This window comes from Balaenoptera musculus, chromosome 13 (genome assembly GCF_009873245.2).
Source record: "Balaenoptera musculus isolate JJ_BM4_2016_0621 chromosome 13, mBalMus1.pri.v3, whole genome shotgun sequence".
In the NCBI taxonomy this organism is placed as follows: domain Eukaryota; kingdom Metazoa; phylum Chordata; class Mammalia; order Artiodactyla; family Balaenopteridae; genus Balaenoptera; species Balaenoptera musculus.
In genome coordinates this window covers 74,614,025-74,685,404 of record NC_045797.1, presented here as the reverse complement: position 1 = coordinate 74,685,404, position 71,380 = coordinate 74,614,025, and the positions used below count along the sequence as shown (strand labels likewise).

The 71,380-nt window shown below is 46.3% G+C and overlaps 1 protein-coding gene across 1 annotated transcript; it reads right to left on the bottom strand.

Annotated features, from left to right (window-relative positions):
• Positions 1-23,680: 23,680 nt before the first annotated feature.
• APOB (apolipoprotein B) lies at positions 23,681-63,018 on the bottom strand. Its single transcript, XM_036872347.1, has 29 exons — positions 62,946-63,018; positions 62,595-62,633; positions 61,469-61,584; positions 60,217-60,362; positions 58,009-58,162; positions 56,999-57,154; positions 56,426-56,550; positions 55,352-55,437; positions 53,636-53,855; positions 52,652-52,879; positions 52,313-52,430; positions 52,075-52,221; positions 51,162-51,373; positions 50,666-50,903; positions 49,919-50,095; positions 48,281-48,472; positions 46,577-46,744; positions 45,909-46,120; positions 43,190-43,372; positions 42,357-42,478; positions 39,235-39,445; positions 38,499-38,674; positions 38,189-38,376; positions 37,579-37,724; positions 35,415-35,788; positions 27,340-34,899; positions 26,845-26,959; positions 26,560-26,746; positions 23,681-25,622 (listed from the first exon to the last, which is right to left on the bottom strand). Exons 1-29 carry the CDS (start codon positions 63,016-63,018, stop codon positions 23,982-23,984), a joined length of 13,710 nt encoding a protein of 4,569 aa, XP_036728242.1. The 3' UTR covers positions 23,681-23,981.
• Between the last annotated feature and the right edge of the window lie 8,362 nt (positions 63,019-71,380).

Here is a 71,380-nt window from a genome sequence, read left to right as displayed (position 1 = left end):
AGGTAGACATAGGTGTGGCCTCTAGCCTTTAAGCTGACACTTAAAGCAATTAAGCTAGCTCACGGTAGCAATTAAGTCATGGTTTTTGGAGTTAGGTTTTGGTTCAAATCCCTGCTGCATCACTTACTAGCTGTGTGTCTCCGGGCAATTGGTTTAACCCCACCGAGCCTCAGTTCCCTCATTGGCAAAATGGGAAGATATTAATATTAATAATAATAATAATGATTAAAAAAACAACTTCAGAGGGTTGCAGTGAGGATTAAAGGAGAAAACACAGGCAAAATGCTTCTATTAGTGACTACTACCTAGTATTTATTTGAAAAGCGTCAGTTTTATTGGTGCTATGTTTGCGCTCTGCCTGATTTTTAAAGTCTGGTGTAGGCAGGGTATCAAGGCAGGAAAAGCTCACTGCATCCTTTAAATAGCATCTGGGAAGAATCTGTCACATTTTGGAGATGCCAGCCAAAGAACATCTTATTTCCAGCCAAGCACCTTGTTTGTCCAGCTACAGGGTGTCGCATGTTTATCTGAGACAAAGTCACCCCAGCCCCATTTTTCATATTTACTTCTCAAGAAGTACAGCCAGAAGAGGAAATTAAGTTGTGGCTTGGTTGCAGCCCAAGATGCAGACATTTTCCTTTTTGATAGGTGCATCTGCCCTTCCAGAGGCCCAGCGAAACATTCAGGAACTGAGAATCACTTACGGTCATTGGAGGAATTGATATCCTTTGAAAGAGGGCTGGGAATAATGCAAATGTCACGTGATATCTGCTATGCACAGAATAGAAGGAACAAACCAATTAACTGATGGAATGTGGGGCATCTAGGGGAACCGCAGGGGCTCTGAAAGGCCAAAAGAGAAAAGCAGCAAAGCAGGCCCCAGGTGGACCGGACTCAGCTGCTGGTGCTAAGTCTGGGCAGAACTAAAGCCAGTCTAGTGGTTTTGACTGGCACTGGGGCAATCTCCCAAATTCTCAGGATCCTTATTTTCTTTCTAGGATGGGCACATCCCTCTTTGAACTGGTAAGTTCCTACATCAGAGCCCAAACATCAAGCCCCGGTTCTGCCCTTTCTGGAATCTCGAGTTTCCCCTCACTTGTGGCTTTGCTTTCCTGCTGCTTTCTGTGGCAAGTGTGTCTGGATCTGCCTCTTCTGCTGACTTGCCAGCTCAGGCTGAGGACACCAAGTCATGCCCAGATTTGAATCTCTGCAGCAGGAGTAGGTTTTTAGTGGGTGCCTAGTGCACCAAGGGAAGGATCTTGGGAAAGTGTACAGTCATCGATTAGCAATGTCTGCTGTGGACAAGGGCACACACAGCATAGGCTAATCAGGGACTAGTGCACAGTACGTGATTTAGAAATGTTTGTACAGTGAGTAGCCAAATGAGGAATGAATAGAACGGACAGGGCAAGTGTCTTCCTAAAGCTCGTGGGCAATTTGTTGTTGAGTGTGGACTAGAAAGCTGTCTTTTGATTGGCAGCTCTGAATTCTTCTTCTGTGGATCATTTGCTCTTGCCTGTGGCTCAGAGCTTGGGGGCTGTGAGAAATCACCAGCAAAAGTGGGAGAGAGAATCTGGTAAAGGCCAAAGCACTCTCTCCAGCTCCTGTTTGTTCTGGTCAGAAACGGATACATCTTGAGTCAGCCTAGGGAAGAGACCTCAGCTGAAAAGAGATAGACCGGACCAGGGGATACTTGGCTTCTGTATCACTCAAACAGAATTTGATGCAAGTTTCAGCTGGGGATTGCTAATCGCATGTATTCTCCATCTAGAAATCATTTGTTAATCAATGAGTGCGCTTTTTTTTTTTTTTTGTATGTTGAATCACATCTGGAAATGATCTATCCCCATAAATTGATGTTCAGGAAGATGATTAAAAAATCCTGATTGTGCTCAAATGAGTGTGGAAATGTTTAATAAGGAGCTGGGGTCTGGGATCACTGTGAGGCACATTCTTGAATCCTCATGGCCTGGATTTCACTCAAGGCAAAGGGACCAAAGGGAGGGTTAGGGAGTTGCTGCTTTAGTTTGTTTGCCCGTCTAGGGTGGGTGAGCGCTCCTCTGCTGCCCTGCTCGCCCTTCACCCTTCTGGAGCCCAAGTTCCCATTGCTGGATTCTCAAACACATCACCAGCCTTGTAGCCCGGGGCAGAGGGAAGGCCAGGAAGAGTGTGGGGTTGTCACAGTGCTGGCATCTCACAGATGGACCATGAGAATTCTGGGACAAGGGGATTACCATCCATTTTCACTCTCAAAGAGGCAGCGGTGATCAAAAGTCTTTTTGAGCCTAAAATCCCATATGACTCTCTCAAGCATTAGAATGAGCTGCCTCAGGGCTGGCTGGCCGGCCCTCTGCCTGGTAGAAGCCTGCACTGAGTGAGCTGGACCACGTCCACCAGTGCCCCTTCCTAAGCAGCACGATGCCCGCGTGCAGCTTGGGTGGCTGCCCTGGGGACTCTGCTGCACGCAGTGACTCAGGAAGCCTGCCGTGCGCCCCGGAGTTGGGAGAGAGGGCCCTGAGTGGACCCTGCAACCTCACATCTCCCTGCATCTTCTGTGTGAGTCTGAGATCCCGACTGCTTGCTTGGTTCCCAGGGCCGAGGAGAAGGGTTCTGGCCTCACCTGTCAGCCAGCACAGTAGCCTCAGCAATTAGCCCCTAATTGGGCTCCAGCTGCCTCAGCATCTTCTTCCAGGGAGGCGGTTCTCCAGGCCCCTCTGACATTTTCTGCCTTTTGGCCTCCCTCTGAAGAAACTAAGGAAACTGAAGACTAGAAGGAGTTTCCCAAGATTTCATGGGCAGCTGGGGGCAGAACTAGGACTGGAAATAGAACTCCTGCCCACTTCCCAGTTCCATTATTTTCTGACACCCTTCTATTTGCCAGACAGGCATTTTTCTTAAGCTCCCCAGACATCTGATAAATTTGGTGGTGCCGTGACTTTTTCATCCTCCCGAAAGTTATTGCCCAGACACTGAAAGGCATAATTGAATAAAAAGCTAGAAGCTGGCAGAACCTGATATACAGAGAGCCAAGGCCACAGAAACAGCCAGAGCCTACAGCCTCAGAAGAGAAAGGAAGCAATGCTCACGGCTCTTAGGAAATTGTGGAGCCCGGGGCCCTCAGCCCAGGTTTGCCTTTCGTCCTGCAGATTTCCTATGGGTCCACGTTCTTACTGGCCCCATGATGCCTGTCTTCATGGCTAAGGCTTTCTTTGTGTGGCACGAACATAACATGGTGAGAGGCTTAAGAGACAAACAGACAAAACCCAAACCAAGCCAAACCGTAACAACGTGGCTCTTGTCACTCATTAGAGAACAGGAGCCAATGACCTCCTTGTTCTGGGCATTGAGATCACAGTACAAAGTTCAGGCCTCGATCTAGCTGTCATTTCAATGGGCACACACGTTTTGCAAACTCTTGATGTTACTGAGTGGGCTGAAGTTTTTTATATGGGTTTTCTGGGGTTGGAAGGTCATCTAGGGAATGGGAAATATTATTACCAAGGTGAGTCAAAGCAACATTTTGTTCTTGTCTTTTCTATCCTTGTTCTGCTCGGGAAGCTTGCAGTGAGGCTTCCTCCTGCTGGTCGTGCCTGAGGCGCTCTCGTGCAAAGTTGGGTGGCAAGGCCAGGGTAGAAGACCCCCACTCTGGGGAGGACTTGGGGGGTCTGAGAGTAGTTCCAGGTCTGGTCCACTCTCGTCCTGCATCCAGTGAGGAATATGCACAGTCAGCTTAACACCCATGGCCTGGGCAACTCTCTGTAAATCCTGACCCTGGGCTGAGCATTTTTGGCACATTTTGAGGTTTAAGTTAATTTTGAAAGTTGGTTTGGAGCCAACAGTGGGACTTACCCTGAACCTCGAGGCTGTGTATAAAATATCAGTCTCCTTGGGTGAGGGACAGCCGGTGTGCTGATGTGACCTCCTCTGTCCGGAGGGGCACAGGTACACGGGGAGGATGGAGGCGAGCAGTGGGGATGATTCACGTCAACTCCTTGGAGGCAGAAGCTGTGCAGAAAACTGGCTCCCTGCCCTGACCCCTTCAGCTGATGTTGACCTGGAGCAAGATGGCACAAGAGGTGATGGTGGTGGGGGAGGACACATGGGCATCCAGGAAAGGGTTTGAAACAGAGACCTTGCCTTCGTTGAGCTGATTCTGCGGAGGCAAACACAAGCAGTGTGTTTAGGGGGTCATTACTCTGTGTCTGGTCTTGTGCTGGTGGTAGAGATGCTATGGGTGTGCTCCTTGCATGCAGGGAGGGGTGCAGGGCTCTTCCAGGCTATAGGTTGGGGGGTGGTCCCAATGGAGAGTGGCTTGGTCCAGTGGCAGCAGCTCTGGTGAGCGACTCCTCAAGCACAGAAATTTGGCTGAAAGTCCCTCCAAACAGTCCTGTTGGTCTTGGCAGTCAGGCTGTGTGCGTTCTATTCATCAGTGTCACCTCTGAAATTCCCAGGGGCCCCTCTACGTGGAGTGAAGCAGAGACAGCACGTGTGCAGCTGGAAGTGCGTTTCCGCAGCAGTCAGGGCCCCAGGCGGCCCTTGGATGGAGTTCTTGAGGCAGGAGGGGGTTTATTTCTGGGACATCTTACTCAAATGAGAGATACTCCCTGGAGAAACGCCAGCCTGGGGCCGGTGCTGGGAGGGAGCGCTTTCTCCAGCAGAGATGGCTGCCTGCTCAGACACTCCAGGCCTTTCCTTGGAGGCTCAGCTGCACTCCTGGCCGTGAGACATTAGACGTCTCTGGGAGTTACCCTGATAAAAGCCCGAGATGGGAGGTTCTGAGACCCAAACACCTCATAGAACAGAAAGGGAGTTTGTAGCCCCAGTAGAGTCAGAGGCCAACAAATGACATGTTACTGCAGGATAGGGGACAGCTTTGCAGGCAGAGCTACTCAGGCAGAATGGAGAGATTTGCGTTTGTTTGCTCTCTCCTAGAAAAGCAGCAGGCACACAGCAGGTGCTTAGTAACTGATGAATGAAAGAGCACAGCCCATCTCCACTTCTGGGCCTGTCTCCCCACCCTGTGATACTGGCTGGAGTAGGAGGCAGGGAGGTGAGGGGTCCTGGACTTGTGCTCAGGCAGAGGGTGTGGGCTGACCTGCCCAGGAGCTCATTTGAGAGAAAAGTGCTGCGATGTACTCTGGGGATTTCTACAACTGCTCCAGGAACTGTACCCCATGGGGAGTAACAGGCCAAGCGAGGAACTCCCCTGCCCCTGCCCCGCGGCCGGTGCCCAGCTGGGGCTCACCCAGAGCTGGCTGAACCAACGCCTCTTCACCTACTTTGCGATAAGAGGCTGAACGTGTGGACTTACCGGGAGCTCGGCGGCTGTGGGCAATCAGGCAATCAAACCTGCCTGCCTGTAATTGGGCTATTTCTCTCCTAGTTGAGCTGATGTCTAACAAGCAGAACACCGGTGGGTGCCCGGGACGCCAGGCTGGGTTGACAGAGACCTTGCTCTCAGCCCCCTTTCTCAAGGACCAGCCATCTGACCATGGCTGTGGAGCCCCTCTCTGCTTCCAGGTACCAGATGGCATAGCCCTGGCTTTCAAGGGAGCAGCTGAATGTACCGTGGAACAGGAAAGGGAGAATTTCAGAAGCAGAGGTGGGCAGCGGACCTGGGATGGTGCGTCTCTAGCAGCTACAGGGAGGCACCAAGAGGAAGGATGCACCGGGGGGTATGTAAGTGCAGGGTGCATCTGTTCATTTGTGTGTGTATGGGTACGTGTGTACGGGTACGTGTGTACGTTCATGCAGATGTGTGTAGCCACGTGTGTGTGTGCCTGCTGTCTATATACAGGTGTTAAAAGATAAATTGAGGCATACTAAACATTTTAAGAGTTTATGGGAGCAAAATCGATTTGAACTGGGCAGTGCAAGAGGAGCTGGGGGCAAGACTTTTGTGGAGAAGGGGCAGAAGCAAAGCGAGGACATTATTTGATTGGCTACAGCTGAAGGGGTTGCCTTATTTGGGAGAGCCTAGTTGGCTGCTTGTGACTGGTGGTTCTTAGGTTTCAATTTTGGTTTGCTTACATAGGCTACTAAGGCATTAGAACCACCTCAGTATGTTTAACTTTTAACAGGTATTTCTGCGTTCCTGTGTCCCACGTGCACAAATGCATACGGCCCTGGTCGATGTTAACATGTGTGCTTACATGCCTGTGTCTGTGCTTAGGTTACTGTCTCCAAGGGCCCACACTCAGACTAGCACAGGCACTGACCAATCAGAATGACACTGTCAGTAACAGGGCGGCGGCTGGAGTGGGGGTAGGGTGGCCCAGCGGGTCCCGTAGGAGGGGCTAGGGTGACGGGGGCAGGGCAGGAGGCAGGCATGTGCAGAGGTACTGACTGCTTCAGATATATTTCAGTATTTTAATAGCTGGTATGGCCTTCCTAGTGCATCAGTTCTGCTGTCACCAAAAATAAACTTGGGTGAGTAATTAGGAAAATATATTTCAGCTGTGTTAGGTTTTCAACAAAGGGAGCCATAGGATCGGATTTACATGTTAGAAAGGGTACTCTGTTAATCCTCCTGTAACACTGGGATGACCATACCCACCTTTATGTAAGGATGAGGTAAAGATGAAACGAGATAAACCCATACAGTGTGCATGGGCGGGAAAGTTGTTAAAATTATTGGTGTTACCATTTGTATTATACAAATGGCACAGTATATGCCTCCAGGTATGGTTTTGGAGATCACACAGATCTGAATTTTAAGCCCAGTTTTCTGTGTATAAGTTGTAAAGTTGAAGCTACTCAACCTCTGTGAGCCTCGGTTTCCCTGTCTGTAAAATAAAGACCACAGTGTGCTGCAGTGGGTTTGCTGCAATACTGTGAACACTGTCTCACACATAGGAAGTAATCTGTAGATGAGTCCATTAATATTGTTTCTGATGATGATGATGATGGTAAAAGAAGAGACACAGTCTATCAGAACCTGAAGGCCTTTAGAAATTACCTGGTTCTGCTGTGGTCTGGAGAAATGTGACATGGGACTGACCTCCTGAGGGGCCCACTGAGGCATGAGAAGGCCAATGGGCCTTCAGCTGGGATGGCTTTCTTCACTTTGCTGAGTCCTGGGACTTAGTGACCTTGTGACCCGTGTGATCACAGCTGACCTTGGGACTTTGCCAGACGTTGGTGCCACGCACGTCTTTCATCACTTTTGATCAGCTTGTCAGTTGTTGCTCATCGCTGATAACTCGGTCCCATTCTTTGTATGTGTGTTGTGTCAGTAGCCTCCCTGGAACCTGGGGTTCTAGTAACTTTGGAGCAAGGGGAGCAGCGGGGAGGGCATCGTGGAGCCTCTTCTCTGCTGGACACAGCAGTAGCCTGGCTGGCTTACCCAGGTCAGGGCTGCCCTGGCCCCATCACCTGAGAAACATCCTCTCCGTGTTGTGAGGTCTGTGTAGATGCTGCCTTTAAGTTAGAGGCAGAAACTCAGTCAAGACAAAGCCTCCTAGTTCTCCAGGTACCGAGGTTACAGGAACTTATTGCTCCTTTTGGGGCTGGTGAAGGAGGTGGAGGCTGAGGGCCCACAAGGTGTTCAGTTGGGTCTCAGGGAAAAGTGGGGTTCAGAAGTCAGATCATCAGATACTAAAGACAGCAAGTACTTCTATAGCCTTCACATTGTGTCAGTCACTGCTCTAAGCAACTGACATGTATTAACACCTATAATTTTCACAAGAACCCTCTGAGGTAGGTACTATTATGATCCCCATTTTACATCTGAGGAAATGCAGATACAGAATAGACCAGGGATCTCAGAAGCCCACAGCCCGGGCACATGACAGAACTGGAATTAGATCCAGGTGGCCAGGCCCTGGAGTCTGCTCTGCGTCCTCTGTTGGAGGATCGGATCGAAGGACAAGGCCCCTTCCTTCCCCAGAGTGAGATCTGGTCCGAATGCTGGGAAACTGAAAGCATGGGCATTTCTTCTGCACAGGAAGCCCTGGAGCTCCGCGCGGGGCTGGGCGGCTTGGGAAGCGGCTTACTCTGCATTCCACGGCGGCCACGCGCGGTTGCCTGGAGAGCCTCTGGGGAGCATCGTTAATCACGGCGTGGCCCCTCGTGGGGACCGGCCCCACCCACCCTGCCCCTCCTCTCTCACTTGCCGAATTCTCACTGAGAAAGGGAGAGTGGCCTTCCCTTGAAGGGTGGGCTCCTGGCCTCCCGAAGGCGTGTAGTTGGAACCAGCTCTGCCCTAAAGTTGATCTTAAAGGTTTTTCTGTGTCCCTGCCAGGGGCTTGGGTCCACGAGGCCCAGTCGTGGGCTACGGATGGGATGAGATGTATGAAACCCAGGCCTGGCCCAGGGCACACCCAGGCCACACGGCCAGGAGCCGAGAGGGCAGAGGGCTCACAGGAGCATCGGAGGCCCTGGGTCAGAGAAGGCTGACCAGAGGAGGGGGAATCTGGGAGCTTTGTGGCAAAGGCGTGAGCAGACAGGTGTGGCGTGCTACTGGGAAAAGGGTGGGAGTGACAGGGGCTGCTGGCAAAGCCCTTGGGGCCACGTTTGTTGAGCCCTTTTCCTCCCGGGTCAGGAGGGCTGAGATCCCTCTTGGCGCTGGGCCGCAGGGCCCCATCGTGCAGGCTCCGGTATTCACCCCTGTGTACTGGCCTCACCCCTCTGTGCTCACCACGGGGCAGGGCCCAGAGCACATGGTCAGCACTTAGAGGAACAAAGGAACTAAGGACAAGTAACCGGGTGATTCCCCACCAGACCTTGGTGCCCCAGCAGAGCCTGCCTGCAGCAGAAGCCCGGGCCAAGCCTGGAGGACGTAAGTGTGGTCTTCCTTCACCTTAGCTGTGTGCCTCTCCGGCCCGCCTGAGCCCTGGATTCGTGTGTGGGGCAGCTGACCCTGAGGGTGCTGCGTTCTCATCCAGGGTCCCACCCTCAGCCCAGGCACCTGGTCGGGGGCCCTGGGGAGCCCTCAGCACCCTTCCCCCTTACACCCTGTCACCAGGCAGGACTGGGGGAGATGCCGGGCAGTGTCAGCAGGGGGCCTCAGCCCTGATCAGTGCCCCTTACTCATTGGTTTCGGGGGGCGGGGAACACCCTTGGCCCTACCTTGGTTTAAACTGACCTCAAAGCAAACACAGTGGCGTTTCCTGGGAGCCAGGCCATGGAAGTAAGAAGGCTTCTCCCTCATCGCCAAGGGAACACCACAGAAAATTCAGGGCCACCCTCTCCCCGTCCTCTCTGGAGTCTATGCATCTCTAGTAGGGAGCTCATCAGGATTTACATACCCTGAAGACCTTTAAGTTTGATTTTCTATCTGTGGGCAGCTGGGAAAGCCTGTGGAGAGTGTGCCCACGGGCGATAGGCTCCTTCCTCCCCGCCCTGAGTAGGTCTCAGTCAAGCCCAATGACCCCACCCCTGCCAGGCTGGTGACATGGGGAGCGGTGGCTTGATTCTCAGGGGTCGCCGGGCCTTGAAACGTAACCTCTCCCGGAGCCGTTTTATATTCTCACCTCCAGCTTTATGTTTTGCTCAGAACTGTTCCCATTATACTTTAGCACTTAATTCAACAGCCATGGAAAATATGCTCTTTTTACTTTTTTCATCTTTTTGACCTAAGATCATGTTGGTGCCAATTTCCTTTAAAATAATTCATTACCTGTAGGCCGCTGGTGTGAAATCCCAGCGGTAGCACCCACTGACCCTCTCTCTGTAATTCCGTGGCCTCCCCTCGCTCACCCTCTCCTCGGGGAGCCTTGGCCTCTGTGTTTAGACACTAATGTTTTTTCTCACACATTCATTGTGCGGCTTTCCTTAATTTGGTGTCCCGCCGGGCACCAGCGGGAGGCCACTCAAACATTATGTCAGTGATCTCAAAACTGAACCCCAGGGCTTTCTTCTGCCAGCGGCCCGAGCAGATGTGTGGCACACTTTATTAACTCAAGTACCCACGAGTTGAAAATTTCATTAGTTTGAGGGGAGGGCTAAGTCCCATCCAGAGACCTGGTCTGGACAGATTCTTTGTGTCAACCTGACCCCTAGCAAAACGGATTATTGTTCTAAGTGAGACAAGTGACCTAATGTTCTGCCTGTTACGCACACATGGTCTGTAACCTTTTAAAATATGAGTGTGGGAAAACAGCGCATTTTGCCACATCCCTGACTGCAAATTCCTGACAGGTGGCAGCCGGGCTCTTAGCAACGCCACCAGGAGCCTGGAATTATCCAGGGGCCACGGTGCTTCCCTTAGGGCAGGTACAGGCCGGGTCTGGAGAAAGGAAGGGGGAACCTTGGTCTCCAGTGCTCCTGAGACAGACCAGGGTGCAGCCTTAGCCTGGGGCACAGGACGGACCCCTCCTAAGCTCCCTCAGCCTGGGTCCTGCTTTCCAGAAGCACTGGGGGAGCTCAGCCAGGGAGCACGGGAGACTAGCAGGGGAGCGCCCCTTGGTTTGCTGTGTAAGAGAGTTTTCTAAGGCTCCGTGCTGGGCGTTGGGCGCAGCCACGTCCCTGCACAAACCCATCTGCTCACCTGGGTCCCCTGCCGCCATCTAAGTGACCTCATGTTCTACCTGTTAGGTGTCCATGGTCTGTACCCTTCCGAAACCAGAGTGTGGGGGGCACAGCACCTCCTGCCTCCTCTCTGCCCACAGATTCCTGCCCAGTGGCAGCCGGGCCCTGGGGGAGAAAGGGCATGGTGAGTTCACCATCTCCTGAGGTTCCCTAGCAAGGCCATGAGCTGAGGCCCACGTGGACGGGGTGACCCCGCTGTGGCCTGGTGTGGTGTAGGCAACGGTCTGTCGGTCCGGAGGAGAGGATGGATGAACACCCAGTCGGGCAGGGGGCACGGTCTCCATTACATGATGTGGCTGGAGGGGGGAGGCAGATCTGACCACAGGGCCTGCAGAGAAGGAATTGAGCAAGGCTTGAAGACGGAGAGGAGTGGGCGAGGGTGGGGCCTGGGGAGAAGGAACTGAGCAAGGCTTGAACAGGCAGAGGAGTGGGTGACGGTGGGCCGTGGGGAGAAGGAATTGAGCAAGACATGAACAGGCAGAGGAGTGGGTGAGGGTGGGCCGTGGGGAGATGGAATTGAGCAAGGCTTGAACAGGCAGAGGAGTGGGTGAGGGCGGGCCCTGGGGAGAAGGAATTGAGCAAGGCTTGAACAGGCAGAGTGGGCGAGGGCGGGCCCTGGGGAGGAGGAATTGAGCAAGGCTTGAACAGGCAGAGGAGTGGGCGAGGGCAGGCCCTGGGGAGAAGGAATTGAGCAAGGCTTGAACAGGCAGAGTGGGCGAGGGCGGGCCCTGGGGAGAAGGAATTGAGCAAGGCTTGAACAGGCAGAGTGGGCGAGGGCGGGCCCTGGGGAGAAGGAATTGAGCAAGGCTTGAACAGGCAGAGTGGGCGAGGGCGGGCCCTGGGGAGAAGGAATTGAGCAAGGCTTGAACAGGCAGAGGAGTGGGTGAGGGTGGGCCCTGGGGAGAAGGAATTGAGCAAGGCTTGAACAGGCAGAGTGGGTGAGGGTGGGCCCTGGGGAGAAGGAATTGAGCAAGGCTTGAACAGGCAGAGTGGGCGAGGGCGGGCCCTGGGGAGAAGGAATTGAGCAAGGCTTGAACAGGCAGAGGAGTGGGCGAGGGTGGGCCCTGGGGAGAAGGAATTGAGCAAGGCTTGAACAGGCAGAGTGGGCGAGGGCGGGCCCTGGGGAGAAGGAATTGAGCAAGGCTTGAACAGGCAGAGGAGTGGGTGAGGGTGGGCCGTGGGGAGAAGGAATTGAGCAAGGCTTGAACAGGCAGAGGAGTGGGCGACGGTGGGCCGTGGGGAGATGGAATTGAGCAAGGCTTGAACAGGCAGAGGAGTGGGTGAGGCCGGGCCCTGGGGAGAAGGAATTGAACAAGGCTTGAACAGGCAGAGGAGTGGGGCAGGGCAGGGGCCTGGGAAGGAAGACCGCAAGGTGTTGGTCTTGGTTGGAGTTTTGGGGGTGCTAAGAGGTGGCTATGATCATCTACAGTGTGCTTGCCCTGGACTGTGTTTCCAGCTGAGAGACAGGGCAGTTCCTGGGCAGAGAGAAATATCCATGTGGAATCCTTGGCCACCTTTCTGGTGGCACTGAGTTCTCCAGTGGGGCCTGTCGTGGGCGTCCACCTGTTGACAATTTCAGCTTTGGTGGCTGCATACGTGGAGACCTAGGACGCAGCCCCTAGGCCTGGGCTTGTCTCTCCCCAGAGGCTCTGTGACCTGGCCTCCCAGGGAGCTGAGGAGAGGGCGGCCGTGGCCCCTACCTTCTGACAGACACAAAGCAGAGCTGGTTGTAAAAACTTAATTAAATGAAATATTTTAACAAGAAATTCCAAGAACAGAATGCCCTGCTCGTAAGCAAGCCCTCACAGAAATAAAAGCTGACGGGAAGCGTGTGTTCTGTCCGACAAGAGAAAGTTTCTGCGGGAATCAAGATGGTGCAGACAGGCAGCCTTGCAGGGCGGGCCAGTGAGCCAGGCCAGTTCCTGGGTCAGAGCCGGCAGGGGAGGGCTCAGCCCTCCGGGAAAGCTTGGACCATCCTTCACCCCATCAACACACGTTACTCAGCATCTCCTGTGTGCCAGGCAGTGGGCAGGCTGAGTGTGTCATGCCTTCAGCCGGCACCGTGTCTCCGTGCTCCTGTGAGAGGGATTTTTATAAGATGCAGAAATGGAGGCTCAGGGAGGTTACGTGACCTCCCAGACTTAGGTCAGAGGTGCGAGTGAGGAGGAGCTGGGACCAGAACCCAGACCACTTGACCCCCAAGTCCAGTCTACTTTCCTCCTGACCTGCCCTTTCCACCACAAAGAAATTGCTGGCTGGCCGGAAGCAGGGCCACTTCCAGGGCTGGGGTGTGCCGTCATTCCTTCCCTTGGGGGGGTACAACTAAACTCTGTCCCCACAGTGAGCTGAGGGGAGTGGGGAACCTCGTCCCCACTCTGAGAAGAGGGCCCCGGGCCGGTACTGCTGAGGTGTCACAGCGAGACCAGCCTGTGTCAGGCCCAGAGGGCGCATCATATGATGGAGACAGTGGGGCTGCATTGTGGGCAGACAGATAGTCAAGACTTATGGAGCTCAGGAGAGGGCTGGCAGGTCTTAGAAGGCTTCCTGGAGGAGATGGCACTTGAGAGGACCCTGAAGAGTTCCTTAGAGAGTCAGGGGAGGGTGTTCCAGGCTCGGGGAAGGAAGTGAGCAAAGCCTGGGGGTGGGTGGCTAAGCGCCCTGTGTAGCCAAGGGGGCAGGAGGTGCCCGCGTTGGAGGTGAGAGAGGAGCCTGGATCCACTGACTGACTCCCCAGGGTAACCTTGCCCTCATGTATGTGCCAGTGATGATGACGTGGCAGGAAACATCTCCTGCCTCCGTGTCAGACTGGGGCCTCTGTGAGGAAAATGCGCCATATGTACAAACCAAGTGACCGGCCTGATTTCTCGATTGGATTTTTCCTAGAAGTATTTCTGTAGTCCTCCCTGATGTAACCTGGTATATTTACTGCACACTGTCTTCCAGTGCCTTCCAGTGGCCTCAGTAGGACGTGGCTGAGTACCACCCTGATTGAAGAAAACTCCATAAAACTCTGAAAACTGCGAAGAACATTCATTTTAGGGAGAATGTTTCATAGGATAAGAGTAAACTGCTTTACGAGAATCTTCCCCATCAGATTCTCTTATATTGTACATTTCAAATATTCTTTGGCAACATCAGCTACTGAAATGTTATTTTAAAGACACTTTACTTTTTTCCCTTTATTTTCCCTTCATTATTTTATTTACTTATTTACTTGGCCGCGCCGTGCAGCGTGTGGGATCGAACCTGTGCCCCTGCCGTGGAAATGCGGAGTCTTAACCACTGGATCGCCAGGGAAGTCCCTCAAATATTCTTTGATTTATCAAAGTGAACGCTCACATTTTCTTGGACCTAGTAAATGTGTAAAGTGAGTCAGGGATGTGATTGGCTTAGAAATCACCTTCCAATGTAAGTGACTTTTTTCCAGCAGAAAAATTGCCTGCAAATTCTATCCTCCACTCTCTCCTACCTGTTTCCTTCCCTTAGACACCAAAAGGGAATGCAGAGAATATTCTTTTTTTTTTTTTTAGAATTTTTAAAAAAATTATTTATTTTTTATTTATTTATTTTTGGCTGCATTGGGTCTTCATTGCTGTGGTTGAGTTGTGGTGAGCGGGGGCTACTCTTCATTGCGGTGCGTGGGCCTCTCACTGCAGTGACCTCTCTTGTTGCGGAGCACGGGCTCCAGGCGCGTGGGCTTCAGTAGTTGCGGCATGCAGGCTCAGTATTTGTGGCACGCAGGCTCAGTAGTTGTGGCGCACGGGCTTAGTTGCTCCACGGCATGTGGGATCTTCCCGGACCAGGGCTCGAACCCGTGTCCGCTGCATTGGCAGGCGGATTCTTAACCACTGCGCCACCAGGGAAGCCCTGCACAGAGAATATTCTATCAGGAACCTGCATCCACAGGACCCACCTCTCACAACAAAACCAAACCCTTGACTAAGTTTCCCCGTGCAAGGTTCTCATCTCACCCTCTTGGGAGAAGGCAGAAACACATGGGGGCCTCTCGTTACCTATCTACCTTGTCCCAGGAAAACTGCGTGAAGAATTTTCGATAAACAGATTCTTTTAAAAACATGGTAGGATGAATCACTGCCCCATTTTATTTGTGAAAGGTAGGAAAAAATTATTTTAAAGCCGGCTGCAGTTGGAGCCTGTTGGCCTAAAAGGAAGGTAAAATGTTTCCTGGTAAGAAGACTGCTTGTTTTGTGTTAAAGGAAAATAGGTCGATGGGCCTTTGTTGGAAAACGGGAGGCCCCACTGCCTCCCCAGGAAGAGCCAAATCCTCCTGCCCTCCACAGTGACAGGATTCTTCCTCTGTTGGGTGGGCAGGCAGGGTTTGGGGACCTGGGGAGAGTTGAAGGGGGAGGAGGAGAGAGCCCGAGAGAGATGGGAGCCATTGGCTCACAGGACAGCCATGTGTTAGGGGACCTCGGGGAGGGGGCGTATGTGGGCTGGAGCTCAATGGGTTGATTCCGATAGTAAAGAGGAGGGAGACCTTGGAGGCTGCATAATGTGGGCACATCCAGGCAGCCAACACTTGGTTGCATAGTGCGTTTTAGGTTTGTGTTCTGTGTACATGGGATTTGCTCAAAGGGGGGCATGCCGTGGTCATACTGGACCCCCAGGCTGTCAGTCCTGGGAGGACCATAAGGAGGCAGGGGGACCTGCGCAGCTTCACAGCGCCAGTCAGGCCTGCAGCAGAGATGGAGCCACGCCTCCTGACTGCCGTGGAGGGACTCTTCCGAGTAGAGGCCCCGCTTGCAGATGGAGACTGCCCCGCTGGCCAGATGGAGGACTCCCGGGAGGCCAGATTTCCACTGGGGTTTCCCAGGACATGGTGGCCCTGTGGGGAGCATGGAGAAGCTGAGCAGCCGTCAGAGAAGGAGTGAGGAGTTGGGATTGGTGTGTCCCATGTTTGGACTATTCCCTGCCTCTGGTGTTACTGGGGAGTTGGGGCTTTATGTGCCTTCTGTCCTAGCCCCATGGCTTTGCCCCATACACAGATCTGAGGGGAGTTTGCATCTGTACCTGTTATAGAATAAGAGTCAGTCCTGCATGGCCTAGGAGACCTGCGAATGGGGAGGCGGGGTGCCAGGGCTGGGGAGGATAAAGCTGAAAGGTAAAAACACAGAATCTGGCATGGGAGCAAGCACCCAGAGGGAAGGGAAGAAGGCAGTCCAAAGTATCAGGCTCCAGTCAGTGAAGGTGGCCTTCTGTTATCCATCACCCAGGGTGTTAAGAGCCTTGACCAGAGGTCAAGGTAATAAAGCAGGCAGACAAAGTGATCCAAGACATCAGAGAAAGGAGGTACAATGGGAAGTGCCACTAAAAATGGACCAAAGGAACTGGCCTGATTAATTAAAATGCACACCCAGTCATCTTGGAGCAGAGGAAGTAGTGGTGGCTGGGTGGAGGCTGGGAAGGCAGCAGGTAGGTTGGAAGGGGGTTGGAGTTAGGAGGAGGAGGCCAGTTCTTACGGGGGGGATGTGGGTGTGTGGAGGGGCAGTTCCAGGGCTAGGAGCAGGTGTGGAGGAAAGAAGAGACACTTCCGCTTCCCACCACCCTGAGCAGCCCCTGGCAGCTCAGCCTCCTTGGAGGACATGGATAGTCTCTCCCCAAAGAGCCAACATCAGTCTTGTGGGTTTTCAGCCCCCTCCTTCTTCCATTCAACCCCTTTCGTGAGAGAAAAAGTCTACAAGTACCACTTCAGTGCAATGGTCACTCAGGCAGCCAACAAACAGCCCACAGCAGGGCTGAGTGGGTTGTCTCAGAGGAGTTCACAGAAGGGAATCATTGTTTCACCAAACTCAGGGGACCCTCAAAAGAGGCTGGGAAGGTTCCACAAGGTGGAACGTAGAAGAAAACTGACAAAGTCTTAGCGGAAGCCCATTGCAATGGCCTGGTTGATTTCAGAATTTGGTCTGGGGCAGCAACATGGGTCAGCAAAGAACATGGGTCAGTGCAAGCATGTGGCCTGGCTGTGCATCATAGGTGACCAGAGAAGGTTTCAAGGACTAAGAGCCATTATTTTCATATATATATATATATATATATTTTTTTAATGAAGTATAGTTGATTTACAATGTTGTATTGTTGTATTAGTTTCTGGTGTACAGCAAAGTGATTCAGATATATATATATACACACACACACACACACATATATATCCTTTTCCATATTCTTTTCCATTATGGTTTATTACAGGATATGGAATATAGTTCCCTGTTCTATATAATAGGACTTTGTTGTTTATCCATTCTCTATATAACAGTTTGCATCTGCTAATCCCAACCTCCTAATCCATCCTTCCCCCTTCCCCCTTCCCCCTTGACAGCCACAGTTCTGTTCTTTCCATCTGTGAGTCTGTTTCTGTTTCATGGACAAGTTCATTTGTGTCATATTTTAGACTCCACATAAAGGTGGCATCATATGGTATTTGTCTTTCTCTGTCTGACTTACTTTGCTTAGTGTGATAATCTCTAGGTCCATCCATGTTTCTGCAAATGGCATTATTTCATTCCTTTTTATGGCTGAGTAATATTCCATTGTGTGTGTGTGTGTGTGTGTGTGTGTGTATATACATATATATATATATATACACCACATTTTCTTTATCTGGTCATCTGTCGATGGACTTTTGTTTCCATGTCTTGGCTATTGTATATATATAGTGCTGCTGTGAACACAGGAGTGCATGTATCTTTTTGAATTATATTCCGGATATATGCCCAGGAGTGGAATTGCTGGATCATATGGCAACTCTGTTTTTAGTTTTTTGAGAAACCTCCATACTGTTCTCCATAGTGGCTGCACCAATTTACATGGCAAACCAACAGTGTAGGAGGGTTCCCTTTTCTCCACACCCTCTCCAGCATTTGTTATTTATAGACTTTTTAACGATGGCCAATCTGACCGGTGTGAGGTGTAGCTCGTTGTGGTTTTGCTCTGCTTTTCTCTAATAATTAGTGATGTTGAGCATCTTTTCATGTGCCTACTGGCCACCTGTATATAAGAGCCATTTTTTGCTGAGGCTTGAAGGATTTTCCTCGAGAGAATTAAAAAGGATCAGTCATGGAGATAAGAAAGTTTAGATACTGCAGAGGACCAAGACTAATTCAGTTTATCTGGAGTGCATGACTTTTGTGTTCCCATTTTGCAGATGAAGAAACTGAGGATTGAGAGGCAGAGTGACTCCCCCAGGACCCCACATCTAGTTTCCCTCCCTCCCTCCCTGCCCCTACTGTCCCCTGGGACCCTAGGGTTCCTGTGAGTCCTTCCCATCTGGGCCTCCCCCAGCCTCCCACTGCAGAGCCTTGTTCATTTCTGTGTCCTGAATGCTTAGGAGAGTGCCTGGCCTAGGGAAGGGGCTTAATGAATAGCTGCTGAAGATATGAAATAATTTTCTTTTGAAAGAGGAGTTTGTCCATCCAAAAATCCCAGGTTGATGCCATAAAGAAAGGGAACCACAAATTAAATTAAGTACTTAATATTTGTCAGGCCCTTGCAGGTTTTCTTTTCTCTCTTTAAATTTTTGAATAAAGTAAAAAAAAATAATATATTTAAATTAATTAATAACATAATAAATGCCCCCAAACTCATCATCCAGCATGAGAGTGAAAGCATGACATAACTCACACCTACCTTTGTGTCCTCACCCATTGTGACAGTTAATTTTATGTGTCACCTTGACTGAGCCAAGGGATAGCCAGTAGCTGGTAAACATTATTTCTGGGTGTGTCTGTAAGGTCGCTTGCAGAAGAGATTAGCACTTGAATTGGTAGACTGAGTAAAACAGATAGCAGTCACAATACTGGTGGGCACCAACCAATCTGTTGAGGCCTGGATAGAACAAAAGGCAGAGGAAGGGTGAATTTGCTCTTTCCTGAGCTGGGATGTCCGTCTTCTCCTGCTCTTGGACATTGGTGCTCCTGGTTCTTGGGCCTTTGGACTCTGACCAGGGCTTACACAATTGGCCCCCAGATTCTCAGGCCTTCAAACCCAGACACCACTGGCTTTCCCGGTTCTCCAGGTTGCAGATGGTAGATCATGGGACTTCTTGGCCTCCATTTTCTAGGCAATTCCTATAATAAATTTCCTGTTAAATCTGTTTCTATGTGTATATATGTGTGTGTATATATATATATATATATATATACACACACACACACATATATATACATACATATACATACATATATATATATATATATATATTTATTTATACACACACACACACTATTGATTCTGTTTCTCAGGAGAAGTCTGACTAATACACCCACCCTTTCCACTGCCTCTCTCCACCATATGTAACCTATTTTGAATCTTGAGTCTACCATTCCTTTCCTTTAAAACTATAATTCCAGAAAATAAGTTGTTTGGTTTTAGTTGATTTTAACTTTATTAAAAGGGTATCATGCTGTGTTTAGTCTTCTGGGACTTACCTTCTTACTCCATTTATGTTGGTAAAATTCCTCTACATGGTTGTGTGTAATTGTAATTATACTTCATTTGCTTTAACTTCTGTCAATATGATGCATTCAGTTAATCCACTTTCTGTGTGCCAGGTACTTCATATACAGTATTTCATTTCACCTTCATTACAAGCCTATAATGTAAGAGGGAACCACCCTCTATTCCTGCTCAGAGTGCTTCAGCCTATTCTTTCATTATTCCCATTTTAAAGATGAAACTAGAAAAATCAAGTAATTTTCCCGAGCTTATATAACTCATGAATGGTGAAGCCTGAATTTGGCTCCAGAGCTGAGCCTTCTTTTGAGAAGAGGGAAGTAGTGGCTGCCCCAGCTCAGCAGAATTACAGGCAGGACTCTGCCCTCTTTCTACTGTTCTTTCCGTGAACTTCCAAGGCATCATGTAATTCCAGGAGTGCTCTAATGACCTCAGCTCCGATCCATCTAGCCCAGCCCAGGTACAAGGCTCCTGGAGCTGTCCTGGGCCTCACTGCTCCATAGGGGCCTAGGTGCCGGCCTGAGTGGGACCTGCTTGATGGAAGGGAAGAGAAGGAGTGGAGAGTCCACCTGAGGGGCCAGGGAGAACTGGGGAGCTGGGCTGCTGACTGAACTGCCCTTTCCTCAGGATACTCTGTAGCTTAGAGTCTGAACTGTGGATGCCTCTGCTCTGTGTGGTACTCATGCTGCACAGCTATGGCCCAGACACAGCTTAGAAACAAGGGTGGGGACACAGGCCTACAGCTCACGGACCAGGCTACCTCCAAGGCCTGCGTTGTCTCTCTCACTTAAAACTGGGCCTCGGTGGTGCCAGTGGAGGGGTAAAGTTGACACAAAGGTCAGAGCTTAGTGCCTAGCGCCTGGGTATCACTGACCCAGAGCACTGCTCAGACTCGGAGGAGGCGTGAGCCAGTTTGTACAGGAGGAGAAGGGCAGGGCCCTCTCCTCCTAGAAACATGTGTACCTACTCCACCAACTTTTACGAGGCCCTGGAATGTTATTTGTTAGTGACCACCCAACCATCCCACCAACAAATGGAGTGCTTGAAGGGAGTGCAGCTGACCTCTTAATGTGAAACAGCAAGACAAGGAGATGAGCTAAGAGGTAGGGTCTGTTTCTGCACATTTATCTCTGGTTATTAGACACTTTTAGAGGGAACATCTGTTTGTCCACTCTGGCTCCCATGTTACAGGCCCCATTTGAGGGCCAGCTTGGCCCCTTCTCTGACTGAATGGGGACTAAGTCATAAATTAGAGCCAGAAGAGGGACCTAGAATAAGAAGTCAGAGGGGGTTTTGCTCATCTCACCAATAAAGGGCAATTGGGTTCCTCAACTGACCAGCCGTCAGGTGAAAAGCAAAGAGAACTGAGGGGGCTCCAGATGCACCTGGTGGTGCCCACTCTCAATGGACCCAACGATTACAAGGTTTATTCTGGGGAGAGCACCACTAGTCTAAGGCAGGACCTGGGAGTCGAACCAAAGCACGCAGCTTGATCATGCTTCCAGAGTTCCAGGGACCTGGGCTGGGCGCCATTATCTTATTTCTCCTTTGGTTTTAAACTTTGGATATTTGTTTTACGGGAGGAATAGCTGTGTTTATAGTAGTACTTTCCGAGTCATCTCACAGTATGTTCTCAGGACATGTACATGTTGGCTCACTCTCAGGTCAATAGGCCAAGTAATTGTACAAGGGGACAAACTTTGTTTTCTTGTTATGTTTCTAAAGGTACGTATAAGGACATAAAATCAATACAATTGGTTAAAATTCTCCTTAGTCCCCATTCCTTTGGATGTTGTTTCTCTAGCCCACATCTCCAATTTAATATTGGAGATATTTCTGCTTGGACATACCACTGCAACTTGAAACTTACCATGCGATCCCACACTCCCTTTCCAGCTGTCACTGATCATCTGTGGGTCCATGCCTTACATTAATAGTCTACCCTCAACATGTTTCTCCTATTTCTAGTGATGCCCCATAGGTCTTCAAGTTATGCAGGTTCAAAATTTCGTAACTCTGAAGTCTGCTTTAGTCATTCTTCCTTGTTCTTCAGGTCACTCCAGCAACCCCTCCAATTTTTGGTTCCAGTGAGTTTCCAAGGCAGCTCAGTTCTAATAGCTTTTGTACCCATCCCTTCTGTCCTAAACAATCAGCCCCCTGGCTCTGTCTTATGTCTTCATGATGCTTCTTGTATCCAACCGGTCCTCACCAACCGCAGCATCTATAACTCGGCTGAGATGCTCAGCATCTTTTACTTGGACCTTGGAACAGCCTCATACCCAGATTCATCTCATTACAATTCGTCCTGCAAAAGCTGCCCTATCAGTTTTCTTAAATCACAACCCATAACACCCTCCTGTTCAAATACCTTCATTGGATGCCCTCTCCAGCCAAGAGAGTACCACCTTTCACTCCAGCTTTCAAGACCTCTGCTGCCTTTCCAATCCTGTCTCCCCTTGACTTTTCCTGTGCTTTGGCCACCTTCAAACACACCCATCTATCTTTATTTGCTATGTTCTTCTTCTAGAATGGCATTTCTCCCTTATCTCTTATTAAAGTCTATGTAACTTCAAGATCCATTTCAGTGGTCTCCATGAAAACTTCTTGATTCTTATCCTTTCCTGTTATAAAACCTTCATAGTACTTTGTTTATACCCATCACGAGACAACACATTCCACCTTTGATAAACAGATGGACAGACAGACATCCAGGAACTGTGTCTTACTGATTTTTGTCTCCTCTGTAGAGCTTTTGTGCTTAGCACATAGAAGCATTTAATAAATGTTCACTAAACTGGCCAGTTCTCCTTGTCTCCATTCTCTCTCCTTGCCATAAACTTGTTTAAATAATCATCTAATAATAATAGCACTTCGTTTCTACACAACATTAAAGGTTACAAAACTCTGTCACGTTATTATTTCAACTGATTTTCATGGGACAGCCTTACAAGGCAGGTAGGATAGATATTACCCTCATTTTGTAGATAAGAAAACTGAAGCTCACAGAGGGGAAATAAGATGCCCAAAGCTCCAAACAAGTAAGGAATGTAGCCATTAACTGAACCTAGAGAAGTATCCTGATATGTAGTGGAAGACCAAGGTAGAGGACAAGAAAAGTCCAAGCCCTGCCAAAGATCCCTTCTTCCAACTTTACTGAGCATGATAAAGATATTCTAAGCCAGCCAGGGGCACCTCGTATAAGGGATACCAGTCAGGGAACTGAACAGGTGGCACTGTGTGATTCTATGATCATTTTGAATTTGTGTCTGTTTTTTCCTCCTCTCATGCCCCAGACACAGATATGGCCATGTGAGCACCAGGAAGCTTGGACTCCTCCTTTCCCTCCAAATTAAGCCATAATCCCAGGCCTCCTTTCAATTTGAACACTCAGTAGATCCTTGCTGCTCACAGCTCGTCAGGGAAAGTCTCATAGAGTTATGCCTGGAACCGCTCATGTGCTGCTGTGGGACCTGGGCCTAATTTCTCCCCTTATCTTGTGCTTGGAACTGACCCCTCATCTACCCTCTCATTCATTCACTCAACTATCTGTCCATCCATCTACCCATCCACTCATCCACTCATCCATCCATTGATTCATTAGCCAAAAGACTTTCCTTGAGTACCAGATCCATACATATTCCACCTCCCTATGACTCTTTCTGGCTCCTCAGTTCTAGATAGAAGAATCCTGCTAAGGTACCAAGAGGCTAATGTGTTTTCTTTTCCAGGTAATGCTTGTGTATTTTAAGAGTGGCCTTTACCAAGGGAATTTGAAGGCTTTATGAAAGAATGTTGCAGCTTGAAGGTATCTGGGGATAAAAAGGGCCTTTTCCAAACAGGTCTCATGTAGGACTTGGTGGTGGGGTGGTCTCCAATTTCCTATTCCCCAAAGGTCACACCCTTCCTTTGTCCTCCAGTGCCACTGAAATGCAAGTTATAGCTGACCTTCCCAATGACATTAGTGACAGCTGGGCTGCACAGCTTCTCTGCAGCCTTCCCTCACCAGAGCTCATCCTGGATGCTCTGACTGGATGTTGCCAGTGTTTAAAATCAGAGTTTGAGGTGAGTGGATGTAGTAGGGGAAACGCTTGGGTTTTGATTACACTTAGGATGACTGGATATTAGGTTTGGAGAAATAAAGAAATTCAAGAGCATTAATGTATGCTTGGTCCCAGAAATGTTAGGAACCCATGTCCCAAGTCTCCTCTCCTACCCTTACTTCCTCTGCCACGAATGGATCCTGGCCGAGCTGCAGGGAGCCTTCTGGGATCCCTACTGCCATGAAACCCTTGCGGTTAGGACTTCTTTCTTAGCCATTCCTTTTCTACTGCTGGCAGACGAGTCAAATAAAGGGCCTGATGGTTTATCTCAGAGCCTAGCAGAGAGCCTTGCCTGGCAAAAGCAGACTGGTTGGTGAGGAAGATTGTGTGGCACATAATGAGATGCTCCTGTGGGTCAAATTATGTGAAAGTCTTTGCAAATAGCTTTTCATTCTCACTTGGCAAATACAGTCTCTGAGATCAGTTACTTTCTTCAAGGTGGCAAAGTATTTCCCTCCCTAAATTCTCCTTTTCCCCTATCACTCAAAACAGTGTGTGTTCTAGAGGTTTTGAAATGCCAGACATTTGAATAAGTAACCTCATTTCTCTATCTTTCAATATGAATGAGTCACATTGAGTGGTATGATACACAATAAAGAATTTATTTATTTGTTCTCGCTCTCCCAAAGTTTAGCAAAATAACTCAGATCCTGGTTTTCTTTAACTTGCAAAAAATGTCATTTCCCAGAGTTCAGAGACCTTCAGAGATCTGATGCCAGCTTCGATGCAGGTCCAGTTCATATGTGTTTCTGCATGTAGTCAGCTACCTGCTACAGGGCTGGCTTGGTGGATGATTATATTAATACATACAGTTTGAATATTTTCCCTACTATGTGGAAATTTAATTGGAGCAGAAGAATAAATGAGAATTGCTATAAAAAATTAGAAGGTGATAGTAAACTCTCCTGGAGCAACCCTTATGTAGGGGCTCATGCCATTGACTGTGGCCAATTGTAGCTCTTTCAGTAACTCCATGATATATCTCAGAAACATGTGGTATTTTTGAATGGACAGGTCAATCAATCTTTTGGACTCAGCAATGAATTTTTCATAGTAATCAGAGAGGTGGTCTGCAAAATCCTGTAGTTTATATGTGAACTGCTGGTGGTAATCAGAAATGATTTCCTTCACTGTAACAGCCCAGCTTTTAATTATTTCCTGAGCACTGGTAGAAAGCTCTGCAATCTTCTCTTTCCCTTTTCCATCTGCATCGGCAAGGATGCTCAGATATTCCTGGAAATCTTTCTGCACCAGTTGCTCAACCTGACTTGAGAGTTGGGAAGCAAAGCCAGCAGCACTGACAGTGTATTTGGAATGGAAGTCCTTAAGGGCATCTACTAGGTTCTTGATCAGGTTGATGATCTTTTCTTCAAGTTCATAATATTTCACTGTCCAGCCAACCATACTTGGATCAAAATATTCTTTGCGAAGAGCCTGCACATACTGATGGAGCTGCTGTAGCTCTTGAGAAGCTTCCTGAAGTTTGTTTTGAACAAGTTCATTAAACTCACCAAAGTTACGACCTAGGTTTTCTTTCAGGAGTCTAGAAACAAAGGAAATGAATATGTCGAAGGTTGTGCTGATGTCATGTTGGATATCATTAATGAGATCAGTAAATTTCTTCTCCTTTAAACGTTTAAGGTCTTCTTCTATCTCTTGGAAAATGCTATGTAGAAACTTCTTAAGATCACTTAGCATCTCTGTAGTCTTGACAGACTGGAGGTCACTAAGTGCCTTTTGGACCTTTTGTGATAAAGATTTCAAAAGTTTTCCATACTCTGAGCCTATACCTATTAGTTGATCGTACACTGAATCAAAGGGAAATTTATTCTTTAGGTCCTTGATTAATTCAGATTTCTCCATCAGGTCTTGGAAATAGGAAAACAGTATTTCTAACCCACTATGGATCTTTGAATGTACCTGGGACAGCAGCTCCCCTACTTTCTTCAGGACCATAGTGTAGAGTTCGTCTTCAGTGTAGTTCCCGGCTCTTCCTGGGAGCTGGAATCTGGTGGACTTCAGGAAATCAATGAACGAGTCAATCACACGGTTGACTGTCACATTGTATTCCTGAGTAACTCCTATTAAGCTGTCAAACACCTTCTTCTGGAGTCTCTGGAAACCACTGTGGTCCTCCTGAGCCAATAGTTCCTGGTACAGACTCTTGGCCTTGTCCTTCCACTGCTGGTAGGTTCTAGTGGTGCCTCTGGCTATCTTTCGGAGCCCCACGTCCACCTCATCAATCTGCCTCACGGCCCCTTGATACACCTGCTCAGCGCTGTTCTGCAAACCTCTTCTCAGTTTTAAAGAAGCGTCTCTCAGATCGAGTCCCGTGTACTCCTGGTGGTACTTGTTGACATAGTCATAAGAGGCCCCCGTGGCCTTGGGCATATTGTCTTTGAGAGAGCTTAGCAATTCAGACACTGCTTCTTCTTCCCAGTTAGCTTTAATCTGAATTTCATCATCCAATTCCGGGACCCTCATCTCAATTTTGACTATGTTGAGTGTTTTATCTGGAGAGGACTAAAACCAGCAAAAAAGGATGAAAAGAACATGTTTTCAATTATCTTGATTACATAATATACTACACTAAAACTTCATTAGCAGTTAAAAGTAAAGATCAGAGGATCTTTCATATTCTGATGGGGATTTATCTTTCATATGTCAGTTCATGTGTTTGTCTTACGGTTAAACAAATACACTCTTGTTAATTCCTCTTTAACACATGCCCCAGAAAGGACAAAATTATGTAAGGCATTTACACAGTAACATTCAACATTCAGGCCTTTCTAGGCCTGAAGATCAGAAGAGGAGGAGGAGGGGGAGGAGGAGGAAGAGGAGGAAGAGAAGGGGGAGAAAAAAAACAGGGAAAGACTAATTCAGAGAAAGGAGAAGTAACAAAGAAGAAAAAAGTCCAGGGCCCATCGAGCAGAGACCTAGAAGACCACTATCAGGAGCCATCCATCCTCTAAGCCTGTGATAAACTTTAGTGATAGAACCTGATTATTTCTTCTCCTCTGCTAATGGCATCTTTGATTTGGCCCTGGCAGAGCTTGTAAAGTACGTGAGAGAGACTTGGCATATCTAACAATCCTACTGTGGGGAAGAATTTTGAAGCCTCAAATACTCCAGAAGCCCCAGTCTGAAAAATGTACTCAGCATATGGCAGAGTTTTTCCATGATTTAGGTGATGAGGCAAAACTCTCATCTTTCTAGAACAGCCCAAATGTAATAAAATAATAGTGGTAATATGAGGTCATGTGTGCATCTAATACAATCAATAAAAGGCTCCTAATACTTTCTGGAGAATAGCTCCTCAGAAGAGAAGTTCAACCTGCTCATTGCCTGTGTTTCACCTAGTTTGGGAAAGCCCCTAGGTAATACTTTGTACGGACTTCAGTTTACCTGTCCATATTCTCTGTTTGCTCTTGGGGTGTGTAACCCACTAGATGGGACTCACCTGAGGGCGGTAGTAGAGGTTCCATCTCAGTAAGGTATCGTTAATGTTTTTCACGTCGATGACCACAGTGCCTATGGCTGGGGAGGCTACTGAGGAGGAGAGGTGGTTCTCGCTTTCTTGGTAGCGCAGACGGACATCAGTTAATGTCGGGCTGGTGATGTTAAGGTCGACCTTTCCATTCCAGTACCTGAAAGCAAAAGAAAGCAGATGGCCTGTCATGAAAGGGATGTGGAGATGGCAAACATCACAATGACTGGAAAGGAGATGAAACTAGAAGCTCCGTACCCAAGTCCTTGATATCTGCCATCTTCTTCATATTCTGCACTGAAGTCACGGTGTGCAAATGATCCGTTAGTTTTACAAACTAACATGCCACCTTCAATTTTGTGTGTTCCCACAACTGTATGGGAAAGATTTTATATTTCATTAGATTAGTAACTGCAGGATATAAACATTTTCATTGTGAAAACAGAGAATTCTATCCTAACTGTCTTATATGTTTGAAACATGCAGTCCTCATTTAAAAAAACAGGAGACCTTTTTAGTCCTAAAATGATTACAGAAAAATCTATTTTCTCTGACCCTATTCTTCTGCAATTTCAGTAGGTTTTCAACAGGATGGTTTTCACATGTGGGGTATACATGTGTCTCCTTCCCGCCTCTTTTCAATTTTGCTATAGAGAGCAATTTTGCTTCGAGTCATATCTAAATACAGAATTATTTATTCACAACTCTCACTGAAGAAATAAAGCACGTAGGGGAGGCAGGAAATTTCCTTACCGTTTAGGTCATATTCCAGGAACTGAATGGTGGAGCTGCATGTGGAATCCAGGAAGGTTTCAACGTGATCTTCTTTGTTTTTCAAACCAGCACTCCAAGTGGCATTATACAAGGGAGAGGCCACCTCGAAACGTGCAGTCAGTGTTCCAAAGGAAGGAATGAAAATTCCAGCAGGTACAGAGAACTTCATGGAAGGAATCTCAATAGTCTGCTCAGGCATGGTGATGGTTGACAACTCCAAGTCTGCAATGTTGCTGGCCACACTCAGATCCAAAACGGCACTGCCAACTGAAATACTTTTTGGAAGGGTGAAGTGGGACACAGTTAACTGAGATGCAGGCACAGTTATCTCAAAAAAGGGAACTGAGGAGACTTCTGGTTTAGAATATTGCGCTAACACATCAACTTTGGGGAATTTCACTTTGGGTAGTGTTGGTATGTTGAGGGCAAATGGCAAAGTACTTAGCTTCTTGTAGATTTTTATTTCACTGAAGTCAAGTATGTAGGATGGGACCTGAAGATCTGTAAAGGGTACGTGGAATGTAGGTGTGACGTTAACGGAATTTAGGTTATGTAGTTTCAGTCCAGGAATAATGAATTTATCAGCCAATTCTCTCACGGGGATAGAAACAGGATAGCCATTGGGGTTTTTGGTATATACAAGGGCAGTTGAAGCACGGAGATACTGTTTCCTATCGTTGTTGGTGGTTACATCCAGCTTTAGGAGGTCCCATAAGCTCTTGTCATAAACTGGTAGGACAACATCTTTGAGGAACCATAGGTACCCTTCTAAGGAGCCTGCCATGTCAAGGCGTGCCTCTTCTTGGTCATTGGAAAGCTGTATGTTGTTCTGGAGAGACCCAGAATGAACCTGGACCTGACTTTTCCAGCTGATTTTCTGGTTCTCAGTGTTAGCATTCAGGGACACTTCCTGGCCAAGGTAATTGATGTTAAGAAGGGAACTGGGCTGACGTGCACGGACCTGAACAAGGGCTGATACTTCCCATAGGGAAAGTTCCAGGGTGGCTTTGCTTGTATGCTCTCCAGATGTTAAAAAGAGGCCCCCTAGCCGTAAATGGTTTTTCGTATTTTGTTCCCAGATGGCATATATGCGTTGGAGAGTGGTTTCTCCAGCAAAATTTTCTTTTACTTCAAGATTCCAGATACCATCTACTTTGGAAGCTCCTAGCAGCTTCACAGAAGATCGAGTACCCTTGGAATTCAAGTAAGTGCTGGCCTCAGTGGCAAGAGTTCCTGAATATTCCTTTGAAAGGATAAAAGCCTTGACACCTCCTTTGGTAGATGACTCAATGGAAAAGTAAGAGGTGAGACATTCTAAGCTGAGTTTGTGGTCAAACGCCCCTGTAGCAGTAGTGTACACATGGGGCCAACTGAAATCATACTTTAATTCCATGGATGAAGAGACAGTAGGTTTTGACTTGGTATTTCCATTAAGTTCTTGCTTGAAATTCATTCTCAAAAGTGGAATTTGGACTCTTGCAGTTGTTGTCATGGATGCATCCATGTTTTTCTTGGTGAAGCTAATAGTATTGTCATGATTGCCCTCCACGAGTTTGTTACTCAGAGACAAAGCTGTGGCTAACTTCAACCCTCTTTTCCTCGTCAAACTTGAGGTGCCCTCTAATTTGTACTGCAGTGCATCAATGACAGAAGAAGAGGAAGTAAGAAAATGAGCCACAATATCTGATTGGTTATAAAGACCAACATTGGTATTCAGTGTGATGACACTTGATTTAAAGGAAAAATCATAGGTAATATTGCCCATGGCTGGAATTAAAATTTTGTTTGTGGTACTCAGTACCTTGAACTCTGGAAGAGAAAGCTCAAGAAGATTCCTAGGGACATGAAGGGTTGGCAGCTCTAGGAATGGCAGGACTAATGTGTATGAGGGCACGTAGACGCCAGAACCCGGCATGGTGATGCTGGGGGTGCTGATCTCTTTGGGGATCATATACCCAAATGTCAACATCTTCACTGTGAATGGAGACACTTCAATGTTGGTAACTGGAATAGTGTATCCAGGAATTTTATAGATCCTGGGTTGCTGATTGAGGGATTTTTCAACCTTGTACTTATCAAATGTAATTTTTGCTTCATTGTAGGATTTGATAAAAAAATCTAATGCCTTGTTTCTGACTGTCTCGAAACGCCTGTTGAAGGAATTGATGTTACGATTGATAAGTGCATAAAATACATCCAGAGGAACTGGGATGGAATGTTTGTCTTTGTTTTTCTTATACTGAGCCTTTACACTTAAATCGAACGATTGCTTTGTTGTTTTCAAGAATTCCTTCAAGCCTGTCTTTTCCCATAAGGAGATATCTTTCACCTGGGGCGTTGTGAGCTTTGTATAAGGTAGAGTCATTTCAGGGATTGTTAAAGGAATGTTTAAAAAATCCAGGTTGGCTTCTCCATTTATTCCTATGTGGGCCTCAATGCTTTTCTCATTGTTTCCAGCAGAGAAATTTTGATTGTACTTATAATGATTGAACCTGGCACTTGCTTGCCAACTTGCTTGCTGGGCACTAGGACTCAGAAACAGTGCATAATTATTCAGAAAGTCTATCTTCCCTGTCAATTTTAATGGAAAACTAACTCTCAAGTTCCCTTCATTGTTTGTGGATGCGGTAAGCGCACGTGGCTGTGCTGAAAAGAAAAGAGAATTTTTCAAAGTTCCAATAACCTTTCCATTTAAATGCGCATCATGGTTGCCAGTTATCTCTGCCTTCCCTTCTCTAAGCAGTGCCATACCTTTAGCAGTTAGAACACTGTGGCCCAAGTACTGGCATTCAGCTTGTGACTGGATTTCAAATTTAGAAAAGTTGAGGAAGCGAGATTCATAAACTATATTTTGGTTTACTCTTAGGTGTTTGCTATTGATCTTATTAGACAATCCAAAGGATGTGATGGGTCCTTCCATAGTAAAGTTACTTTGGGATTCATGTGTTCCCTCATCTGAGAATTTGTGGCAGGCCAATTTCCAGGACCCTGTTCCAGAAGAAGTCCATGCTAGGTGTCCAGCTTCCAACAGGGTCTTGATTTCACTGCGCAGGTCAGCCTGGCTGGAGAAGTCCAGTTTGGGGATGTTCAATTTGTGGAAGTACTTTGTGTTGCTGTCCAGGGTAAGCTGATTATTTACCTTGACGAGCACACCATTACTAAGCTCCAGTGTATTTTTTTCTGTGTGTAAACCTGCCACTGTGTTTGATTTTCCCTCAATAGTATTTCCAACAAATAGCACTTCACTCTCATGCTCTGTTTTCAGGTACTTGCTGGAGAACCTCATAGATTCCTTCAGAACAAGTGGATTAATCTTAGGGTCTGAAAGTTGTGCATTTGCTTGAAAATAAAAATTGAGAACTTCTAATTTGGATTCTCCTTTGGCAGTGACGGAAGCCTCAATCTCTGCCTGGTTCGCTGAAGCAGTTACATTCTGAATGTCAGCATTTGCATCTAATATGAGAAGGGGAGATTGGATTTTCAAAACGCCATACAGCTTGCCAAAAGTAGGTACTTCAGGTGTGTGTGAGATGTGGGGAAGTTGGAATTCTGGTATGTGAAGGTCAGAAACTTGAAAATCTGTAACATTGAGATGTGGGATGACAAGTTCTGGAATTGTGATTTCTGGTAAATGGAAGTCTGGCAGAGTGATTCTGGCAAGAATGGTGTCCAGCCCGCTCAGATCCCTCAGGTACACTTCCGGGACTGGCCACTGCAGCTCACTGTTCAGCATTTGGTCAATGGTTCTGATGATCTTTGTTTTTATTTCTACCAAGTCAACTGTAAAGGAAGGGATGTGGAAGGTATTGAGGACAGTAAACTCTGGCGTGGAAAACCTGGATGGGATTTTTATATCTTTCAACTTTTTGAAGTTGATCTGAACGGATGGAATCTTCAGATCTGTCAGGGGGACAATGAAGTCAGGAGTCTGATACGTAGCCTCCTGAAGGGCACGGAGACTGACTTCAAAGGCAGGTATGGTCCCGAAGGTGGTCTGGATTTTGGGAACAGTGAACCCTTGTTCTACTAATGTTTTCAGGTTTTTGGCCCAGTCTTGGATAGAATACTGTTCTGCAAAGTCAGTAAGGTTCTTAGCAGCAAGATTCCACCAATCAGAAATATAGGTGACAAGTGTGCTGTAAACCTGGCCAACTAGGAACAGGTATCGCTGGACTTCCTGCTGCATATCCATTTGATACACTCGGTCTCGTATATCTTCCAGGGTCTCTTGGAATTTGGCTTTCATGTGAACTACAGAAACCTCCTGTAACCAATCAAAGAATAAGGTTATTTTGGTGGCCTTTAGGTTTTCCAGATGGATTGAGACTGTGGCCTTGATGTCCTCTGTAAACAGTTTTAGTGCTTTAGCTTTCTGTGGAAGTCCCAGAGCCTGAATTTCACCATTGATTCTGTGAGTCACCTCACGAATTTTGTTATTGGTTTTATCTACAAACTGGTGGTAATCAAATGACCTTAATTTCTTTACCAGCATGTCAAGGAATCTGTTTATTTCTTCAATGAATTGTTTAAAAGACAATGCTTCAAGCTGCTTGAGAGCATGGTCGGTAAACCCAATCAATTCCTCAACAAGGTCTGCCATCTTGACTTGTTGTAGGACACTGCTTAGCTTCTGAACAGTTTCCTGCAGCTTATATTGGTGGGCCAACTGCACTGATTTATCCATTAAAACCTGGATGTGGTGGTCTATTTTATACATCTCAGTGAACTCATGGACCATGACTCTGAAAGCATTGATTTCCTCAATTACTTCAAAATCTTCAAAAAGATTTGTAACACAGTATTTGACATGCTCAATAATTTCCTTTATTCTTTGAAATGAGATTGTAGTTCTCAACTGATCTAAAAGCACCCTGACATCAATAGCTTCAACCTGTTGTTTGAGCTTTTCAGCAAGGTGCTGGATGTCTACATTCTGAATCTGTGCGTTGAGCTGCTGCAATTTTTCTTGTATCTGGATTCTGATTTGATACTTAGTATCCATAGTTTGAATCCAAGATGCAGTACTACTTCCAATTTTGTTAAAATCAATATTTTCAATAAAAAAATACAGATCACGGATTTTTTTTTGTACAGTTACACGGATATGATAATGTTCATCAAGAGTTTTCAATTTTTCAATGATTCGATCAATAATCTTAGCAATAGCTGCCTTAAAATCATGTAAATCATAATTATCTTTAATATACTGATCAAATTGTATCACATATGTTTGTAGCTGAGATAGTTTTCCATTAAGGTTGATTTTGGCATTGTCTAATGCGATCTGCAGATCATTTTCTGTAATTCTATAATTTTCTGTGAAAGCAGTTAGTTTCTCCTTGGCACTCAAAACTTGTTTCTCCCAGTTGAAAGCATTCAGATAATCATTAACTTGCTGTGGGAGTTTGTCCAAGGCTGCTATGTATTTCCTCATGCGTTCATCAATATTGATGTGTTTCAATTCTTTCTGTATAGCTTCCAGTGCACCTGTAACTACCTCTCGAGTCTTCTCAAAATATTCTGGCAGGATTTTAAAGAATGGGAGGTTGATGGTGTGAACATCTTGGTTCTTATCATATTTTACAGAAGCAACAAGAGTGAATTCTTGGGGCTGGTCAACAGCGTCCCTCAGCTCTAAAGCATCAATTACACTGACGGGCTCACTGAGTAAAAGTGGCACTGTAATAGGGGAGTCCAGCACAGTGAGGTCAGCCAGGGCTCGTCCACTGAGCTCAACACCAACTTTGTCTTTAGTGTTGTAAGCACTGAAGTCCTGGCTGTATTCATTTTGGTTCAACTGGGTCTTGAGTTTCCAGGTGCCTGTCTGCTCGGCCAGAGTGAGCAGGGCACTGATTTTATGATCAAGAGCGGTACTGATGCTCCTCCTAGACACGAGATGGTGACTTGTGGATCCTCTGTAATCATGAGAGAAAGTAAAGGCCAGAGGTTCTGCTTTCAACAGGAATTTACTATACAGCTGCCCAGTGTGTTGTCCCCAGAGAACCAGTTTCCCATTGCCATTTGTATGCGTGTCGACGGTCATTGTAAATGGGGCCATTGCAGAGTGGAAAACATTGTTGAAATGCAGGGAGTCCGAATTGTAGTTTGTACTGATGTCAACGGTTGAAGCAAGCCCAGCGATGTTAGTGTTGAGCCGATGGCTAAACTCTGTCCCCTGCACCTTAGCTACAGTGTCTGCTTTATAACTTGCTGATAAGTCAGCATAAGAAAGAGTGTAGATGTGTTTTAGTTCATTATTTTGGTAGGCTCCTTTTATGGTCCCACCCACATTCAGCTTCAGAGGTTCAAGCCGTAATTTTCCATTGTTGGTCATATCCAGAGCACTGAATTTCAAGTCATTGTTTAAAGTAGTTACCAGGGAATAGGGCTGTAACTGTAGATTAAAATTTTGCTTATAAAACTTGTCAGAGCTATAAATGTTGTCAAGTTTGGAAGAGAAGTCCAGTGATAACCCTGCAATGTTCAGATTGTTTGTGTAGTCAAGTTTCATTTCAGCGTATGAGCCCATCATGTCATTTGAAAGCTTGAGTCCTTCCTGGTTGATTCTGAAGTTGAAAATGTTTTTGCTGTCAACACCCAGAATCACGGCCTGATAAGCACTTCCCAGGGACACCTCTGTGAGGGTAGCTCTTCCATCTAGACTGAATTTTGCATGGTGTTCCCGGAAGCGGCCATTTGTTGTTAATTTCAGGGATGCCCCAGAGAGGCCAAGCGCGGCATTGAGTTCATTCTCCAGCATTAGGGGACTATACTTCAAGTTGGTCATTGCACTGGTAGACAGTCCATCTTGGGCAATCCTTAGTGTTGCCTTGTGAGCACCACTATTAATTCTGTCCGTGCCCAAGATGTCAGCATTTAACTCAAGACCATGGGAGTTTAGTGATCCAGAAAGCAGGGTGAAGAACTTCAGTGACTTGTAATCAGCCTGATACTCAGAACGTAGCAATGCACTTTGCTTAGAGAAGGTCAGATCCATCTTGTTCGAAGTGGCAAAGTCCTCATACTTCCCATTAGTGTCAGATTTCAGAGTCAGCTCATAGTTCTCATATTTCAGGGAAGCGGTATTTTTCATGAGGCCACCTTGCAGATCCAAGGTGGACGTAATAGAGACTGTTCCATCTTCATATCTTCCTGTTATCTGGTTGGTGCCCTGGACGTAGGAGGAGTTAAACCTCAGGTTGGATTCCCCATTTAGCTGGCCAGTGGCAGGATCCCTCTGATAAGACAGGTCATATGCGCCTTTAGCATAGAACAAAGAGTCTCTGAACTGCCCATCAATCGTGACTTCCTTGACATACAAATGCTGTTTCTTTTTCGAGTCCAAATGGACTGAAGCAGATATCTGTGGTCCCCAGGCACTCGATGCATCGAATGTTAGAAAACCTTTTGAGGCTGGATTGTTTCCAGTTTTCTCTACGTGACTGAATTTGACATGTGAATCCAGGAATTTGTGGTGTAGAGACCCATCACCTGAAAACGTGAGTGTATTCCTGTGGTCATACGTTGTTTTTGCAGATCCTAGCATAAAAATCAAAACACATTGGTTACATGAAGTCATGCACTTCCACAACAATTTCTATGCTGAAAGTCTTTCAATAAGAAAGTCCCATTGGTCTGGGTCAGTTGCGCAACAGTCTCCCCCATTTATAACATGAGCACAAAATCTGATAGCAAAAGGCATTCCTCCTGGAAGCCTTCCCTGACCACCACAGACCTTGCTGGGTTCCCTTGTCCTCCACTGCACCTTACACACTATACCCTATCACAGCACCTCTCACACTGACTTCTAATTGCCAGTTTATCTGTTTTCTCTGTTACTGCCTAGTAGAATACTTGATACATAGGTGTTTAATAAATATTTCCGAAGGAAGAAAGGGAGGGAGGAAGGAAGGGAGGAAGGAAAAAGAATAGGGTTCCAAGTAGCAAGAACAATGTCTGCAAGAAAGCCCAAGTTTTTCCCTTCCTAGAGGAGGCTAGCCCATTGGAGCCTGCAGCAAATTCGCTCTGTGAACCTCCCCTCGGGCAGGGCTCACCTTGCATGTGGTAGGAGAGCAGGTCGACCACGGCGTCTGCCTTCACATGGCACTGAGCCTGGAGGCTCAAGGGGTCTGTGCTGGTGTTGCCGCCAGTATAGGAGGCGGACCAGTTGTACAAGTTACTGTAGGTATTTGTGGAGAGGTCTAGAACACCCAAGAGAGGCACCCGCAGTTGATACAACTTGGGGATTGTAAAAGCGGGGACTTGGAACTCTTGAGATGGCAGGTGGAATCCCACAGGGTGTAAGTTGAGGGCCGGTGTCCGAATAGTCTCTAACATCTTTAGATCTTTGGAGGATTTGCCACCAAAAGGCAAAGGGATCTCAATGTTCACACTGTTCTTGTTCAGGGTGTATTTGATCCGACCGTCACTGAAATGAAGAGCAAAGACAATGTCCCTACAGTCAGACAGCAAGCCCTCGAAGTTCTCTGCCACCTGACCTTCTAAGCAATAGTGCATGTGTCTCATTTCCAATCCTGGACCGCACTACTTCTCATGCTGCTCCCTGGGCCTGGCGTCCCTTGGCTTTAACCTCTACCTACAAACGCTCACATCCGTTCAAATCCCTCCCAAGAGCTGTGTCCTTATTTCTACCATCCCATCTAAGTCACAGTCAATTTCTCTTGTTCTTATAGTGACACAGTTGCTTCCACCTATCTCAAAGATCTTTTCATAATCTGCTTATATAACTAGCACTTATTTGTTCATTTGTCAGTGTCTACACAGTGTCTTCCTGTGGGGGGAAGGATTACACCTTATCCAGTTTTTATTTTCTCACTGCACCTAATCTAATCTAGTACTGCACACAGGGGATACTTGATACGTATTTGCTCAACTGAATTGAGGCATCTTGACATGTGGAAAGAGCACAGGCATGGGCATCAGTAATCTTGAGTTATAATGTTAGTATCATCAGTCAGTGGGAGCTATGCTAGTGAATTCGCCTTTCTGAGTCTCAGTGATGTTATCTGCGTAGTGAGGATAATAGTGCCGTTTCTGCTGATCTCACAGAGCCAGTCTTGGATATGAAATGAGAAAAGATACCTAAAAGCACTTTGCAATCTTTTCAGTACTATGCACATACAATGGACTATTTTGACAACTCACAAGAAGAAAGTAGGATGGCAGAGTGTAAGTGTAGTAAACAAACAAGTATTCATTGCATTACTCCATCAAGGACTGGGTGCTGCCTATCCAGATCCCAGCATTCATGATAAGATCCCATGCTGGATAAGGTCCCATCCATTTCTAAGGTCCTGTGGTCCTGCCTTTTCAGCACAGCACAGACAAGACTGATGGTTGGAAACACTAAGAGTGAAGGAAGAGGTTCCTGGGTCCTCTGAAGCTGCCACTTTTTTTCTCTTATCTTCATATTTTGTCCATATGAGTGCTTTGGTGAATTTTAGCCCTTTCACACACTTATCTGGTCTATTAAACTTTGCTGCCCAGACACAGACTATGGAAAGGCCCATGTGACACAGGCCACTTGTTTTCTAAACCCTGAAGATAACACAGAGAACAGTCAATCCAGAACAGACTGTAGTCTTTTCAGCTCATGCTCTGATTTTTAAATTTTCATGACAGACATCAAAGCATCACATGTATTTCTGTAAGTACAGAAGGGGACCAAGCATTTTACAGTCTGACTTCCCCATAAGGATGATGCTATTTTGCTAAAGTGACATATGCTCTCAGAATGTGCCTTCATTCCATGCCCAATGGCTGTCCTGACCCTCTGAGCTCAACAGCAAGCCTGTAGCCGACAAGTCTGCCAGCCACTCTTGAATTCTTCACGATTATGAGTATATCCTGATCCTGAGCATAAGGGGAGTTCACTTATAGTAGAGGAAAACTGAATGGCTTTCAAATTCAGTTTTAAAACTAAGTGAATAAAACATCTTAGGGTGAAAGTACCAGAATCTCCTAATTACTTTCTTAGGTTTTTTTTTTTTTTTTTTTTGACTGGGTTGGCATTCACGTTCTGACCTCATATTTAATAATGCAAAAATGCCACAATGTTTATGTGAGTTACTAATCTCCTTAAAATGCTTACCTTGTTTCCCTTAAAAATGTAAATTAAAAAAAAGTCTAAATCATGCTAAGTAAAATCTTCCATTTACCTTTCATGGTTCAAGGAATTTTTCTGGTTCCTCTTTTTACCTTTTTAAGAAGAGGTTTTCTGGGATGTGGAAGTCTGGCAATTGCATTTCCTGGAGGTACAACTCTTGTAGGCCACTGAGATGATCTTGTAAATTCTGGGCATAAGGAAGATTCCTCGATGCCTCCTGAAGCCATGTGCTTGTTGCCTACAAAATAATAGGAGTTTTCAAAGCAATGGGCATGGATGGGCATCAAACACAGTTAACATCAGGTGATAATCCGTATTTGACAGCTTGATCGTTAAGCAGGACGGTATACTCAAAGTTAAAAAATAAAAATTATGAATTTTGGTTGTCAGTAATTAATCTCTTCCTGTATTTTATGAAAGGAATACGTAGCATAGTCAAACCCCTAGTCAGTGTCCTGAAGCTCCCTGTGATATCTTAGGCACAGGCAACTCTTCTGCTTAGTAGTATTCATTTGGTATTGAAAAATATAGCCTTGTGTAACTGGGTAACTATGCATACGTGTTTCTTTTTCTCCCCAGGAATTCCCTGGGGGTAGGAAGCATGCCTTATCCATCTTTGGATACTCTTTCACCTAACTCAGAGTTGACTATGTGATTAGCACTTATAACCGTGTATTTATTGACTGGCTGATATGTACTTACAACTACTAATTTGGAACCCATGTGCCGGAAAGTCATGCCTGTTTGAGGAACTCTGTGATCCAGGAGACTACTGGCATACATATGCAAACTTTTAGGATAATCAGAGAGATCCACAGGGAAACTGGAAGCTGCTTTTTTGGTATCCACGTTGGTGCCTGTGTTCCATTCAAATTCAATCTTGTCTTCATCTGAAAACACACACGTGACATAGTTGTCAATAGTGCCAGGTCAGCTCCTATCTGTGGCTGTCAACACTGCCATCGAGTACACCGTGCTCTTGGAAGTGCTCACGTGGGGAGGACGTGCTTACCATAACGCCACGCCACCTTCTTGGAAACTGTTGAGCCATAAGCTGTAGCAGATGAGTCCATCTGCAGGAGCAGTTTTGAGGGAGACCACTGGGTGAGGATCTCACTTCTGGCTTCTGCTTGCAAACGGGGTATGGAGATAACACCTCTGATTTTGCCTTCTTCCTTCCTGTCATAACTATTGAAAAAGAAAAAGTTGACGTCAGTGACTCCATTCATTCCAAAGAGATAGGCAGGGTTCAATGCAAGTTCCATTTGTGGCGATGAAAACAAGATAAATGAATGGCTCAGAGAAATGACCAGAGATGCAACTCCTTAACTTCTAAAGCTAACTCACTACAAATTCAGGACACTCCAGGGAGGTATGGGAGAGAGGTTTTCGAAAACTGAATCCTGCTCTACCATTTACTAGCTCTACTGCCTTGGCCAAATTATTTAACCCCTCCAAGCTACCATTTCCTTATCTATAAAACAGGGAAACTCATACCTATCTGCAGTTTCTCATGAGGGCTGAGATAATTTCTTTAAAGTACCCAGTATAGTGCCTGATGAATAGTAAGTACCCAATGAACGGTAGGCAGATCCAACTGGACACGTGCAGAGGGTCACAGTGTTGAGGGCTCTGTCTACCCCTTGAAGTGCAGACCCCTTGGTCAGCTTTAAAGCTGAAAAGGAAGAAAGGAAAGAGCCACAAAGGCCCACAGCTCAGGTCAGACCCCCCCCTTGAGCCTTCCTTACCTCATATGGCCGGTGAGGGTGACCTCAGTGATTTTCTTATTCTGAATGTCCAGGGTGAGCTTGTAAGACTTATCTTCCTTAGCAGATTTATCATGAACTCTGAGGACTGTCCCAAGGTCAACGTCAAAATCTGGAATCTGGATTTCACTGGACAAAGTCTTACTCTGCCGGTTATATGTGAACATCATAGTCGCCTCGGTCTGCTTCACACCTGGAAGAGTGTACAAGAGAATCAAGATGTCTATTCAGAAGATATGTTTAGGATGGAAAGAGAGAAAAAGGCAGAGAAACCTCAAGTACTTAATGTGCTCAAATGAGGACACAGTTCAGGATTTTACCTTAAATTTTTAACTCAGTGGTACTTGCACATTTGTTCAATCTGTAAGTATTTATTGATTGCTTATCGCTTGCTAGGCACTGCTCTTGGCACTGGAAGCCCCTGCCCTCATGGAACTGACATTCTAATGGGAGGGGTACAGACAATAAGCAAGTACATTATTTATGTCAGGTGGCAATACATGTTTGTTAAGAAGAAAAGTAAAACCGCGTAAGATGATAAAGGAGAGAAAGGGATAGAAGAGGCACTATTTCATGTGTGGTGGTCAGAGAAGTTCTGACAAGAGGATATGTGGGCAGAGACCTGAATGAAGAGAGGCTGAGCCACGCTGCATCCTGCAGGGAGAGCCTTCCAGGCAGAGGGAATCGGAAAGGCAAACGTCCGGATATGAGAAAAACTCAGCGTGTTCAGGGACCAGTAAGGGCTCGGAGTCCTTCTGTGTCAGGCACACGTGACATCTCTGTATGATCGTCGGCCTACGACACCCTTCCTGGTTCGTTGCCACCCTGCCCTGCCTTCCCCTCTCCCCAGCTCCTCCTCTCTTTGTCACAAGATTTCCAGGTTTCCTTCAATTCACAGGTGTACCCATTTTATATCTCTTGTAAAATCGTTACTTGACACTTTTTATCAGTACGTGCCCCCTGCGTGCCCCCCCCTTTCCTGTGGGTTTTGTTTTCCTTGTTTAATTTTGCGACATATTATTCCTACATAAAACATCTTCCAAAGCGAACGTTTAAGCTTCTCCAACCCCTAAAACCTGCTCTTCCATCTCAGGACGTGGCAACCCTGTTCTCCAGCTGCTCAGGCCAAAAACTTCGAGTCATCCTGATTGCCTTTTTTCTCTTACCCTGAACATCTACTGTGTCAGCAGATTTTGTCTTCCCAGTCTTCAAAACATGGCCGAGTCCAACCGCCTTTGCCATCACCACTCCAACCCAAAGCACCACCGTCTCTGGCCTGGATTACTGTGATGGCCTACATACTAGTTTCTCTGCTCTTGTCTCCCTAAAGTCTCTCTTCAACATAAACATAAATCAAACAGTAGCTTCTTCAAAAATAAACAAATAGGACATAATCAAACTTATAACCACAGCAAAGGAAACCATAAACAAAACAGAAAGACAACCTACAGACTGGGAGAAAATATTTGCAAACAATGCAGCCAACAATGGCTTAATTTCCAAACATACAAACAGCTTATATGGCTCAATATCAAAAAAAAAAACAACCCAATCAAAAAACGGGCAGAAGAACTAAACAGACATACACACGGCAAACAAGCACGTGAAAAGATGCTCACCATTGCTAATTATTAGAGAAACACGAATCAAAACTACAATGAGGTATCACCTCACACCAGTCAGAATGGCCGTGATCAAAAAGTCTAAAAGTAACAAATGCTGGAGAGGGTGTGGAGAAAAGGGAACCCTCCTGCACTGTTGGTGGGAATGTAAATTGGTGCAGCCACTATGGAGAACAGTATGGAGGTTTCCTAAAAAACTAAAAAGAGACTTACCATACGATGTAGCAATCCCACTCCTGGGCATATATCCAAATTAGACAAAAACTCTAATTTGAAAAGATACATGAACCCTAATGTTCACAGCAACACTATCTGTAATAGTCAACACATGGAAGAAACGGAAGAAACGTTAAGTGTCCATCAACAGATGAATGGATAAAGAAGATCTGGTATATACATACAACGAAATACTACTCAGCCATAAAAAAGAATGAAACACTGCTATTTGTAGCAACATGGATGGACCTAGAGATTATCGTACTAAGTGAAGTAAGTCAGACAGAGAAAGACAAATATCATATGCTATCACTTACATGTGGAATCTTTAAAAAAATGATACAAATGAACTTATTTACAAAACAGACTCACAGACATAGAAAACAAACATGGTTACTAAAGGGGAAAGGGGGTGGATGGGTAAACTAGAAGTTTGAGATGAACAGATACACAGTACTATATATAAAAGAGATAAACAAGGATCTACTGTATAGCACAGGAAACTATAGTCAATATCTTGTAATAATCTATAATGGAAAAGAATCTGAAAAAGAATATGTATATGTGTACAACTGAATCACTTTGCTGTACACCTGAAAGTAACACAACATTTTAAATCAAGCATACTTCAATTAAAAAAATTAGTAGCTTCTTACTTCACTCATCGTAAAAACTAACATCCTTACACAGCCTAGAAGACCATCCTTCCCTCACAACCCCCTACATCTCTGACCTCATCTACCATTTTCCTGCCTGATCTCCCTGCTTCAGCCATACTGGCTTCCCTCCTTTTCCTCAAACACAGTAGCCATGCGCCTGCCTCAGGGCCTCTGCACCAGCTCGCCCCTCAGCCTGTAACGCTCTTTCCACATGGTTTATCCCCTTCCCTCCTTCAGGTCTCTTTTTCATGCTCCCTTTACCAGTGAGGGTTTCCCTTATCATTCCAAATGGCACTGGCTTCCCCCATCCTTCCTCCTTGCTGTCACTCCTGACGTTCCCTACACCCCTCTGTGCTCTATTCTTCTCCCCAGCACTAATCTGACTTTCTGAATATTTACTTGTTTGGTTGTTTACTATAAACTCCACAAGGATGGGGACTTTATCTCCATTGTTTACTATTCTAGCCTCAGCTCTCAGAACAGGCCTGACACTTATCTGGCACTCAGTAAATATTTGTTAAATACATTAAATTAAATATATTCTGCTTGTGAGTCCTGGACCTGAGACCGAGGGCAGAGATGGAGGGACCCTTTTCTGGGCACTTGCCTTTTGCCTGAGTTACAAACTTCAGCATGTCCACCAAAGCTTCACCATCTCTCTGGAGTTCGTAGAATGCCCTGGCAGAATACTGCTCTACTTCTCCTGTTGGCTTCAGTTCCAGTTCAAATCTAAAGATGTTACAATGCGTGTGATGCATAACGTTAGAGCTTTCATGATGATGACAACGTCCCCAAAACAAGTCAGCCTCAATTGCAACAAAAATCTGGTCCTTATTCAACATTGTCTCTTGTCCTTAACTAATGATGATCTTTATGATCCCTTTCAGTCCCTCCAAAAGCCCAAGGCAAGGGCAGATCCCAGGGTGCCTGGGGTTTTTGGACAAGCAGGAGTTGGTTGGTTGTGTCAGCAAAGCTGAGAACAAGGATAAGACTTGTCCTATAAGTCTTATTTTAATTTATTTTATTTTATTTTTTGGCTGCACCGTGCTGCATGTGGGATCTTAGTTCCCCGACCAGGGATCGAACCTGTGCCCCCTGAAGTGGAAGCGTGGAGTCTTAACCACTGGACCACCAGGGAAGTCCCTTGTTGTTTATTTTTTGAGTGAAGACCTCCCTTAGGGGTCATGACGCCTCACCTTCCAGCACCGCCCCACTCCTACCCACCTATGAAGACGCCCAGCCCTAGACTCAAAGGTTAGGTAGGTACCCTTCAGGTGTGTTGGGCAAAGGACCACTGTTCTAAATAACCAAAGGACAGTGCAAATTTCTGAGGCTGGTGACGCGACATCTACAACACACAGCATTTTTTCTTGGCCCTGCTCGGTCGCTATAAGGTAGGAGGTAAGCACACGCTGGGTGGGGACACTGAGCATCTCTGACCTGGTGTCCCCAGTCAGCGGGTAGTAGGAAGAAGAGTCTGTGGAGCTGGCGTTGGAATAAGCGACCGCGGTGCAGTAGTTCAGGCCAATAAAGAAAGGCTTGCAAGTTGACCAGGACTGCCTGTTCTCAACGAGAGGTGGGATCACTTCCGTTTTGGTGGTAGACACCAGATGCAATGTGTTACTGGTGAAGGAAGAAAAAACCTGAGTTATCTTCAAGTCATGGACCGAAATGAACATCACTGATTCTCCCAGCGCAAATGCCCCCTTATCCTGCGCTCTGTCTCCCCTCTGTCCACACCCACCTCAAATTCTTTGATTTACTCAGAAACAAAGAATAGTAAGAAGAACATCAACAAGGCTAACAATCACGGTGACTCTTATGTTTCCCGAAACAACCTGCACTTAGACATTGCACTAAGTTCATCACATTTGTTCTCTGTAATTTCCACAACAGTGGGCATTAAGAGTCTCCTTTTACAGAGGAAAGAGGCTCCGAGGGGTCAGTAATGATCACGGGGATCTGACCTCAGGGCTGCCCCTTCCTTCCTGAAGTGTGGATAAGAGGTGTCCTGCTTCTCTTTCATCTGCAATCTCTCTCTACTGGCTTCTTTCCACCAGTATTAAACATGCTCAAGTCTCTTCTCCCACTGTGTGTGTACACACACACACACACACACACACACACACACACACACCCCTTTCCTTCCCTTCTAGCCCCCTCTTGTCTCCCTCACAATCAAGAAATTTGTCTGCCTTTGCAGTCTCCACTTTCTTTCAACACCCATCTCACTGAACAGGGATCTGACTGTCACCCCCATGGTGCTTCTGGAACTGCTTTCATCAGCAGCTCCAATCAGCTCCAAAGGACATTTGGAGGCTTCGTCTTCCTTGATCTCTTGGAAGCATTCAGTAGAGTTGCTCACTTATGGCCAGATTAAGACTTTTGAGTCCAAAACCCCTGAAAAGATTATGGTATCCTCCTCCCAAGTATGTACTTAAAAAATTAGTAAGTGCCAGAAAGTTCAACAATGTCCTGATTTCATCCAAGGATGAAAGGATCTTTGATATATCATGTTCTTTTCTCAGTATTGTTTCCTCATCTTAGGGGGTGCCCTAAGACCAACGTTTGCTGGTGGGCTGGAACCCTAAGTGCCAGCGTTGGCCTGTCTATGGGGTGATCCACCCCGTGGCCACGCCTGGGCTTCTGTGCCCCTTTACGGCTTTGGTCACCCCTTCTCACTCGTTGCTGCTTATTCCTCTCCCCTTCACATGTGTCTCTTCTGCCTGTTTCCGTCCTAGTCCCTCATGCCTTACTCTATACTAATCACTGTTGGACTTCAACAACCGCTATGTGCCAGTGATGCCCAGATCTGTATTTATAGCTCAAACCTCTTCACTGAGTTCAGACCCACTGGTCCGTTGACAGCTGGATGTTCCCATCGGCTGTCTCACAGGACTTCCAGTGCAGCGTGTTGAAAACAGAATTCGTCACTGTCCCCCACACCAGCTGCTCTTCCTCTTTAGTCCTTATTTCAATGAAGGGCACCCCTGACTCCTCTTGCCTCTTTCTCCGCCCCCACCCCGCCCACCATATTCAGTCAGTCAATAACCAGGTACTTGTGTTTCTACGTCCTAAGGATTTCTGGGGTTGGCTCACTCGTCTGTCCACCTGGCCCTTATCGGGTGTGGCCACTGTCATCCCCCTCCTGTATGTGATTGTAACAGGCTCCTGACTGGTCTCCCTGTTGCCAGTCATGCCCCCTTTTCACCCATTTCCCGCTCTGGAGTCAGAGTTTTCTAAAGCACCGACCTTATTTTACTTATGCTCCCACTTTAAACCCTTTTGCCTTCAGAAGAGCCCAATCTCCCTAAGACGGCTCACAAGGCTGACCCTTGCCAGCCTCTCACTTCCTCTCTCACCGTGTTCCCTGTGTACTTGACCTCATGGAATTTCTTGTAGTTCCCAAACCGTATCATTTTTCCTTCAGGCCATTGCATGTGCTTTTCTCTTTGCCTGGGAACACTCATTCCTTTCTCTTTTGTCTGCATAACTCTGACACAGCTTCCAGGGATCAGCTCAAGTGTGGCTCTCTTCAGAAGGTTTTCCTTAACTGCCACAGGCTCCGTGATACGTAATTTCATGGTCCTCTCCTGCTTCCTCTAACCGAGCCCTCACTTGATAGTCACTGCTTGCCTCACTATATTTGAATTGACAAATTAATGTGTCCAAAATATGGAAACTAAGGTAAATCAACGTTTGAAGATTTCATTGAAAACGGAGCTCTCAATAGGAGGCTGCATCCCATAATCAGGAGAGTAGGACTTCCATGCTTTATGCACTGAACTAGCCACTGCAAATCAGTATGTCCTTTGGTGGTTTTCCTGGGAAAAATACCCATTTCCCAAAGATGATTTCTCTATAGCTAGTGCTTCTTCATTCTCAAAACAAACAACAAGAAAACACAACCTAACAGCAACTCATTAATCAGTAGGTCTTAAGTCTCATCTTAGTAAAATGTGAAAAGTCAAGGAAACTGTAATTATATACTGAGTCTAAGTCAGGTTAAAAATAGGTAATCCAGTACCTTCTCTCTCTCCAGCACCCCCCAGATCCACTGGGGCCTGAATTATCTCAATCAGCTGTCTAGCCTGGCCAAACCCTGCAGTCATAATTCCTTCTTTCAAACTGGCTGATCAGATCTTACTGAAAGAATTACCTGCCACTGAACAGCCTGACTGGCCTCTTAGGAGAAGGAACGATGAACTCCAGCTGCCCAGCTTTCAGGGCTACTCTCGCCTCCAGGCCTGTCTCATGGAAGAAGTTGGTGTTCATCTGGACCCCACTCCTAGCAAAGTCCGGAATGATGATGCCCATGTTTGTCACAAACTCCACAGACACAGACGGCTTTGTCACCAGTTCTGCCTGTATCTGTAAGTCACAAAACAACCTATTCAGCTTTGTTAAATAACCTCAGTCCCCTGTAGTCAGATCAACCACCCTTCCCACCCCTGGGCAAATATCTCTGGATGGCTCACACCAGAGGAAACATTACTGAGATTCGTTTGTAGAAGGAAAAGCCAAGTTCTCAGTCCTCCAGGGCCAGACCGATACCCAGGACTAGGAAGTGCCCAAGTTAACTTGAAGCATAACAAGATACAAAGACGACAGAAACAGCTGAGTTCTCATGCTACTGCTGTGCCCGAGCAGAGCTAGCGAGGTGGTGCATCCTAGTGGAAGCCTAACGTTTGTCATAAAAGTTAATGAGGTGATTCCAATGGTGATGCACTTCGTCTTGAACTGGAAACACATTTTTTAAATTGCACAAGACACCCACCCTGGAGGAAAAGAACAACCTAAGGAAGGAAAAAGTGGACGGGGTCTTACATTGGCTACTTCCACTTTCACTCCAGCCTTGATTCCAGGAGTGATGACTCCGGAGGAGGACACCTGCAGTTGTAATCCAAGTCCGGTGGGGAGTTCAAAGGCATTGTCCATGAAGATGTAGTGAAGAAACAAGTCACCCTTTGAACCTTTCCTTACGAGCTCTTTAATCTGTAGATCCGACAGGGGAGAGGAAAAGTACGCTTCATCAAAGTGGGCTTTGTGAAATGCGACCTCCCCCCCCATTAGACAATGGTTATTCTTCTTTATCCAGAAAGGAAGGGACCAGCATATTTTAATTAGCTGAATAGTTTAATAAGTAAAGATGAATGATTACTGATTTCAACAAATTGGGATACAAAAAATTGCCCTGTGTAAATATCATGTTGTTTTCAACTGGTGATTTAGAAGGCATTTCAGAATATTTCTAGGCCTCTGAGATTTATGAACTTTAAGTATCACTGCATAGCATGGCTTAATTCTGATTTTTTGGATTCTAAATGTAAATGAGGGTTTACTTGCAGCATGATATATTATGGTAAAACCAATTTTTAAACAGTGATGGGCTGGGACTTCCCTGGTGGTCCAGTGGCTAAGACTCCGTGCTCCCAATGCAGGGGGCCTGGGTTCGATCCCTGGTCAGGGAACTAGATCCACATGCCGCAACTAAGAGTGTGCATGCTGCAACTAAAAGATCCTGCACGCCGCAATGAAGATCCTGCAGGCCGCAACTAAGACCCAGCACAGCCAGATAAATAAATAAATAAATAAATATTTTAAAAAATAATTAAAAAAACAAAACTGATGAGCTGTTTAGATGATGTACATATCAGTATGCATTGTTCTTTGTTCTTTATAACACATCTGTAAAATAACTTGTGATCTCTTTTATTAAATCCACATTATTATTCATTATATCCTATGGAGTATACTTGGATATTTTCTCCCTTTTTAATAAATTAATAATTATAAAAAACTATAGGGACTTCCCTGGTGGTCCAGTGGTAGAGAATCTGCCTTACAATGCAGGGGACGTGGGTTCAATCCCTGGTTAGGGAACTAAGATCCCATATGCTGTGGGGCAACTAAGCCCACGCACCGCAACTACTGAGCTCATGCACCTCAACTAGAGAGCCTGCGTGCCGCAAACTACAGAGCTCATGCACTCTGGGACCCACGTGCCACAACTACAGAGCCCACGTGCTCTGGAGCCTGCACGCCACAACTAGAGAGAAGCCCATGTGCCACAACGAAGAGAGAAGCCCGCGCGCCACAACGAAGAGCCCACATGCCGCAACTAAGACCCAACGCAGTCAAAAATTAAAAAAAAAAAACAACTATAGTTCATATTTAGATAGTGGATTACAGTTTTCTACATATGTTGTTTCATAATCACTGCATCATTTCAATATTAAAAGGAACCTGTAGCATAGGTAGAGGGAGACACACTTAACATTGTTTTCCGGATGAACAAATGAACGCTGTTAAAAGATACATCTAACGTGATGAATAGCTTAATTTCTAAATGTTATCAGTTCCTTAGGATCCAATAATCTTCTTCACTGAAATTCAAGACAAACCGGCCTCTTTGAAGGAAGTACAAGCACTTTCTCTGGTTTGTGTGGCTGGGATCTTAAGGGAGCCTGGGAGATCTAAAAGGAGCCCAGGCTAATCTCGTCACCCTATGACGGGGCCTGGCCCACTTACCATCTGAGGGACCCCCTGCAGGGTACGGACACCGTTCAGCAGCAGCCTCCCCAGGAGCTGGAGGTCCTGGAGCTTGACAAAGCCAAGCTCTTCTCCCAAGATGTGGAGGTAGGCTCTGGCTTCTGGGAAGTCTTTGGATTTCAAATCTTTGATCAGCTTCTCAGCATTGAGCATAATTCCGTTGACCATGTCCTGGGATTTTAACAACAAAATATCTAGTGAGGTGTGAGTGTTGTCAAACAAACACCCGTAGATTCAGATGTGGGACCTACCTGCTGCAGCCGTGGTGGGCCTAAACACAAATGCTCAAGGCGGGGGCACAGGGAAGACACTGAAATCAGGCTCCCACCTTTTATCAAAAGGTAGATAGCTCCTCCAGACTGAGACGAAGAACACTCAGGGACAATGGCGCTTCCACTCTGTTCTTAACTTGAATGATGTAGGCATAGTAAGGGGCACCTCTGCTCTCCAGGACACCAGGATCCCAACAGCTCCCCAAGATTAGAAGACCCTCTGTCTGCCAACCCCTCCCCTGCTTACTCCCTCTCTCCTTTGACAAGGCAAAAACACTAGGGGTTTCTTGGGAAAGCATAGCTGCTATATACCTTGGCCAAAGCTTGAAAAACACCTGGTCTAGGTAAGTTCTTATCTAGGTAAGTTCCTAGAGATAAGAATTCCATAGACTGATGCTTAGGCATTGAGGAAGAAAAGAGTGATTGATTGAAAGGCGCCAAACAGATCAAAGACCCTCAGTCTCAAGCGGAGGTAAGTAATAGAAGACGGAGGTGGGACCATTTGCAAGCATGGAGGAGTAAATTATGGCCCTGCTTCTCAAACTGAAATGTGCACACCAGTTTCTTGGCAGTCTCGTTATAATGCAGGTTCTGATTCAGCAGAGCCCAGTAGGGCCTGAGAACCTGCATTTCTAACAAGCTCTGATGTGATGCCAATGACAACCACACTTTGGGTAGCAAAAAGCTAAAGCATAAGAAGCTCCAGATCATACAATCTATTTTCTACTCCTTAAGTGGAGGCTTATGCTAGCTTCAAAGAGGATTTTGCTCCCATAAGCTAGTGCACTGGTGTGGGTGAGAGCCAAAGAAAGTAGTTATTAATAATGAAAATATGAAATTAAAGAGTATAATACTATCTGCTTCTTGAATAATCAATACAAGAGTCAGGTACTTTGCTTCGCTTTTTACGTACTTCAGTTCATTTAGTCTTTAAATATCCTCGTGAAGGGTATGGATTATTATTAGCAATCTGGGGATGTGGAAACAGACATAACATCAAGCAACTTGCCCAGGTATGCAGAGCTTGAAGAGAGTGAGGTTAGATTTCAAACCCATGCCCCAGAGTTCATACTATTATGAACTCTATGTTAGAGAGCCTCTAATGTTAGAGAGCCTCTAATTATGTTAGAGAGGCCTCTAATGGGTCTGGATGTGGGTAGACTGAATCTCCAGGAGGCCCATACCTACAGAGGATACTGGCTCTTATCCTCACTGGACTGGTTAATAATTGCCATAGTTGTCACTTCAGTTAGATAGTACCTTGGTGACTTCCAGGCTTAGATTAAGAATGTTTTCGCATTGAAACCCAAAGCTTTCCTTGAGAGGATACTTAACAGAAACATACCTGCTCACGTTTATCATCTTTGTTGTAGCCAAAGTGATCCACCAAGACCTTGGAGACACGATCAGGAACTTGACCATCAACCCAATACAAAGCCTTGTTGACACTGTCTGGGAAAAATCCTTGCTTCCCAAAAAGAGCTTCCAATGTTGGCTCAAAGCCTTTTCCTTGCAAACCAATCTGAGAAAGAAAATCAGGCAAGAAAATGCCATCATGTTTCTCTGTTGCCTGTCAGTCAGCCTTCCATTCCCCTCTTTATGCCCAATTCATTAAACGAGTCTTCGGTGACTACTACAGGGCAGGAGCTGAGCTTAGCACTCCACGTGAGTTTTCTTATTTAAATCTCAACAGAATCTTGACAGGCAGAACTTATCACATGCCTGTTTTCTGGAAGAGGCAGCTAAGGTTCAGAGAGCATAAATAGTTAAACCAAAGATTCAGAGTTGGGAGTGGACTTGGGGTTTGAACCAGAGCCGTCTGACTGCGCAGCCCATGCACTTCCTTGGATTTGGGGTCTAAGGGCTTCTCTGAGACATCTGCATTTCCATTCATATAAGGAGTCATGCTTCAGATGGCCCCTAGTGGGGAGGCAGGAAGGTGAGGGAGGAGGGAAAGAAGTGATGGTACCACTGCCTGATGATTCTTGTTCCTCCGTAGCTGGCTCACGGCTCCCTTGACTTGACTTTATGTTTATGATGTAGAACAGAATGGCCTAGAAAACATAAGACTCTGCTTCAATCTCACACATACCTCAAAGAGGTCAGCTGGAGCTAATCCGAAGACTGAGAGGGTCATTTTCAGCATGCTTTCTTTAGGAAGGTAATTACTTGGATCAAATATAAGATTCCCTTCGATTCTGCCTGAGACTGGGTCAAGTGATGGAAGAGAAATAGATTTGGAAAGGTGATAGTTCCGGGAAAACTTTTTGAAGTCCATGACAGTTGGAAGTTGAGATTTTTTCAGAGCTTCTTCCACTAACTTTTTCAACCTAGATGAAGAGGAGGAGGATATTGTGAGCCGACACACATCACGTTACTCTTCCACCCCCAAGTAAATATGGATTTCCAATCGTTACCAAACTATTTGGGTTTCATCTGCCCCAAGAGCTTGGCTCAGATCTGCCACCCTTTCACCCAGATGTTTGTTCCAGAAGAGAGAACAATGTATGAAGGGCAGGCAGCGGCTAAATCAGAATTGAGGTTTGGAATTTCAGCCCCCTGTGGCAGATGGGGACGAATTCACTCACTCCTGGACATACAGCTCTTCTGAGTTTAAGATGTTGGCGATGTGGGAAGCCACAAAGTTCTTCACTTGCTCATTCTGTTCCCGTGGGAGGAGTTGGGTGATTTTGTTAATATCTGACTGGGAAGGGCTGCCCATCAGCATGAGATAGGCAGCCAGTCGCTTATCCCCTGGAGAGGTGTCATCGAGGAAAGTCTGAAGTAGGACCTCCCGGACCTGTAGCCAAAAGAGACTGTTGTCACTGTCAGAACAAAGAACACGCCTGGCAAACGTGCCTCGTCTTACGCGCAAGCTGAATTTCTCTCTAAGAATCCTTCAAATGCTGGTACTGAACCTTCTTGCCTGTGTTCCCCCCAGAGCAACCAGCTCAAGGAAGGGTTCTCAGAAGACACCTATCAAATGCGTGTTGAATTCAACTGCATTAAAATACACAAGTTTTGGACAAGTTACAACTTGTCAGAGATCTGCCACTAACTGAAGATAAAGTTGTTTTAACATAAATTATCTTAATATGAGAATAAAGGTGGGAAGGGACAGTGAGAATTTGGTGCTAATAAGTAAGTCAGGTTGTCTGCAAAGCTCTGGAGTCACTGCCACTTTCTGGGGCCAGTTTGACTATCCTAGTCTAGGGAAACTGGGGAAAAATCAGACATGTTTTCCCAAGATGGGAGCGATGGTCAGTCTGGCGGGAGGACAGCGTATACTGAACATCTCACACTCCGCCTGCTGGAGTAGCAACAAGCGCAAATATTTCTCTCACGTCCACATTACTGCTAGGCAGTCACCAGCTGTGTTGAAAGTTGCAATTAAAAAGCAGTAGAATAAAGTCACTAGAATGAGGAGATTTAGAATCTCATTCCAAATCCTTGTCAGTCTGAATAAACTTTTCACTTTCAGTCCTCTTCTGTGGACTTTACCTCATCTCTAAGCTCCATTTTCCGCAGGGCCTGGATGGCGGCCTTCTGAATCAGCAGTGATGGCTGTCTACTTTTGATGCATTTCAGGACTGAAGATGGGAGTTTTGGGGTTAGTTGCTCCATGGTTCTACCAATATTTCCAATGACCTGCATTGAAAAGAAACAAGAGGGAATCAGGGCACAGAAGAAGTGAGGGGTGTACAGGAAAACTGCACATCATACAAAAAACTGAAAATACCCTCAGAATCAAGTAGGTGTGATCTTCGTTCCCAGTGCAGTCATTGCGAATCTGTTCCGACAGGTAATCAGCAATTTCCAGCAGGTCCTGTGTCCCCGTAGGGTTTGTCTTATGATAGCTACAGAATAAGAGGTAGGATTCAGCGAGCATAGCCAGATTTATCTTAAAATATACACTTATATTCGCTGATTTCTTTTTTCAAATCATTACTCTCAAAATGAGCAGTAGAAAAACAAAAGAGTAAGCATCATAATTTGAAAGTGGAGGGAGGGTACAAACTTAATACAGAGAAGCGGGGTCTTCCTTAGCTCCTACGAGGAGAACCAGTGTAATACTCACTTGTTGATCACGTGACTCAGAGCATAAAACGTGGCCCGGCTCTGCTGCTCCTTTGCCATGTTAAAGACTGCCCGCAGCCTCTCGGCAGAGGGCTTTGGAATCAAGGCCACCAGGTAGGTCACAACATCTATCAGAAGGGGGTTGGCTTTCTCACTTTTCAGCCACTGGAGGATGTGAGTGTAACACTGGGGCTGTCCGCATTGAATCAAGGCTTGTAAAGTGATGGGGCTGAGAAGAAAAGGGCAGAGAAAGTTATAAACATCACCTTCTAGACAGCTAAAATATCCTTGGCTCGTGGTGTTCCCTCTGTCAGGAATGCCCTTATTCCCCGTATTTACAATCCAAATCCAACCATCTTCCAAAATCTCACTCAGATCCCTAGAACCAGAAAGCCTTCCCTATAAGCATTATCCACCGGAGAAGCACCACGGAGCAAAGTCTGAAGAAGGACCCCCTGGACTCAACATCCAGAGAGGTCTGTCATCCTTTGGTCAGAACACAGAACATGCCAGGCAAACACTCGTCCAGTCCTCAGTCCCTTCTCTGATCTTCACAGCACTAACGGTGAGTGCATTGGAGTAAAGAGAAGGCACGGTATTATTTTGTTTGTCTGAGTTCTCTCTCCTCTAGCCTATAGGCTTCCAGAAGGCACAGACTTCTTTTTCTCTCAGACACTCCAGGGTACCCATTACAGAACTAGGAATTAGAAGATACACATCAAAATGTGGGAAATATTTCCCTCCTGTCTTAATACACAAGTATGTATCTACCTTGGATGCAATGTGTGTACATGTGTATTGCCCATGGAACTCTAGACACCTTAGCTGATATTTCTCTATCCAGTAAACATTAACTGACTGACTAATTGATTAACTGGGTTGAAATTTCAATGGTCCCTGAGATTCTCTGTTTGGCCGAGGTCTCAGCCAGCTACCACAGGTGTATAATCTATGAAAGATTGAGCTGCGACTATTCAAGAAATACCTGGACACCTCGATCAGCTTTGGCAAGAGGGATGTGACTGCCTCATTGCTGAGGGCTCGCAGCTCAGTCACCAGTTTATGGAAGAGGTTAGCTCTCTGGGCATTCTGCTCGGAGACATGCAGTTTCTGCAGCTCCTGGAGGGTCTTCACGATGGCCTCGGCCTGCTTTGGAGGTGACGTGGACTTGGTGCTCTCAAAGGCAAGACCCACCGCCTCGGCACCTGGAAGGAGGAATGTGTCAGAGGGATTCTGGCTTACCTCTGCTTCTCACCCTCATCTTTCTACTGGAAACTGGAGGTCAAGGAGGGGTCAGCAAAGGGGAAAAGAAAAGAAAACTATCCGGTACTGTACTTGATGCCCATTACGTATCTATCTGGCTCTGTGCTAGGGGTCTGACTTCAGTGTTTTCATTGACTCATCACACTCTCCCTGAGGGTAGTATTATTCCTCAATTTAAAGATAAGGGGGGACTTCCCTGGTGGCGCAGTGGTTAAGAATCCGCCTGCCAATGCAGGGGACACGGGTTTGAGCCCTGGTCTGGGAAGATTCCACATGCCGCGGAGCAACTAAGCCCGTGCGCCACAACTACTGAGCCTGCGCTCTAGAGCCCGCGAGCCACAACTACTGAGCCCACACGCTGCAACTACTGAAGCCCGCGCGCCTAGAGCCTGTGCTCCACAACAAGAGAAGCCACCTCAATGAGAAGCCCGCGCACCGCAACGAAGACCCAATGCAGCCAAAAATAAATAAATAGAATTAATAAACTTATAAAAAATAAAAAAATAAAGATAAGGGAACTAAGACCCAGAGGCAAGCCACTCACCTTGCCCAAGACCTTTCTGGGTGTGAGAGGCAGAGCTGGAACTGAATCCAGGCTTTTGTGACTCTGGTATCGGATAACCTTTCTGCCTAAAAGACCTGGTGAGGAGGTACTGCTGCTGATGTGGCAACAGCTGAAGCTGACTCACTGCTGCTCACCCACCCTTTCTTCCAGCGGGATCTACTGGCAGTTTGTGGGGGAGGGGAAGACGATTTTGTGTCCCCTCCATCACCCTGCTCTCACCTGTGCCAGGGAGGCAGGTGAATCAGCACGGAAATATGGTGCAGTGGAAGGAGTCCACTTAGAGTAGACCTGGAGGCCTATTTTTCACCACCTCTAATAGTCTGTGACTGTGAACACATCACTAAGCCTCTCTCTGGGTCCCTTTCACCTCTGATGGGTATAAAAGCACACGTTGCTACCACCTGACATCACAGGTTGCTGAGAACAACGAGGTAAGGCACACGACAGCTTCACATACAAGACACATGCAGGGCTGGGGTTGGACCAGAGGTCTCTATAGTTCCTTTCAGCTCTAAAGACTGATCCCTGACCCTGAGGGTCTCTCTCACTTGCCCCACCTTGTCCAGGCCCCAGGCCTTATCATGGGGTGTATGAGGCTGTCAGATCTACCAAAGGTTGACTTAGGAAACCAGTTTCCTACTTACAAAAACCCAGGTAGCTTTGGGGAACTCTTCCCTTTCCTTTATCCCATTGCCACCTGACATTCTGAAGTGAATGTGCTTTCTCAGTAGAATGGCCCACAGCCAGAACACTAGAGCCCATGACCTCATCACCAGCAGACATTTCATCGGGCCCAGCAAGGAGCTAAGCCATGGCTGGTACATCGTGGGCAGATTTCCCAGCCCTGGCAACCACGTGCACATAAGGTCTTACCTTCATCAAAGAAGCGGCTGTTGATCTTAGGTGTGTCTTCAAGTTTCAAAGTCTGTGTAACCTGTGCCATCATCCCATACTTATTCCTGGTAACAAAGGAGGCACATCATGTCATCGATGGCCAGCTCCCCAGACCATTCTGTTCTTTTCACGTTAAATGTTTCCCCCACCTCTGCTTCTACCCAAATTCTGCTCACCTTTCAACCCATAGTTATAGCCAACTGTCCTTCACGGGTGTAGAGAACAAACAGATAGATACCAAGGGGGGAGGGGGGGTGGGATGAACTGGGGCATTGGGATTGACATATATACACTACTATGTATAAAATAGATAACTAATGAGAACCTACTGTATAGCACAGGGAACTCTACTCAGTGCCCTGTGGTGACCTAAATGGAAAGGAAATCCAAAAAAGAGGGGATATATGTATATGCATAGCTGATTCACTTTTCTGTACAGCAGAAACTAACGCAACATTGTAAAGCAACTATAATCCAATTAAAAAAAAAAGCGAACTGTCCTTGATCCCCCTGGTGAACAGTACCACCTCCTTCTGGTCACGTTGGCTGTCCTTCCACCAGAAGGACATATGTACCTTACACCCTCCACCATTCTGGAGGGCCCAGAGGGAATGGACTAACATTGTGCTTTGAAAGTCCTTTGCACCTCCCACAGCACAGTGCCAAGACTATAGCAATTACTCAATATACATTAGTTGACTGACCAGTTTTCAGAATGGATTTGGATACACAAATCTCTATGCCAATTCCCAAATCTTCTGCAAAGCCTTTATAACCAGGGCAGGCTGTAATGATCCCCAGTTTTTCCTGATCTATAGCCCTTAAAGTCTGGGTCTCAGATATCTTTTGTTGGTTCCAAATTGTTTTGCATGCCTAAGACTTTCCTACCAAATTGCCTGTTAGCTTGAGACAGGAGGACAGGGATGGGCTCTGCTTTGTACCTCTTCACAACCCCCTCCCAGGCACAGCCTAGCCTGCAAGAGGGCACCTGAGAAGCATTCAGCTCCTACTGGCCCCATAAATAATGAATCAAGGCTGCAGAGGGTGACCTACTTATAGGAGAAAGGCAGGAACAGGTGTTGCTCCTTGCAGATGGCTTCTGACACGTGCTTCCTCTTAGGGTCCAGGGTGTACTGGCAGGACTGGCTGCTGCCAATCAGCGTTGACAAGGGGCGGGTCTGTGAATGAGATCAGGGGAGAAGCATTTTCATCAGTCCCTGGGGCTTGAACCGGAGTCTTCGGCCATAGGTATTTACCTTCAGGGAAGAAGGTGGGGGGAATGGGGGTTCTGTACCACTAGATACATTCAGTTAGAGAAGAGAGCTTGGTACTTGACATTTTGACAAGGGGATGCAACAACTCGGCAGACCCAAAGCTGAGTCAAGCTATAGACTCTTCTTATTCTACCCCAGTGGACCTATGATGCTGCACAAAGTATATATAACCTGGTACCCTACACACGCCTGTCTGTCCCACCAAACATAAACACTTCACAGCTGCTACTGCTTCTTATGTTTTCTTTGCCTACAAGTTTTCCTCCGAGATCCCGTATAGCTCTAACATTCCATCATTTTAATAATAAAGAGGCTGCTGCCGTGTGAATAGCAATGCTGATGTGAAACTTACCATGCCTTTGATCAAAGCCAGGGGGCTAACTCCCGTGCTAATGGGCTGGAAGCGATCACAGCTCTCCAGGTTTCTTTCAATGGATATTTCTGTTGCCACATTTCCCTTCCTTGTTTTAACGGTAACGTCACTGGAGCAGTTTCCATACACGGTGTCCTATGGGAGCAAAAGATACAAATGGTGTATTCAACATGGGGAAACATGTTTAGGTTCTTGGGGTGGGGCTGGGAAAGGAGCCAGGGAGAAAAGGCGGATGCAACGTGGCTTTGGGAGAAAGCTTCATCCTCTTTGACAGAGCGTGGGCATTGCTGGTTCCAAGGGCGGCCAGAGCTGGAGTGAGAAAACCACTTACGGGTGATCCTGGTTCTGAGGCATACCTGCTGGCCCTCCTAGGACCTAGCCAATGCTGGTTTTATATTCTGTGCTCGCAGAGCATTTTCTCAACTGTTCATTTATGGCTCATATTCCAATCTGCCTTGTGTTCTATGTGTCTTGGTTCTCACCCCAGGTCCTGGGAACTCCCTGAGAAGAGGCCTCTGCAGGATGCAGCAGTGAGTTCTCCGCGAGTAGCGCAGTATGGAACTCATAACATAGTAAGGGCTCAAAAGTGTTCGTGGGACTGAAGTAAATTGAATTCTCTCTCCGATCAAAACCTGAAATTCTTAAAAGAGGCTGGCAAGTAGATTCAATTATTTTCTGTGTTTAAAACAACACAGAGGCTATACCTTGTGGAAACAGAACAAAATCAAACAAAGGAGTAGGGTGGTTGGGACTCCCCAGAAACTGCTATAAAATTAGACCCAACCTGCTCAGGCTGCGTGGGCTGAGCCCTCAATGAGCCCAGAGGCTGGGGCGAGCCCTGGGCACTGTGCTTCACACCAGTATCGGGCCTCCCGTGTAACTAGCCGTGCAGCTGAGTCAACGATCCACCTGATGTATAAGTGGGACCGGGCTCCAATATGTGAAGATGCGTTCAAAGGGCCACTGTTATCAGCTTTCTAAATTCTCACCAGAAATAACACTTGTTTAGCCTCTTCTGTCTCCAGGGGAAGCAGGAGGGCAGAAATGATGCCCCTCTTGATGTTCAGGATGTGTTTAGGCTCTTCTTTCTCTGGGTAAAGTAAAACTTGCTTCCCTTCAGGAACAGCCAGCCTGAGATCGTACCTGTCCCAGAGAGAGTGTGGTCACTGAGTGTCCTTTCTCCACCATGAGCCTGATGGACATAAGCTGGGTGGCTTTGTAGCCTCCTTTTTACTTATTTTCCTTTTACATTTTTTCTTCATACATAGCAACACACATCTATATATATTTTTTCAAGAGCGTACAAATATGTGTATGCTTTTGGTATTCTTTCATTTCTTTTCCTTTTTTGCTTGGCTCACTCATCCTCTCTCTCTTTTCTACCCACATCGGGTCTCTGCAGCCACACTCCCCCACAGAACAACCTACTGGGCATCCCATTTGTATCTCCACACTCAGACAACCCGGTATAGAAGCATGGGAGTGAAAACACCTGCAGAGAAAGAGTTTGTTGTTCCTTGTTTTATCCAAATGGGATGGTATTATGCATACTCGTCTTTCTCTTGCTTTTCTCATTTAATTTATACTCCATGAAAATCCTTCTGAGTCATTTGGTAGCGCTCTAACAGATTCTTTTTAGAAAGTTGTGTAACATTCCATTCTATGGTTATATATACTTTATTCATAGTCCCCTGTTTGATGGCATTCACTTTCTCTTCCTGGATTTTTTAGGGTTTTTTTTTGCCACACGAACCACACTGAAATAAACATTTTTATGCATCTATTGTCACACATTACTACTTTTCTTTTCATAGGCTAGAGTCCCAGCATTTGAAATTGCTGTGTCAAATGCTACAAGTATTTTTAATTATAGTAGATATTGACTAATGGCACTCATTCTCACCAGCAGTGCACGAGGGTACACTTTTCCTCATACGCTTGTTAGCAACAAGTGCTATAGCTGTTTTCAATTTCTGTAGTCTTATGGGTATAAGGTGATAAATATCTCGTTGTTACATTAATTGCATTTCCTGACCCCTGGTGAATTGGAGCTCCTTTCCATACATTTGTTGGACATTCATTCACTCTTTTATATGATCTCAGGCTATGTCTAAAGCCTGGGTCAACTCGGATCTAAGGGACCTTTCTTTGGGGACTTCCTTAGGGGGTTTCACACGGCCTGGCAGCACCTGCTCTAGTTAAGTCAGAATAAAGAAAAGGAGACCAGGCATGTTTCCCACAGCTGTCCATCCTCTCAGAAAATTCCAGACACTGATGCAGGCTCACAGGAAAGCCTTGAGGTGGCCAAAAGCAGGAGTCCTTTTTTGCAGGAGGGTAAGAACCAAAAAGGAACTATGACTCCCTTCTGTCACTGCACCCCACTCCCTCAGATGCATCTAAGTCTTGGATAAAATAAGATGTATTGGTAAGAGACAGAAGCATCAAGGCCTATTCTGGCTTCCGAGTCTAATGTTTAACAAACTGAAAGAAGGGCACGGGGGGAGTTTCCGATGTTACCAAATCAACAAATCCATGACTGTCTATATTTGCACACACTCAGGACACTACAGACTGTGATCTGGAGATGAGGCAGGGATAATGTTCAAAAAAATCTAACAACCAGTACAACGTGAGCACTGATCAGTCAGAAGTGATGCCGGTCATAAACGACAGGAATGGCCCGGTCAGTGCACACTGGCAAAATGCCAGCCCTGGAGGGAGACCAGCTCAGGCCTCAGCTCTCCCTGGACCCCTTGAAGCTGTTGTCCTCTGCTGAGCAGGCCCTGCACTGCCATATTTGGCCACAGCAAGTCCTGCCGGGACCCTGTCTGAAGACTACGAGGCCGTAGTCTTGTTTCATTCTTTAAACGTGAATTCTCTTGTTTAAACAAACCATCTCAGCTTTACTGTCTCAAGGAGTTTTAAAGCGTGAGATCTTTTAGGACCACATTTAAATGATAATTAGGGGAACTTCAGTAGGGGAGGGTAAATACTGCTTCCCTCTTTTTGATTGTTGGGAAAACTCAGCAATTCCCTGATCCATGGTGAATAGAGAATACCAATACTTACACTCACATACATGCCCAACATAAACACACACATTCATGCCTCAGTCGACACACACACACACGCTCATGCACAACACGTGCAGTGGCACTCAGAGCTCAGAAATTTAAACGCACAGGCCCACGTCTTACTTGGACATGGCGGCAGCAAACTCCTCAGAGTTCTTGGCCTTCTTCAGCAAGGCCTTGCCCTCAGGGTTGAAGCCATACACCTCTTTCAGGGTGCAGTGGCTCGTCTTCAGGATGAAGTTGCAGAGTTGGGGGACCTCCAGCTCAACCTGACAACAGAGGGTAACAGCACATTAAGACTCTCCATCAAGAACACAAGATCCCCCCTCAGCCCAGGGCTTTCCGGCCTTTTCCATGTCCTAGGGTACCATGCTTCTGAAGTTTTCCCCCATGCATGCAAAGGATGATATCTTCTTATTGGTTCTAAATGTACTCCCTTTAAAGACGTACAACTGGCTAGAAGAAATGCAGCCTAGGAGTGAGGGTTTGGAAGAAAACCAGGAGGCAGGAGGAGAGCTATCATTGCTTTCAACAGCAAATGTTTCCTTAATGTAAATAGAAAAACCAAAAATTCAAGACCATTGTACCTATCAGGGCCTATTCAGAGCTTTGCATGCAGCTGGAGTTTAAACAGATCCCTAGTTGTTATCCAGCACTGCTTGAAGAACTTTCTGCAGTGCTGGAAATGTTCTATATTCTCACTATCCAATATGGGAGCCGCTAGGTGTGGGTGCCTATTGGGCATTTGAAATGTGGCTAGTGTGACTAAGAATCTGAATTTTTACTTTCATTCAATTTAAATAGCCACACGTGGCTAATGGCTACCTTATCTGACAGCACAGACGCTGGGACCCTAGAAAGAAGAGGGTGGCCCAGCCTGACTTCTCTTTCCCACACAAACCCCAATAGTGGCCCTTAGATCTGTTCCACAGGAACATGGATAGGAGTACAGTCAGTCTCAACAATAAGTTTTATTTGAGAACAAATTGCACATAAAAATTTTTCTTTTTTCCGTTTTGTCTTTAGTAGCAGATACTATTTGACTTAGATGATAAAAACGGCACTCCAGAATGCTTTCCTGGGATGCTCACCTCCCTTGGCCCACCCGCTGGACATCTCTCAACATATTAAATCTTCTGGTCTGCAATCCTGATATTCTAGATCACGTATTCTAATTACATCTTGGAAGCTAATGGGAAAATAAACCTGGTGGGTAAAATTTGTTTTCTGTGGCAGACAACTTCTCAGCAAAGTGGCTGACTTTCAAACTGAGGGCCAGTCCAGCACTTGGAGATTACGACAGTCCTGGCACAAGCCGGGTTTGCTCAGCCCTGGGCTCCAGGGTCCTCCAGTGGCCCTCTGTCTCCCCTCATACCTTGCAGTTGATCTTGGTGGAGCTTCTTGAATCAGCAGTCCCGGGGACTCCACTGGAACTCTCAGCCTCATAGTTGTATACATATTTCCTGAGGTGCTTGAATCGCGTTGCATCTTCTGCAATGAGGAGAAATAAGTCAGCTACATAGCAGAAATAACTTGCCCGAGGACAGTCAATCCTGGGCAGAGAGGGATAGTGGCAAAGATAATAAAAAATGGTAATTAAACTCAAATTATTTTTAATTGATTTTGCCTTATACTTAATTTTCCTTTATAGATTTAGCTTCTGCATTATGATTTTGCTGAGGCTAATATTTAAATTAGTTGGTAATCTTTGAATATATAATCTGAGGCACAAGGCAGGGCGTGTCAAGTAATGAGGCTCAGAAAGTCTATAGGAAAGACTCCCTGGAAAATTAAGAGTTGATAGCGTAAAAGCAAATATCTCTCATTGCCTTTTCAGCTTGAAAATACCGTAATTCTGTGGCTCTTTTTTGATTCTACCAAACATCTGAGGCTAAGTTCATTAAGCGTTAAGGGTATCCAGCTGATTTAAGAAACCCCCAAGAAGGAATTTCCGGAGGTTTCCACAGTGCGTGAGAGGCATTTTCTGAACAATTTAAGAAAAAGAACATTTGGGTCATGAGCCCAGATGCAGTGATGCCAGACGCCCACGAGATGGCAGTGCTGCTCCATCAGAGGGCAGCCTCCGGCTCTTGGGAGAACACAGGGTACCACTGCAAGGCCAGCTCCTTTGACCCCTAGGGGTCAGGTAAATACAAAGGGGTGGGCATCTGGATTTCTGCACAAAGGTTAAAGTCAGCATTTCCTCACCTTCCTGCGCTTCAAATTAATGATTAGCCCCTGACAAACAGGACGGATGTCTCTTTAAAGTGTCTATGGACCAACAGTTGACGGTCCCTTCCCCAGGCTGAACTTTTAGGACAGATGGGAAGGGTGGGTAGAAGAGAGCTGAGACCCCTTGGAGGGGGTCAGAGGCTCAAGGAACTGGCTTCTTGGGCCCAGAGCAGGGTACACCAATCACAGCATCACAGCATTTAAGTGGCCTGAGGTGCAGGGGGAGGGGTGGGGGGTGCCCTTCCTTGCCCCAGCGGGAAATGCCTTACTTGGACAGCTCGGGCTGACATTTTCCGCCACGGTGTCTCCTGTAAGAAAGGGAGAACGACAACTGTGGGTTTTCCCGTTCTTCCAGATGGGTCCCAGCGTCTGACAGGGACGACAAGTGCAGAGGACTTTTAGCGTCTTGGAGGGAAGCAGGTTTTGAAGAACCCAATCCCCAGCCCCTCCCGTTACCTGAGTCTGGAGGAGCCACCCAGCTGGTCCTGTGCCCCTGTCCCCCGACCCTGTGGCCGTCCTCCCTCTGACCCAGGCCCGAGCTGCCCCAGCCCCCGCTCGTGCCCTGGCTCCCGCCCCCCAGCCCCGGCCTGGCGCCCCAGCGGCCGGGGGGCCTCACTCACTGGCCCGGGCGCTGGCGGCAAGCAGCAGCAGCGGCAGCAGCAGCGGCAGCAGCGCCGGCCTCGGGGGGCCCATGGCCGACCTGAGCGGCGGCTCCCTCCCGCCCGCTGGCTGGGCCTGGCCTCCGCGCTGCTCGCTGGCTCCTCAGGGACCGGCGCCCACAGGCAGCAGCTCCGCACCCGCACCCGCTCCGCACTCGCACCCGCGGGAGGAATGCGGGGCCGGCGCCCGGGCCTGATTTATACGAGGCCGCCCGCCCAGGGCTGCAGCTGAAAGAGCGCCGGGCGAATTGCAAAAGGTCCAAAGGGCAGCGTCCGGGGCCTGTTTGCTTTTCCGCACCAGGCCCGGCTCTGAGGACCGAGGAGGGGCGGCGAGGGGGCTCAGCCTGGACTCAGCCAGGGCCACTGGGGCCTTGCCTCTCGCCTGTCCTTTCCGCGGGGTCTCAGGGCCCCGGGCCAGTGGGCTCAGCACCCGAGGCGCCTGCCCTGCGCTAGGGGTGCCTCCGGGAGATGACCAAGCACGGGAACCAAACTCGCCCCTGCTCCCTGCGCTTTGTAACCACTGGGGAGCCAGTCCTTCACAGCGTCTTGGTGGAGACATCTTCCCACCCCTTCCTTCCGCCTTTAGTGGACTCTGAGTTTGCATGGGGGCCTGTAACCCGGATCAGCACCTGTGGCTCTGGGTCACCTGCCCTGGATTCAGCCCATCTGGAGGGAGCAGACAGCAAGGGGAAGGAGGGAGGTCTGGTGAGGGACTGACCCCCACTCGACCTGAGGGACCACATCTCAGTCAAAGTAGAAATCCAGGAGCCTAAATCTTCTAGAAACCCCAGTAAGGTGGGGCCTTTGGAAGAGACCAGCCTCCGCCGTCTTTCCCCCAGCGGCCCAATTTCTTCTTCAGAAATTGAGGAGAGGAGGCTTTTCCCTACGTGAACTGCTTCTGGGTTTCCTCACAGATGGGGGAGGGCAGCAAGGAGAAGTAGAGTAGTGGGGGGATGCATAATGTTCCTCCTAAACATCCCGGAAACGTCTCCATGAATCCTTCCCTTCTTTTCTAGGTACTGTCCATTTCCCACAGGAAACTTGTGCCAAGGCAACACTGACTTACTGACCCAGAAGCGATTATAAAGGGTGAATGATGGGATGGTGCTGTGATGGGATGGACGGATGTCTGGGACTGGCCATGTCCACAAGGCACCTCCAATCTGGTTGGGTAGACGAAGTGTGTAGACAGGAAACTGCTGGTGAGCAATGAAGGCAGGCTGAAAGCAATGCTAAACTGTGTGGGGTATAATTGCTGGAGGAGAGCAAAGGGAGGAGTGGGAGGGGGGGACCCTGGAGCAATGAAGAGGGGCTATGGACTGATGGGGACACGAAGCACCGGAGGCAGAAGTCAGTATTTGTTGTTATAATTTGTTACTTATGAGATGTATCCAGATGTAACAAACTTGTGAAGCCATTTAAATCTTCTGGTGCCGAGACTGATGGTCAGAAGGGTCACGTTCTGAGACAGTAACAGTGTATAAGAACCCCCCATTACCTTAGCAGAGACTTGCAGGAGGATGTTTGCCTTGTTCCTGGCACCTGGGTCGCCACACTTCTCCTTAATTCATGTATTTTCCTTAGCCAGGAACTCCCTGTGGGCAGCTAAACTCCCTTCAGTGATCAGCTGCTTTGCATCCAAGGTATATTAATATTGTTAAAAGTGGATATTACAGAGGTTTCAACCCAAGGCTGCTCATACCTACACCACTGAATTCAAAAAGGTCTGGAAAAAGTAACTGCCCCCAAACCCCATTTCTCTGAATACTTTATTTGAACTATTTTACGTGGACTGTCTTTCCACGGGAGGAGCTGCTGCTAGTACATCAGGAAATGGTCATGCTCCCATGCACGTGGGTAAAAATATTTAGGTATAAAGAAACTGAAACGAGATGGTTAACTTCAATTTAAAAGCACAAGGCCAGGATTTCTCTGTTGGATGACAAATGAAGCCACTGTCCTATAGTCAGTGTCAGTAGAGAACATTAAATAAGACTTGGGGATGTAATGTACAGCATGATGAACATAGTTCATAGCACTATTCTGTGTATTTGCAAGTTGCTAAGAGAGTAGATCTTAAAAGTCTTTATCACAAGAAAAGAAAAAATTGTGCGGGGGGATGTATAGTGTCAGATGTTGGTATTGTGATCATTTCACAATGTACACAAATATTGAATTATTATGATGTAAAAAAATAGAGAACATCATTTTTATGATTTGGGAATCAAAAAATGAATCTGCTAACTTGGATGCAGGGAAAACTTGTGGGTTGCTTAGATGCCCCTGAGCTGACTGTCACCATCTCTAAACGGAGACTTGGAAGCATCGGGCTCAGCTTCTCTTTCTTCCCCTGATTTCCTCTGAAAAGTCACCCCAGTGCTGGGTAGCAGCCAGCAGTACTCATCCTCTGACAAGGTCAGGTACAGAAGCACCACAGAGGAAGTGTTGGATCGTGGAGTTGACTTGGGTACACTTACAGAAATACTGTTAAGGATTAGTGCGTAGACTTTTCTTACATTACTAAATCCACTTAGATCTTTTGTCAAAAGCTATTTTAAAACACAGCATTATTTGTGAACACAGATATCACCCTTCATCTCTTTGCCTTTAAGAAGAACATTTCTCAGTTCCCTCTCCTAAACACATTCAAAGTTTCAAAGGACAGTGACCTGTCTTCACAGAGACATCAAATGGTGTCAGGAGTCAGGAAATCTTCTAGTATAAGGTATTCATTGAACAGAGAAAACCCAGGTCGAACGAGGTCAGCTGATGTAAGGGAAAGCAGTATGAGTGTTAGACTCAAGAAGACCTGGGATTGTGTCCTAGCTGGGTTTCTTGTGGGGCCTGTAACCTTGGGTGACTTCACTTTCCTAAGCTTCTGTTTAGCCATCCCTAAAACCGGATTAAAAACAGCAACCTTCCTCATAGGAATTTTTGTGAGAATTAAGTGAAACAATGATGTAAATAATTGCATTGATAGCATGATGCCTGGCAAAAAAGACAGTGAATGATAAATTATCATTTATTATGTGTGTGCGTTGGAGTGGAAGTATATTTGGAGGGTAGCTATTGAGCTAGCTAACCACAACGGATATAGAGACAGAGATTAACAGAACAAAAACAGGAAATCGCATTAGGGAAAGAGAGCAGAAACAAGATAGGGCATCCTTGAGGGCTGCGCATAGGGGAGATAGAACATCCATTTGTCTCTGATGATTCCTAACTTTTCTGGGGATTTGAAATCACTGTCCTTTCTGGAGGTGAATGGAGGCCTTCCTACAGCAAGCAGACTAGTGACTCTAGCAGAGACACGTTCTGTTATCACAAAGATTAATCTCAGCTAGTGGCTATGACTTAACAGTTTGTGAATGCAAAGTCCCATCAAGTGAACCATCAGTCTGAGTAATCACTAAGCTCTGCGTACCCATTAGAAAGTCACCTGATTAATGGAATTTCAAGGAATTAGATAATGCCGAGTATTTCAGCTAACAGTCTCTAGAAGTGAAACTATGCATTCTGTTTATTTGCAGGTGACCAGAAGGGTCCTGGTCAAGTTCAGGGACCTATGGAAACTATTAAAAGCCCCTCAGCAGCCCAATATCCTGAGTTCAGTGTAGTTCATATACTGAAATAGGTGTTCAATATATATTTGCTGAATACAAACGAATCTACGCCATTCAGTTATACCCCACTGCTTCCAGGATATTTATGTACAGTGACCATGATGCTAAATAAATCTTTACAGTGACATAAAACAAGGAAGTACAATCTGATGCAAATTATTCCCAGCTATACTGTTCAAATAACTCATCTGGCAAATAAGGACCAGTACTGACAATGACTAATCAGCCTATCTCTTTTCTGCCTATGACAGCATTATAATTGCAAATGATGCCCAGAAGCTGGAAAGTAAACTTCAAGAATTGTAGATGGAGTCATGCCCAGTGTGGTCTGTGCATGCTAATAACAAGTGCACACAGACATATATACAAACACATACACAAATGATAAATGTCAAGGAAAAAATAGTGCATTGAGGTGAGTGGTACAAGTGGAAGATGGTGGGATGGGCCCAGTGTCAACCAGATGAAGACATTACTGATGGATGATTAACCTCCAGTGAGGAAGCAAAAAGAAACTTTCCTACTTGGTTATTCTGCTATCCAAGAGATAAGGTCAGAATGTTGAGCAGCGGTTCTTACTGGGGAGAAAAGTCCGAAGTCAGCACCGTTCAGCGTGCAGTTGGGTTCTATGTGTGTGCAGCTATCACTTCCTTGACCATGAAGGTCCCATCCCTCCACCCTGCCAGGGCCTGCTCCAGCCCCACCTCCTCTGAGGAACCTTTCTCTGGCTCCAGTCCAGTAAGACCTCATGGCGTCTGACCCTCGTCTCTTATCAGTCAGTTTCTTCACAGGGCAAGTGATCCTGAAGGGCCTTCATACAGACCTGCTGTTGCCCTGAACTTATATTTGTCTCTGGTGATATTATCTAATTTTTCATGTGTTTACATGTTATCTTGCCAACCAGAGAGAGAAGCTTGGAGGATGAGAAGTGTGCGTCGTTTTCACCTTTGTACTCCTCTTCCCTCTCCCTCACCAGCACCTCACACTAGGCAAGGCAGATGGTAGCAAAGGAGTAAACGCTGTGATTATAATGTGAGACAGTCCTTGTGAGACAGGTTTTTTTCATACCTGCAACTCAGTTTTACTCTCAGGTGCCGCTGCATATGCTTATATCTTAATTTAGACTGCATGGTGAATCTGAATCAGCACGAGAGAGGCAGGATCTCGGAGCTGGGATCACGGGACAGTCTCAGACTCTCTGAGTGTGGTCCCTCACCTGTGTGATGAGTGGACAGGACTAGGTGACCTTTTAAACCCACTGCAGCTCTGACTACTTTGATTCTGTGAAGACTTTGGAACTTAAAGAAAACAGCACATAAATTACCCTGTGCTCGGACCTCACTATGATGAGAAGCTGTGGCTAAGGATTTGGAATCATTGAGCAGGATGGATTTCTAGAAGGCCACCTACCTCAAAGACCTGCACTCATAATACTGTGCAAGAAATATAACCCTTCACCCATTTTAAACAGATTTCCAAATACAGAGAGGTCATGCCCTCCTGGGGATAATGGAGACTCTCAGGAAGTCCTTCCTCATGTCTAACTTTAGGCTTCATCCTTGCCTGGCCTTCCTTAGGTATACCTTAGCTTTTCCTTTGAAAGACTTTTTGCTGGTTTTGGTCGGCTGCTCTTCGCTGATTTTTTATTTTCTAAGTTTCCTTTGTCTTCTCATGGACTAAGGCTCAGGATGCACTAGCCTCGAAGGGCTGACTGGCGCTGATGATAAACAGAGGGCTGGCTAGCTAGACAAGCCTCACCATCCCCACGTGACTGCTGATTCTCTTCAGGTATTTAGGGAGCCTCTGAGCACTCTGTCTTCTGAGAGCTTACAGGTGAGGAGAAGGGCCTGAATACACATCACAGCTAATAAAAAAATGAAAAGATAAAGCGTCCAGAGCAGGGTCTGCACAGCCAGACTTCAGTGGTCTGACGTGGGTCTCAGAGGTCCTGGAGGAGGTGGGACTTGCGTGGATCTTGGGTGGGTGATGGGCAGCATTTGGTTAACTGCACTGAGTGGCACCACTGAAAGGGCGACGGCAGGGAGCTGACACCGTCTGACACACCTGACAGTCTGTAACCCAGCCGGCCAGCTGAGTCCATGGAGAAGGCCGGGGGAAAGCAGGATGGGGGTCAGCAGGGAGCACACTTTGCTGTGCTCAGGACAGAGAGCTTGCTGGCTAATTCAGTCTTTGATTTAACTGTGAGTTACTGTGTAAACTGCACATTGGACATTTGGCATTAAATAGGGAACATATGGCATTGAAACTCTAGCTAGTATACAAGGCTATGATTATTGGGCTGGATTCTCCTTGTCCAGAGCTGTGAAGGGAAATGGAGGAACAGGGATTCCCAGAGTGTCAGACAAACAGAAGGTCTTTTTAAAAATAATTAATTAATTGGCTGCGTTGGGTCTTTGTTGCTGCACACGGGCTTTCTGTAGTTGCAGCGAGCAGGGGCTACTCTTCGTTGTGGTGCACGGGCTTCTCATTGGCGGTAGCTTTTCTTGTTGCGGAGCACAAGTTCTGGAGTGCAGGCTCAGTAGTTGTGGTGCATGGGCTTCTCATTGCGGTAGCTTTTCTTGTTGCGGAGCACAAGCTCTAGAGTGCAGGCCCAGTAGTTGTGGCGCACGGGCTTAGTTGCTCCACGGCATGTGGGATCTTCCCGGACCAGGGATAGAACCCGTATCCCCTGCATTGGCAGGCGGATTCTCAACCACTGTGCTACCAGGGAAGTCCCATACTGAAGGTCTTAGAGGCAGACTCTAGACAATATTCTTACTTTATGGACAGAGAAACTGAGGTCTCGACACCCTGAGGTTCTTTTTTGTTCTTGTTGTTTTTCCCAAACAAGGGCAAATGTAGGGCAAGAACTTGGGTCCCCTAGTTTATAATTTAGAATATTCATTATACTCCAATTGCACTAAATCTATGTTGACTACATAAAATTGCTTGGAGATTGCTTTACTGAAAATGAATCTTTGATATCAGTGTATTTCCTTAAAATCTATTGCTCATTAAAAGTGAAAAACTTAATTGATTTTTCTGTGGGTTTGTATTCAGAATAAACATTGTTATGTTACTAATTACATAGAATCACAGAGATTCAGGGTTTCAAAGGGCCATTAAGGTCACTGCATCCAACTCATCTCCTAATACGGGGATCTCATCAGACTGAGAATACTTGGGCACCCATTAGCAAGCTGCCTAAATGGTGGAATTTTGTGAAATTACACGATGCTCTAGTCAGCATAGCAATTAAAAGTCCTTAAAAGGGACACTCCTCCAGCCTGTTTATCTGCAGAGGACCAGATGGATCCTGTGTATGAACAGCAATGCCTTGTGGTCATATCTCAGGTTTATTCTATTTCTGTCCTCTGTCCAGGTCAGACCATCCATCACAGGGAAAGCTGAGAAAGGTGCCAGTTTGGGGATGGAAGTTTCTCGGATACTGTCTTTATCTGTATTTTGAAGTCAAGAGCAAATAACTGCCAGATTGGCTGATGTTATTTTCATCTGTACATCCTTTTTTTCCTATTAGCATGGGGGGAGGAGTCAGGCCATCCCCAGAACCCAATCTGGTTTGGTGTCTTGGTATTCAAAGCAGAAAGTGGATAGAAACGTGCTGTTTAGTATCTCTGTCTTCTTTTTAATAGTGGCACTTAGCTTTTAATAGTTATTTTAAAAAATAATGGCCACCTTCAGCTGTTTTGAGATCTACCTTGGAAAAGGACTTCTTTTTTATCAGCTTTACTGAGATAAAATTCATACCATAAAATACACCCATTTCAAGTATATAATTCAATGTTTCTTTGTGTATTCAGAGAATTGTACAACCATTACCACAACCGATTTTTAGAAAAATTTTAACACCTCAAAAAGAAATCCTGTGCCAATTAGCCAGCACCCCCTAAATTCCCCATTCCCTCATCCCTAGGCAGCCACAAATTGCCTATTCTAGACATTTCATATAATGGGATCATACAATGTGTGGTGTTTTGTGACAGGTTTTTTTTACCTAGCGTAACATTTTCAAGGGTCACCCAGGCTGTAGCATTTCATTCTTTTTTATTGCCAAATAATATTCCATTGTTTGGATTTACCAGTTTATTTTATTTATCTATTCATCAACTGATGGACATTTGTGTTGCTTCCACTTAGTGGCTATTATGAATAATGCTGCTATGAACATTTGTGTGCAAGTTTTTGTGTGGACATATGTTTCCATCTCTCCTAAGTATATGCCCTAAGAGTGAAATTGCTGAGTCATATGGTAATTCTATGTTTAATCATTTGAGGAACAGCCAGACTTTTCCAAAGTGCCTGCACCGTCTTATGTTCCCATCAGTAGTGCAATCTCTCTGTATCCTGGCCAACACTTGTTATTGTATGTTTTTTTGATTACAGCCATCCTAGTGGGTGTGAAGCAGTATCTCACTGTGGTTTTGATTGGCACTTCCATGATGGCTAGGATATCGAGCATATTTTTGTGCTCTTATTGGAAATTTGTATATCTCCTTTGGAGAAATGTCTATTCAAATCCTTTGGGTTTTAAACTTTTTAATTGAGTTATTTTGACTTTATATTATTAAGTTGTAAGAGTTCTTTACATATTCTAGATACAAGCCTTTTATTAGATATAGGATTTGCAAATATTTTCTCTCATTCTGTGGGTTGTCTTTTCACTTTTTTGATGATGTCCTTTGAAGTACATTTTTAATCTTTTTTCATTATTTATTTATTTATTTTTAACATCTTTATTGGAGTATAATTGCT

Coding starts and splice junctions, on each gene's coding strand:
- APOB (XM_036872347.1), bottom strand. CDS start 63,018: ATGGGCCCCCCGAGGCCGGCGCTGCTGCCGCTGCTGCTGCCGCTGCTG. Junction 53,856..55,351: donor CAGCCGCTTCTTTGATGAAG/GTAAGACCTTAT, acceptor TCCTCCTTCCAG/GTGCCGAGGCGGTGGGTCTT. Junction 42,479..43,189: donor CCGCTGACTGGGGACACCAG/GTCAGAGATGCT, acceptor TAACATCTTTAG/ATTTGAACTGGAACTGAAGC.